General features: G+C 36.5%; 3 protein-coding genes and 1 pseudogene across 5 annotated transcripts in view; 2 read left to right on the top strand and 2 right to left on the bottom strand.

The window, feature by feature from the left end:
* Positions 1-9006: 9006 nt before the first annotated feature.
* Positions 9007-45168, top strand: EMB3103 (Pentatricopeptide repeat (PPR) superfamily protein). 2 transcript variants are annotated; one of them, XM_039047845.2, is made up of 10 exons: positions 9007-9445; positions 11616-11700; positions 11859-12122; positions 12816-13118; positions 31155-31259; positions 41458-41557; positions 42879-43198; positions 43962-44138; positions 44233-44361; positions 44621-45168. In XM_039047845.2, the coding sequence occupies exons 1-10, from the start codon at positions 9159-9161 to the stop codon at positions 44834-44836; spliced, it is 1986 nt and encodes a 661-aa protein (XP_038903773.1). In that variant the 5' UTR covers positions 9007-9158; the 3' UTR covers positions 44837-45168. The 2 variants fall into 2 exon arrangements, with proteins under 2 accessions (XP_038903773.1, XP_038903774.1); XM_039047846.2 differs by having other exon boundaries at positions 9052-9445; positions 11616-11681.
* On the bottom strand, positions 32055-34780 carry LOC150032715 (uncharacterized; annotated as a pseudogene). Its single transcript, XR_016524278.1, has 2 exons — positions 32753-34780; positions 32055-32659 (listed from the first exon to the last, which is right to left on the bottom strand). The product of XR_016524278.1 is annotated as an uncharacterized LOC150032715 (transcript).
* Positions 45169-45428: 260 nt separating the features above from the next.
* Positions 45429-47228, bottom strand: KCS7 (3-ketoacyl-CoA synthase 7). The gene has a single exon (XM_039047847.2). It carries the CDS (start codon positions 46932-46934, stop codon positions 45549-45551), a length of 1386 nt encoding a protein of 461 aa, XP_038903775.1. The 5' UTR covers positions 46935-47228; the 3' UTR covers positions 45429-45548.
* Positions 47229-72070: 24842 nt separating this feature from the next.
* The window catches only part of LOC150032716 (uncharacterized), a 525-nt gene continuing 506 nt past the window's right edge, over positions 72071-72089 (top strand). Inside the window, exon 1 of the mRNA XM_090306998.1 lies at positions 72071-72089. This exon is cut by the window's right edge and continues 506 nt beyond it. Coding sequence (XP_090163124.1) covers positions 72071-72089 — 19 coding nt within the window.

The raw sequence follows: 72089 nt of genomic DNA on the forward strand, positions 1-72089 counted from the left end.
CGATGCACAAGCGCAATGATCCATCCTTCTTTTTCACTAACAGCACTGATGCACCCCATGCTGACACACTGGGGCCTATGAAACCCTTATCCAATAAATCTGGCAACTGGATTTTAAGCTCCCTTAATTCTGCTGGTGCTATTTTGTATGGAGCTTTTGAAATGGGAGTTATGCCTAGCTCCAATTCAATAGCAAAATATATCTCTCGCTATGGAGGTAGTCCGGGAAGATCCTTTGAAAATACATCTGGAAAGTCTCTTACTACTGGTTCTGAAGTCAAGGTGACTTCAGCCTCTCTGATGTCAACCACACTGGCTATAGTACCCCAGGCACCTTGGTCAAACAGTCTATTGGCATTTAATGTTGGAATCACTTTGGGTAGGACCATTGTCCCAACCCCTTTAAACTTAAAACAGGCTTCCGTAGGAGGGTTAAAGATGACCTTTTTACGGAAGCAATCTATGTTGGCATGATTAACAACTAGTCAATCCATGCCCAACATCACAAAAAAATCACGCATATCTAGAATTATCAAGGTCACATTTAATGCGTGATTTGCTATCTTTACCTGACATGCCTTTATCTTTTTAGTAGCTAACATGATTTCTCTTGATGGAGTGGAAATTGACAGAGCATACTGTAAGGGCTCTGATCCTAACATGGCATGCTTCACAAATGCTGAGGATATGAAAGAGTGCAAAGAACCAAAGTCAAACAAAACTAAAGCATGATGCCCTAAGATGGTAAGTGTACCTGTCACAACTGTGCCTAACTTCTCGGCATTACGCCGAGTAGTAGAAAAAACTCTACCCTGTTGCTACTGATGGCTCGGGCCTCTCTGAAACGAGCTTATGGGCTAGCCTTTAATCTCAGACACGTTCCTCTTTGAGCATTTCTCTGACATATGTCTCTTCTGGCCACACCGAAAACAAGCTCCAGTACCAGCTAGATAATGTCCCCAATGTCGTTACCACAGGTTGTACAGATCAGCATATCTTCCTTGTTAATTACAGCTTGAAAGCCTTGTTGCCCTTATTGATGTGGAGCATTAACTGCATTGTGGTTCCTTTGTTGAGGCTCAGGAGCCATTGGCTCAACCTTCCTTTTCTGACCTGCAGAGGTCCCATTTTCGAGCAACTACCTGTACTCTCCTCCCTTCTGGGAGTCAACATCAATCCTCACGATGGCCGCAGTACCGCAGCATACGTCTTGAGGTCCAAGGCATGCACCATACCTCACAACCCGCTCCTTAGACCCTAGACGAACCTCTCTGTTCTTGCTGCCTCGGTGGCTACCAACTCAGGGGCAAAGTGGGACAACTTATCAAATTCCTGCTCATATTCCTCCACCGACATAACCCCTTGTTTTAAATTCAAGAACTCTGCCTACTTGTTATATCAGGTGTTGGTTGAGAAATATTTCTCATAAAAATGCTTCTTAAATTGCTCCCAGGTTACAAGTCCTCCAATAGTATCAATCATTTTCTTCGCTCGCCACCAAATCTCTGCATTGCCAGTCAGTATAAAAACTGCACATTGGAGCTTGTGCTCTTCTGGGCACCTCATATAATGGAAAATCGTCTCGATTGAGGACAGCCACATCTTCGCTTTATTGGGATCCCTCAACGATCCATCGAATGGGCGAGGGTCAAACTTTATGAAATCCCTCAAGTGCTTAGCTTGATGGGACAAACCCTGCATGTTCTAACTCAGCGGCTGGGTCTATTGCAACTGAATTGGTGGTACTTGCTCTTTCTAAGCCTGATTCTGGGTAGTCTATCTTGCCCTTACATTGCTGATCAAATCATGCAATCTTTCCATTAGGGAAGATGCTTTCCCAATTCTTGCCTCCATTGTTTTTTTTATCAACTTGGGCCATAGGTGGATCTGAAGCTGTCGGGACGGTCTAACTTCCACTCACTCCCTCTTCCTGTACCCCTGGAGGGGGGGGGGGGGATCCTGAACTTGCGGATGTTGCACTTGGGTGTCCTAAACCCCTCCTCTAACTACCTTTCTTGGTTTGAGCTTAGGTGTCATGTCTGGTCAAGAACTCACAAATCAGCTTTCTTTCTTTGGATATTTCTCAAGAAAGCATGCTATTAAAACATTACATCAACTAATCTCATGTATGTACTGAAAACTTTCATTAGTAGGACATACTTGGTGATGACAAGGAATCCGTTACTGGGCCACAGGGACTACCTAGACATACGTAGGAAGTTAGTCTTCAGAACCCAAAATGTGGGCTCTGATACCAACTATAACGACCCAACCCCTAGGTTTCAAGCTAGGCTATTACTAAACACATGCATATATGGAACTTAAAATGACACCCTTTTATAGTGAAATAAATACTAAATAAATAAGGTAAATTCAAAAGACCTCCATTAATTCAAATATTAAAAACAAATGATAGAGTACCCATAAATCATAAATGATAATAAATAGATTTGAAAGCAAATCTTAACAGTAATTTTCAAACATCAAAACTGAAAGTTGAGAAACATGAAAAGAAATCTAAATATCATGAGTGGGAGCATAAAACTGGTCCCTAGTAGGGTTCTTGGATTCCTCTTGTCCTTCGCCGGCGCATTCTTGCCCTTACCTAAAACATAAACATGAGAAAGGGTGAGTATAAAATACTTAGTAAGTAACCTCACTACTAAGGTCACGCTAGGCATCTATGTCATGTAGATACCTACCTCTAGTGGGATGTAAGCACTCCCATAGTCCTCATGAGCCACATACATACATGAATAATTGAACTTCATCCTACTGTAGTTAAGTATACCCACTACCTCTAGTAAGTCCCATAGTATCCACAACCTCTGGTGAATCCCGAAGGAAACACAACTTCTAGTGGATCCCGAAGGAAACCACCACCTCTGATGAATCCTGAAGGAAACACAACCTCTAGTGGATCTCGAAGGAAACCACCACCTCTAATGAATCCCAAAGGATACACAACCTCTAGTGAATTCCGAAGGAAAGCACCACCTCTAGTGAATCCCAAAGGACACACAACCTCTAGTGGGCATCTAACTAACAACAAGGATACTATCACGATTACACCATCACAATTATCATAACATGGTTCCATAATATACATATACATATTATCATCCTCAGATCAAATAGAATCGCATAGAATATTAATATACTTAAGTCATGCTAGCATTCGAAGATCTCTATGCGTATCTAGTCTTTTAAATCCTTATATCAGCAAGGCATATGAGAATCAGTTCTTGGGGTTGATTTGAAGTGTTCAAATTAAAATGAGAAAATTCAATTATATATGATATAATTGGTGTGATGTATGAGATATATTAAGTGGAGGATTAATGTAAATATGATTTATATTAAGTACCATAAAATAGAAAAAGAACTATGGTTTATATGTTTCATGAGATGAAATATTAAAACTATAGGTTATAAATATAATATGGTAAGTTGGTTATCATATTTATTTATAATAATATTAATTATTTAGTAATTATCTTTTTTTCTCTAATAAAAAATTGAGTGGGAGGTCATTGGTGGTTTGATGGTAACTGTGAGATAAAAGGAAAAATATTTTCCTAAATTTGGAGAGTTGCCACTTTCGGAAATTCTCACGGAGAAGGCTGTCAAGTGAAATTGTTTCACTAAACGATAGCTAGTAGAGAGACTAAACGATCGTGGACATTAACTATACGATAGTTCACTCAGTTGGTCATAGCTAAATGATTGCGTGGTATTGTCTATACGATAGGATGCCATCTTCTACATGATCAAGCATATCGTCTACACGATAGACAACATACCATCTCTCACTTGCTTGATCGTCTATACGATTGTTGTTCCCTCTGTCTCTTCCTCTAACCAAGTCCATACATAGCCCACAACTCCTAGATTCTCACATAGAGAATACCAAGCTAATCATTGTGATGGTGTCCTCACTCAACTCGATTAATTTCGAGGTTCTAGAGGTCGTTCATTGGGTTCATGGTCATTATGTTTGTGTTAGTGATCGTGTTGCACCGGTCGTTGCATTTGAGGGTTGTGTTGCTGTGACGCTTGGAGTCTGTTCGAGGGAGTTTGAAGAATAGTTCTTCAAAGGTACGCTTACTCTATCCCTTGATTCTCTTAAAGCATGTGTAATTTCTTGTTATGCATGACCTATTAGTTTTCTTTCTTGTATTGTAATTGTTGTTGTTCAATTTCGAACGAAATTTAGAACGATCCTTCCACTGCTCATGGAAATCCTCATGTCTGATTTCATTCAACATAAACATCAAACCATCATCAAATTCCCAGTAAATCATAACTACATTGCCTGGCACGTGGGTAGTTCCAGTAGTAAGATTACTTACCTTAATTGAAATTCCATAGATAAAATCAGACAACCAAATAATGACAACGACTTGGAGTAACGTCCCTAACATACAAATACAACCATTAACTTTCAGTCCAACAATAACTATGAAATCTAGACCCAAAAGCAAAATACCTAAACCACCCAACCCACAATGATTACCAACATTGAAATGCCCAAGAGCTTACCCAATGACAAAACCACTTCCACCTTCCTCGACGATGCCCCTTTAACTTCCAAGCTTCTCCAAAACTGGACTTTAAAATCCAACCAAAGGCGTATAAAAATAATGAAGCACAACACCATGGCCAATGGTTCTAATCAAGAAAAGAATCACCAACTTACCCAAATCCACAAGATCCGACAAAACCCAACGACAAAAAACTTACCCAAAACAGATCCAATGGCAACCACGACGGTGGCAATGGCTAGGCAGTGCCAGATGGACGCTACTGGATGTCTCCCACTGCCACAGCTGAGATGACGTGCTCGATGCCTACTCGCATTGTCATCTCACTAGCCTCCAACTGTCGTCAGGATCTAATCCTCTGAAAAGAAGAACATACATGATTAGTGGCACCCGAGTCTAATATCCAAGCAGAATTATCATTCTCCACTAAAAAAGTTTCTAATACAAGCAAATCATATTTACCTCTGTCTGCCTTGGCCTTAGCCTTGGCCGCCTTCTTTTTCTTCAGATAATGAGGACAATTCCTCTTCCAGTGTCTGTCCTGGTTACAGTGGAAACATTTTTCCTTTTCAACCGGCGGTGGACGTTTCTTCTGGGCGACAGGTGGCGGGTTAGCATGCGCATTCCCTTTCCCTTTACTACCCTTCTTCTTCTTCCCCATTCCAAAGTTAGAAGTTGAAGGTGCAGACTTTGTTCCTGAGATTGAACTTCGATAGAACATGTTTGAGGACGAGACAACATTTGCCTCACCTCCTTTTTTCTCCTTACTTTTCAACAAAGATTGGTAAGTTTGCAACTCGTTGAGGAGAGTGGTAAGGGAGTATTCCACTTTGTTAAGAATTGTATTCCTAACAAAGTGAAGGAAGCTCTCCGACAATGAATGCAGGATAATGCTAACCTGACTACCCTCATCGATCTTAGACCCATTCATCTCTGGCACGTTAAAGTGGACCATCATATTCAACGCGTGTTCACGAACAGAGGTGCCTTCCTCCATTTTGGAGCTGAAGATGTGTTTCAGAGCTTCATACTTGAGCTGTCAAGACGGCTGTCCAAACATTCCCCGCAGGGATTCCATGATCTCACGAGCTGAGACCTTGGACTCGTGTTTCTTGGCCAAGACGTCACTAAGACTGGCCAGAATATAGGCTCGAGCCTTCTCATTTGCCTGTATCCAACGCTTATACGCTGTCCGAATATTTCGAGTAGTGTCCTGTGATGGAATAGAAAGACATTCCTCCGTAAGGACAAACTTCAGATCCTCAATGATGAGTATCGTCGTGAGCATATGTTTCCAACTTAAATAGTTTTAGCCATTCAGTTTTTCAGGGCTAAGCAAATTGATAGTGGTTGATGCCATTAAAAAACTGTTGTTGAAAAAAAAAAGAATAACCTTTTATAAGAATTTGCAAAAACAACTTTTTAATTAACCAATTAATTTTTAGCAAAACAGATTCCAAGTACCCTAAGTGAAAAGACTTCTATTTTGCAATGATGCCCCAGTGAGGCAGGACAAACGTCACTGATAGGATGATCGGATGACCCTTCACTGGGATGAGACAATCTCAACCATTAGGCAAAACCAACTCTTGGAACTAAACCTAATAGCCACCATTTGTTCAGTTCAGAATAGTTAACCTTTAACAATCCTGCGTAAGTGTAACCCCTCGTTTTCGACCCCAGAGTCCTGCCCTAATGCGCTTACCGTAGGGTAAAGACATATTAGGACAAGAGACTAAGTAACCTTATCCTCTTACAGGAGATCAAATAAAGAAACGTGCAAAACAATCATCCTACAGGGAGACACTCCCAGGGTGCCACGAGGCGATACACAAAAACTTTATTCAATCCAACGAGGGAGACCGAGGGATATGCTGTCGCACTTTCCGCTCCCACTTACTATGAATGCTCTCTCCATCCATCTTGATATTGACCTACCCAAACACCATCCGTTGGGGGGACACACCAAAGGTGCCTCGAGGCCGATGGTAGATCTCACTGTGTGGACTATGAGAAAGAAATGCGAGAGGTGAAAATGAAACATCAAATGCCCCAAAAAACCTTCCACTGAATGTTCTACCTAGGGGTTTATTTAATTATTTAAAATTAATTATTTGAATTAATTTTATTAAAATTTGAATGAAATTCAAAATTTAAAATTAAGTTTAATTTTAATTAGAATTTGTGAAATTCTAAATTAAATGAAAAATATTTATTTGAAATTTTGAAATTCAAATAAAGTGTTAGGGGATTATCTAACATTTCCCACTTTGAGAAAACACCTCATTATTCCCACTATTGCATGCTTAATTGGGTATCATCTTGATTCACATTGCATGTAATTCTTCTATAAATAGAAGATTTTTTTTTAAAAAAAAAAAAAAATTAAGGAAGGGTTCCCTTGACTCTTGAATTTGAAGAGAAATTATTCTCCCAAATTATTTGCTCCAACCTCTCCCAAACTCAAATTTTCCTTCAATATCATCACAAATTGGATTCCACAATTCGTTTTAAGGTTGAAAAATAGCGGGTAAGACTCTAGCGGTGGTCCACATACTGTCGTGATCAGAATTCATCAAGGGATTGCACAAATTTGGAGGTTTTTCAAAGGTTGTCTCTTAAAATCATATTTCTCCAAATTATGAACATGCATGCTTCAATCCTAAAATTAATGTCGTTAGTGTACTTAGAATCCTGATTGCTTTCGCATGTGTGTTGTAGACTCTTATAGAAACTGTCTCGTAGGCCCAAACCTACCAATTCAAAAAACAAACACGACCGATAAATGCATGATAAAGTTGGAGTACCAATAACAATAATGATCAAACGAAGTTAATAAACCTGGAAAGCAAACAGAAATCCATATAAGCTGTATGACTCAGGCGACTTATTATTTGTAGGCTTCTTCTTGTACATTGCAACTTTCTCTTTAAGTGCACCTTGTAAGGTACTCAGAGTTTTCGTAAATATCATTTTGCCCCAATTATAACTACAAAAATCCTCCCACACATCAATCAACCCTAACACGATCCAGTCCATGTGTTGCCTCCATTCCCTTCCCATCATAGCCAACTCGATGAAATAGAACATAGCCATCTTCACTACATCCTCATCACTATCGAACTCATAATTTGAATTGTTCAACTCAGTCTCATTCATGTTGGATCTATCGCCCAAGTACAACTTCCTAAGCCTAAGAGCTCTATCCTAATCAAACTCAACTACACGGCTGGGCATATATCTCAAGCTCGTCACTATATCAAACTCCTCTTGCTCGAAAGAAACCTTCTTTTCCAGTAACTTAAAGCTAATGTCGTCTTCTCTATCTTCTTGTACCTTCTTTCAAAGAATATAATGACATAGAGGCCCATTAAAAACTAACTTAACATCCAAAAAATGACAAAAAACAGTCTACCTAAACATGTACAACTACCTAGGTGTTAACTTGTTCTTAATATTCGAGATTGTTTTCGCCAGATGAGAAAAGTTAAATTTGCCGAAAAATAGTCAGAAGTAAGGATCTTAGGTACCAATGCCATATGCACACATACCATAAACCAGACACTGATCCCAACAATCTAATAGACAAAACAACAACAAAACATACACATAAATTTACAATATGCCTTAAATCTCGGCGTAAAACACGCTCGAGATTGTGTGCTAATTATGAAGAACTCGGGCCATTTATACCGGCTTGCCACAAGATTAGGGTTTTGGTTCCATTCTATATAAGATCTCAGGGACGATCTCGGGCCACATTTATCCTGAGATCTTATACAAAATGTCCAAAACTCAATGGTTTTCCACCCAATCTCGGGACACATTCAAACGATCTTGAGCCCACTTCATCGAATCTCAGCCAAGATTTAAACAAATTTCAAAAGAAATAGGATGAAGTATCTAAAAAATCATCAATAACAGACAACATACACAAGAAAAAGGACCAAATATTGAAAGAAAGATAATATCCAAACCAGATTTCTCATATATTTCAATAGACTCTAAACCCTAACTAAACTCTAATTTAAGATGAAACCATAGATGAAATGAAGAAAATAGTGAAATACCTCTACAATAAAGAAGTTTCGAGATGCAAATAACCTTGGAGAAGAAAATTTCAAAGCGAGAGTAGGGATAGCTCGGATGAGGTGAAGAGTTAGAATGGTTTCCGTGTATATGAAGAATTTTTTAAAGTAGAGGTGTTTTTGTCCTTTCAAACGATTGGATAATTTGAATTCATAATATTTGAAATCCAATCTCGGGCCTGATTTCGTCCGAGAAGGTCCGAGAAAAACCATTATAACGAGTATTTAGAAAGTGTGATATTTTTGAAATGTGAAAAGTAAAGCAAGCTATTTTAGACAATTTTCCAAATAATAAACATGTTAACCCATTTAAAAATTATATTAGCTTTATTTACTCATTTTTATATATATTTTAATCTATGATTTTAATTTTTCAAATATCTATGATTTTAATTTTTCTAGAAAACCTCTTATTTCACTTGGCATATTTTGAAGGGCGACGGACGGTGGTTCGTTCAAATATCTAGTGTTATCCACGGGCACGGTGACGGTTGCAGGCGAACTGAACTCCTTCGCACTGTCTCGAAATGGAACTCTCTGTTATTGGTAATGGATATCATCGCCATGTCCTTCGGACTCGGTTGCCCACACCTTCTTCTGTAATGGCTTCTGCATCGCATGCTGTCCCCAGGCTCAAGAACCATCACCCCAACTCTATCGCAATTCTCCCTAAAGACCCTCAATTCCTCCCCGACTCTCCAAAGGATAAACTCTTCAATGGCGGCCAGAAGCGCCACTCGAAGTCATACCTAGAGAGACAGTCCGCTATTGCTCAAGTTAAAGATTGCTCCGAGTTGGCTCCGGCTCTTGCCAGGTTCTTCTTTTACCTTTTTACAATGAGTATTTGGAATTTGAACTGTGGGAAATCACTTGCACTTCTTAGGACATGGTTGGGAATGATTTTGAAGTGATTAAAACCATGTCCCAAATATGCTTTTAATAATTTAAAATCAAATGTTAAATTAATTTTTTAATAATTTAAAATCAAATATTAAATTAATTTTAAGTGATCAAAGGAGGATTTTGGAGTGATTTTGACCTGTTTAAATTTAATTTTAATAATTTCAAAATAACGCCAAAACTTGCACTTAGTTTGTTAGGAAGGCGTTTTCTTCTAGGCCAATGTTAGTTAATCTAATCGATTTTGGTAAAGAACTCTAAGTAGTTGGATGGGAGCAAGAAAATTCTAGTGCTAAATCTTAGATGGAGTTGTGTTTTTTTTTTTTTTTTGGTAAGATCTTAGATGGAGTTGTGTTGACAATGGATGGAAGATGAAACGCCCTAGGCCCAGGGTTTAGGCTACGATTCGAATTTTGGATTCTACACGGTATAGCCATGACATTTCCTACATCCTTGTGACTTGACAATGTCATCCTTATTGCAAATTGTTTTATTGTTTTTAAGTGTGAAGATTATCCCCCACATACCAACATGAGTCCTTTCAACATGCTTGGTTCACACTCATGTGTTTGCTAAGAACATTTTTAGGAGTTTCCTCAACCTAGAACTGTCCCAATCTAAACACGCTTAACTTTGGAGTTCCTATGGTTGAGTCACCGAAAATGAAAATCACCTTGTTGGTATATGGTGAGTCTGCGGGGCCTGAAGATTTATTGGATTCAAGCTCAGGAACAACAAATTTAACCTTTTTCTTGGTGAAGGCGGTTTCTAGAAGTGATGCTTGTCGTGTGGAGATGGAGACCCAATTTGAGATATTCAGGAGAGAGTGGCTACCCTGTTTTTTTGTGTATAGATGAGAGAAAAAGGATATAAATTCTCTTACAACGTTGGCTTCTGTAAGGCTGCTTGTGCCATTTTGGAGAGAATTCAGTGATTTTTTTACCATAATTCTGAAAAAACTGGAGTTAATGTCGGCCTCCTTTAGCCATTTCGTCTTACATTTTTGTCTTCTCCTTAGCAACCAAAGAAAGAAGTTGTTCCTTCAAAAGTGTTCCTCTGTATTTCATGGGAAACCGACATATCCCCTGATTACTCCTTGCTGTTTATAGAGGTAATTTCTGCAATAAGTTGGTGTTTTTGGGTGATATTGCAGCCGGAGGTGTCACAGTTCCACTCTTTAAGAATGATTTTTGAAATCTTTAAGGGGATGTTTGGGATAAGGAGTAAAATAGCGAGGAGTAGAGTTATAAAGTCTAGGGTGTTATGAACTCTTGGGACCCTTCTGTGTAAACGTTGGTCTTTCAAGCCTTCGAATAGTGGTCTTTCAAGCCTTTGAATAGTGGCTCCATTAAATTTATGTACCACCTTTTTAATTGTTAAAAATCTATCAATCAGCGTAAGTGTTGGAGAATCACAAAAATCAAACCAAGTGTAGAGGTTGTTTTGGAGGGGGATATCAATAAGAGCAACATTCTCAATGAACCAATTAAAAAGTCCCATATTTCTTGTGTTCTATCCCCTGTTGGACGTTTCAGAAGACCATCAGACCACATTGCAATCTCCTCCCTGTAACCAATAATCAACAGAAAGATAAGACAGACTTTCCAGTTCCTGCAGAAAATAAGGATGCTTCAATGAGTAGACTGATGAACTATGTTGGACAAGGTCCTGGTCCTTTTACTTTATTTTTTTTAAGGCAGAAGAAGGATGGTCAGGTAGGCTGGTTATTTTTTTATTTTTTATTTTTGCTAATTGTTGGAGTGTCTGGCTAGAAAGTAATGGAAGGATATTTATAGCGTGGCCTTACTTCAATAATACCTCTTGTTGGGGTCTTACTGTTTTTATGACTTTTTCCATTTTACTTCTTATTACTAACAACGAAGGCTTGTCTATTGCTTAGTTTTCTCAGTGTTTCATTATTTTATTTTCTTTGAAGGAGAGAAAAAAATGTGGTCGATAATTTTTTTTTCTTATTTTGGTTCAAAAGATAGGATTCTGCCAGAAGTTATCCTTCTTGTTATCATTCAAAATAGAAAATCCTTTAGGGGCTGAAACATTAAGCTGGATTAACTTTTCTTGTGCAGATATGGTGGACTACTGAGAGCGCAAGATTTAAATGTTATACTGCGGCATTTTGGGATGTTAAGTAGGTGGGAGGATCTATCTCAGGTGCTTCTGGGAACATTAATCTACTTGTAACTATGTATTGTTGAATGAGGATCAAGCTGTTAGTTGCTTACATTTTTATTGGTTGCCTTAACCCGTGGGTTTGAGAACTTTCTAAATGCCTGTCATTTTATATTTGTTATCTACATTTGTTATTGCAGCTGTTTGAGTGGATGCAGCAGACTGGAAAGACCAATGTTTCTTCTTACAGCAGTTATATAAAGTTCATGGGGAGAGGTCTTAATCCCTTGAAGGCACTAGAAGTATACAATAATATTCAAGAAGTATCAATAAAGAATAATATTTTTATTTGTAATTCTATCCTCAATTGCCTGGTGAGAAATGGCAAGTTTGACACCAGTGTTAAGCTGTTTCATCAAATGAAGAATGATGGTTTATGTCCAGATACAGTTACATACAGCACGGTGTGACATTTTAATTCATAGCATCTACATTCTTTTCTAGCATGTAGTTAAAGTTTTTGTGTTGCTCAATTTGTGTACACATCTATCATATTTCAATGACTTACTTATTTAGTTCAACGGCTTGTTACTATGTCATAAAAGTTGCGACGGTATTGTGATTGGCCTCCTATTAAATGCATGTTAAAGGAAGTGTGTGAGGATAGCATAGGGGTTTTGGAGAATGTAATTAGTTTGTGAGGGGATGCTTGTGTGATTAGATATGCTGATGTAGTTGTCTTCGCTGTCTTGGCCCAATCTATGATCCTCCCCTTGGTTGTTGCCATTGTTGATTAACGATATTGAGAGCTTACCATGATGTGGAGAAAGAATAACTGAATTTAATTGTTTCAGTAATTAAAATGTGTATGTAAAGATTTCATTGCCGGGGTTTTATACTGAACTGGTTTCCATTGTCTGGTATTATCCTTTATTTAAAGGTTATATTCTACGCCAAGAATTTTGTGATAATTACAGTCGGGTAGTGGAAGTAAGGTCAAGAAGGACCACAACAAGCCTCTCGGTGAGACGGGACGGGGAGTTTGATATAACTATGGGCATCTTGATTTGTTTAGGAGTGGAGAGGGGCTAGTTCTACTTTTAATTGATATGTTCTTGTTGAGAAGTAAAAATTAACGTCTTGTCTGCTTTTGACAGATGCTCACTGGTTGCATCAGGGTTAAACATGGTTATGCTAAAGCATTGGAGCTTCTTAAGGAGCTGCAAGACAATGGACTACGCATGGATTGTGTATCGTATGGGACACTGATAGCTATTTGTGCTTCACATGATAGATTGGAAGATGCAGAGAGCTTCTTCAACCAGATGAGAACTGAAGGTCATTCACCAAATATGTTCCATTATGGCTCTCTACTCAATGCTTATTCAATGAGTGGTGATTATAAAAAAGCTGATGAGCTGATTGAGGATATGAAATTGACCGGGTTAGTACCAAATAAGGTTTGTTTTCTTGTTTATGGTGTCTCGGAAACTTTGGGATTCTGTTTATATAAATGAGTAATTTTTATAAGAAGAATCGAGAAAAAAACACAATAACTAGGTAGGAGAATATACAAAGTTATATGATTAAAATTCCTATCAATTGGAAAACTATGAAAGTACAAAAACAATTGGATTTTGCACCATCATGGTAAATGGATTAGTCCAAGAGCATTATAAGGAAGCCAAAATTTTAACATCCAACAATTCTGTGATTATTTCTCTCTACTTTCAAAGTTGTGTTGTCCTTAGTAGATGCACCAAAGAGGTGCCTGTGAACTAGGCTCAATTAGTAGACGATCGAGATATGACAATCAAGATGGTGCTAATTCATCCAAGGCACCTGCCTGTAGTCGAACAAGGCCACAAACCTATGAAGTACGGATACAGATACAATAGGATACGACGATTCGTTAATTTCTAAAATACTAAGATACAGATTCATCTAGGATATGTCAATTTTTAATATATATTTTTTATATTTTTTATTTTTATATATAAATTTAACATAAAGAAAGATACTAAATGTAATCCACCGAAGCATAAAATACCAAGAAAAATAACATAAAGATACTTAATTAGTTAATTTAATCCTCTAAATCCATATTACAAAGTAGAATAGAAACTAGAAAAACTTGAAGCATTCAAATCTTAAATCTCCCTAACATATTTGAGCTTGTGGACTGTCCAAATAATATATTTGATTTTCTTTCTCCTCTCATGGTGGGGCATCCTTTTCATGGTGCTAAGAAGATGCTTTGGTTGGCCATTTTGCGTGCTTACTTCTAGACTTTATGGGGCGAATGCAATAAACGTCTTTTTAGACTCTACTTCTACTTTTATGAATTTTATGGATTTGGTTCTCTCTACAGCTTTGTATTGGTGCAAAAATAGGACACTTATAAGCTCTTTAGGCTTTCTTATTTAGTTTCCAATTGGAAATATCTTCTGCAATCACCTTTAGGTGCTTTGGGGTCTCCCTTTTATTTCATTTATTCAATGAAATGTTTCTTCTCTAAAAAAAAATCATAATTTAATTTGAAATTAAAGGAGGTTTCAAAAGAGAGTGGAAAGAAAAATAGAGAGCTTTGAAATTGACCGTGACGGCGGTGGCGAGGTAGAGGCACGACGGGGATGGTCAGTGGCGAGCCTAAGTCGTGGTCGGCAGCATTGCTCAGTCAAAGAAATGGGAAGAAGAAGACGAAGAGAAGACTGAATCGTATGGGAGGGAAATCTGATTTTAGGGTTTGTTTTATTTTTCTGATTTTTCTTTTAGTTATTTTCCTTTTGGGCTGCTGGTAATTATAACATTTTTTATGAAATTAAGTAAGCTGTGGTCTATGAGCTTAAAATTCAGGCCAAATTTTCAATATTATTATTATTATTATTTTTTATTTTTTAGTTGTGGTATCCCCTCCACGTATTTGGAAGGGGACACACATGTTTGAAATTTAAAAGAAACAAATAAGATACTCCATTTTACACATTTGACACATATCTTCCATGTATCTGGACGTATTTGATATCGATTCTCTACGCAATTTGAAGTATTTGTGCTTCATGGCCACCAACCCATCCAGGAACCGAATCGAGAATTAGGATACCGATAACAACTCCATTCAAATAGTAACCATTCTAAATAATGCAACCTTAATCAAATGGAGGGACCTGTGAAGGGATTTTGTGAGGTGGAGTTCTAAGCCAAGAAAGAAAAGGGATTATGCTTCTAGTGGGATGAGAAGTACAACAAGCCACATCATTGCAGAAGTAGAGAATCACATGTATTAAAAGTTTGGGAGGAGGATGAGGAAATCACAATCAAAACAAGCAAGAAGAGGAGAGCATGGAAGTTTAGATGATAGAAGTAGTTAATTGAGTTGAGTTAACGTTGAAATCAGTCATAGGGTTTTCACCCTTCGGGACAATGAAAGTTCGAGGTACAATTGAAAAGAGTAATTGTTCTGATATTTCTTCTAGTTATTTTCCTTGTGGGCTGCTGGTAATTATAACATTTTTATGAAATTAAGTAAGCTGTGGGCCATGGGCTTAAAATTCAGGCCAAGTGTTCAATATTATTATTATTATTTTTAGTTTTGGTGTCCCCTTCACATATTTGGAAGGGGACACACATGTTTGAAATTTAAAAGAAAGAAATAAGATACTCCATTTTACACATCTGACATGTATTTCTCATGTATCTGATACCGATTCTCTATGCACTTTGGAGTATTTGTGCTTCATGGCCACCAACCCATCTAGGAGAATCAGGATATCATGAGGCCCCCAATCATAAATACATACAAACGTGGGGGCAAGAAAGCACACAAAGAAGAGAGGGGGACTAGAGGGTGAAGAATCTGTTAAGTTGTTAGAGGTGGGGGACCAATTAGTTAGAGGAGAGAGAAGGGAATGATGGGCTTAAATAGGGTTTAGCTTGTAGGAGAGGAGTTCCAGCCCACTTGAATGTGCTCGGACTTAGGGAATATTTCTTCTGTTTCTTGCTGACTCTTTCTTTTCATCTTGTAATTTCTCTTTAAGTTCATAAATAAAATTGTCTAGAGCACTGTTCTGTTTCTTGGGAACTTGTTAGGTTTTGGTTGCAAGTATAGGAATCCTAACAGATAACAACTCCATTCAAATAGTAACCATTCTAGATAATGCAACCTTAATCAAATGGAGTGACCTGTGAAGGGATTTTGTGAGGTGAAGTTCTAAGCCAAGAAAGAAAAGGGAGTATGCTTATAGTGGGATGAGAAGTACAACAAGCCACATCATTACAGAAGTAGAGAATCACATATATTAAAAGTTTAGGAGGAAGATGAGGAAATCAAAATCAAAACAAGCAAGAAGAGGAGAGCGTGGAAGTTTAGAATCTGGAAGTAGTTAATTGAGTTAAGTTAACGTTGAAATCAGTCATAGGGTTTTCAACCTTCGGGACAATGAAAGTTTGAGGTACAATAAAAAAGCGGGGAGTAATTATTTTAATCAATGAGGGGGTAACTCACAATTTCATCTTCTAGCATTTAGTGGAAGAGTTGAATTCATCGTTCAATGAGATGCAAATTACGGAAGAATCCTGAGCAATGATGTTGTGATTCGTGAAAAAGTGCTTGCAAGGCAATGGTTGTGAGGCTACCCAAGCTAACGGTAAGGGAAGATTTCCTATGCATGGATCTTAGGGGAATAGATGTGATATTAGGGATGCAGTGGTTAAGAAAGATGGGCTTTATGGGGGTTGACTAAACAACCCTCACAATGACATTTAATACGGGAGAGGATACAAGCACTTTGAAAAAGACCCACTGCTGACTTTAGTTGAGGTATTGTTGAAAATGTTGCCTCAAACTTGGACCGATCAAGATTAGAGGCTCCTAGTAGAATTTCGTGGCTTAAGTGTAGAGTAGCAAGGCTTTGAGGAAGCCAACCAAGGTGAAAACGAGGCAAGCGAGCCACCAGAAAGATTAAATGAGAAGACTACAACTTTGTTTTCAACTTGTCTAATGGCCTCCCTCCCAAGAGAAATAGATCACAGATAGCTAAAAGGACAGGCTCTAGTCAGAGTTCGTCCTTATAAATATGTTCACATGCAAAAAACAAGTACTGAGAAATTGATAACAAAAATGTTGGCGTCAAGACTAATTCGACCTAGCCACAACCTTTTCTCTAGCCCAATTCTGTTGGTTAAGAAAAAAAAAAGAAAATTAGGGATGAAGGTTTTGTGTGGACTACCGTGCTCTGAATTGTGTCACCGTGCTATGTTAGTTTTTGATTCTTGTCATTAAAGAGCTATTGGATGAGTTACATGGTTCTCAAATTTTCTCAAAGTTAGATTTGTAGTTTGGGTACTACTAGATATGGATGTATGAGGCTGATATACCTAAACAGTGTTTCACATGCATGAAGCCCGTTATGATTTCTTAACGATTCCCTTTGCATTAACGAATGCCTCCAACCACCTTCCGCTTGTTGATGGATTAGGTATTCAGACCTTTCCTTTGTAAAATCATCCTTGTTTTCTTTGATAATATTTTGGTTTACATTTGGCCACGCATCTTGCATACCTCACGACAGTGTTTGCTTTACTGCAAGCGAGATAATGCTTTTCTTTTATTATTATTATTTTTTTCCCAATAAGCAGAAATGTGTTTTTGTGAAGGTTCTAGTGAATACCTTGGTTGGTTTCTATAAATGGAGTGATGGGGAGAAGGTTGGAGCAATGATCCGATGACCTATATCAAGTAATTTGAGGGAGTCGATAGGGTTGGTCTAATCGACTGTTACAAGAGATTTGTTTTGGGTTATAGATCGGTGCAACTCATTAAACTCAATTGTTGAAGCCACGAAGGCCTTCGAAGAACTCAAACAAGCTATGACGACCTTACTGGTCCTCATGTTACCAAATTATTCTTTACCTTTCAAAATTGAAATAGTTGCCTCAGGGACGGGGGTTGGAGTAGGGTTGTTGCAGTGCAACAACAACGACTTATTGCTTTCTTTAGTTCGTCATTGTTAGCCAAGGAATGACTCGATTTGAGTGAGAATAGATGGAAATAGTTCTTTCGGTGCAGCGTTGGTGACACACCTCTTAGGACAAATTTATTGTGAGATCGGATCAACTCCTTGCATTTTTTGCTTGAACAAAAGGAGATTCAACTTGAATATCAGAAGTGGCTAACAAAGTTATTAAGCTATGATTTGGAAATCGAATACTAGCTCGGATTGCTTGAAAGGTAGCTAATACCTTCTTGCATTGATCACCATCAATGTAGCTGAACACCTCAATAGTTCCTGTGGTACTAGATGCGGCAAGGGTGAAAAAGGAAGTTAGTTCTTGAGGGACATTTGAGTTTCTTGCGAAGGTATAAGAGGTTAACTGAATGTGTAAAAGGTTAGCTAGTGAATTGTTGGGGAAAGGTGTGAAGGCCAATGTGAAGACTTGTGGAAAAATGTACCATTTGTCAAAGAAATAAATTTGAAGCCATGGCACCAGCGTGATTATTGCAGCCACTTCAAGTTCCGGACCGGATTTGGGAAGATATTAGCATGGATATCGTAGAAGGGCTTTTCAAGTCAATAGGTGACAATGCTATCTTTGTTATTGTTGATAGATAGAGTAAATACAACCATTTCGTGGCCATTTGTCACCCATTCTCTGCCATGGACATGGTTGCCATATTTGTCAGTGTCTTAGACTCTATAGATTTCCTCATTCAGCTGTTTTACACAGGAACAAGATTATTTTTTGTCATTTTTAGAATGAAATGTTTAAAATATAAGGGACACAATTGAGATAGCACAACTTTCCATCCTCAAACAGATGATCAATACGATGTTTTAGGTATCCCTAAACACTATTGTTGGTGTTAACAATTAACATGCAGAAGCGATAAGGATCTTAAGCACTCTAATTACATTGATTTTAGTTAACAAGCATGCAAGAATATTCATAGAAAATAGGGTTAGAGTGTATAACCTTTGTAGAACTCCAAATTGATGCAATCTCTCCTTGAATTTTCTTGAAAAGTTAAGGAAGAAAAGAAAATACCAGAGTTACGTGGAAAACCCTAGACCAGGGAGAAAAAACCACGATAAGAGTTTTTTATTTTTTTAATTCAGATACACAGTACACAATATAGGAACAGGTATAAATAACCAAACAATAAGACACCCTAGACTGATAAAAGACAAAAACGCCCTTAGGGCTAAAATATAATTTCAACACTCCCCCTCAAGTTGGGGCGTAGATGTCAATGAGGCCCAACTTGCTAACACAGGTGTCAAAAGTCTGTCTGGGTAACCCTTTGGTGAGAACATTCGCAACTTGTTAGCTGGACGGAACATAAGGAATGCAAATGCTACCGTTATCCAGTTTTTCTTTGATGAAGTGTCGATCAATCTCAACGTGTTTGGTTCTGTCATGTTGAACCGGATTGTGTGCAATATTAATGGCAGCCTTGTTATAGCAGTAAAGTCTGATCGGATCATGACTTTCTTGATGTAGATCTACCAGAACCTTCTTCAACCAAATCTCTTCGCATATACCCAAGCTCATAGCCCTGTATTTGGCTTCGGCACTGCTTCTAGCCACGACGCCTTGCTTCTTACTTCTCTAGGTAACTAAGTTTCCCCACACAAAGATACAGTATCTTGAGGTAGATTTCCTATTTGTAACAGAACCGGCCTAGTTAGAATCTGTGTAGGCCTCGATACACCTTTTATCATGCTTTCTGAAAACCAAGCCCTTTCCAGGAGAAGACTTCAGATACCTCAGGATCTGTGTGACTGCCTCCATGTGTCTTTCACACGGAGCCTGCATGAACTGACTGACCAAGCTAACTGCATATGATATATCAAGTCTGGTATGTGATAGATATATCAGTTTCCCCACAAGCCATTGATATCTCTCTTTGTTTACAGGAACATCATCTGCTGACTCTATCAGATTGAGGTTGGCTTCTACAGGTGTATCTGCAGGTTTACACCCTGTCATTCCAGTTTCTTTCAACAAATCGAGTGTGTATTTCCTCTAAGACACTGAGACCCTTTCTAGTGATCTTGCTACCTCCATTCCTAGAAAATATCGCAAGGTACCGAGATCTTTTATCTCAAACTCATCTGCCATTCGTCGTTTCAACCTGTCAATTTCTGCTGAATCATCTTCTGATAGTATAATATCATCAACATAGACAATCAATACTGCTCTTTTTCCTGGTGCTGACTTCTTAGTGAACAAGGTGTGATCTGAATGCCCTTGAACAAACCCCTGAGATTTAACAATGATGGTGAATTGATCGAACCAAGCTCTAGGGGACTGCTTCAGTCCATACAAGGATTATTTTTAATTTGCACACTTGATTGCCAAACTGTGCTTCAAAACCTGGAGGTGGGTTCATATAAACCTCTTCTTCCAGTTCACCATTTAGGAACGCATTTTTCACATCCAACTGATGGAGAGGCCAATCTTGATTAACAGTCACAGAAAGGAGGACACGAATAGTGTTAAGTTTTGCCACAGGTGAGAAGGTTTATGAGTAATCCACTCCATACGTCTGAGTGAATCCTTTTGCAACCAATCTGGCCTTATATCTGTCGAGAGTTCCATCTGACTTGTATTTGACAGTAAACACCCACTTGCACCCTATGGTTTTGTGACCTCTCGGAAGACTAACTAGATTCCATGTTTTGTTAGTCTCAAGGGCCCGCATTTCCTCCATAATTGCACTTCGCCATTCAGGAATTTCCAGAGCCTTGTGCACATTGCTTGGAATTATCACATTATCCAGGCTGGTGGTGAAAGCTTTAAATCTCGTAGACAGGTTACTATAAGACAAGAAGCTTGTCATAGAGTGTTTGGTGCATGACCTAGTACCTTTTCGCAGAGCTATCGGCCAATCCAAGGTAGCATCAACCTCAATCTCATTGGTCTTGTCAACCTGTTGATCTGTACCCAACTGTTGTTCATTTTCAGTCCCCTGAGCACCATTGGGCACTTCATTACTGCCATCATCCCTGACTTCACTGTCATCATCTCTGACTTCGCTTGAGTCCCTTATATCACCTTCAACATACTCATTGTCATTATGACTAGGGGTACCTTGAACCTGAGTCGGTTCCGGTTCTGGTTCTGACTCTTGAACACCTTCCGGCGAAGCAACAGGGGAAACAATTTCGGGAACCATTTCCTTTCGGAGATGCTTCCTATAGTAGGTCATCCAAGGCACTTGTTTTGTAGGAAGGATAGGTTCATTTGTTTCTGTTTCAGGGATAGGTTCGGGAAACAAGTCTAAGGGAACAGAGTAGGTGGAAGTGTTAGCCTCTTCACTTGAAGTCTCCCCCTGAAGAGGACTAACTAGAAAGAAGGGCTTGTCCTCCAGAAATGTGACATCCATGGTGACAAAATACTTTCGAGAGGAAGGCTGAAAGCACTTGTAGCCCCGTTGATGGAGCGGATACCCAACAAAGACGCATTTTTGGGCCCTAGGAGCAAATTTACTTTGGTGAGGACCATGATTATGGATGAACACGGTGCACCCAAAAACTCTAAGAGGTACATCAAGGAAAAGGCGAGTGGACGAGATGGATTCTTTAAAATGTTCTAAGGGGGTTTGGAATTTGAGCACACGGGAGGGCATCCGATTTATGAGATGAGCTGTAGTAAGAACAGCATCCCCCCATAGATACAAGGGTAAGGATGTAGGTATCATGAGGGATCGGGCTATTTTAATGAGGTGGCGATTTTTCCGTTCGGCCACTCCATTCTGCTGAGGTGTATAGGCATAGGAATTTTGGTGGACAATTCCTTTCGAGTTTAAGAACTCATAGGGTCTGATTAACAAATTCACGCCCATTGTCACTTCGAAGAATGGCAATTTTGGTATTGAACTGGGTTTCGATGGTAGTGTAAAACTGTTGAAAGACCGTCATCACTTCAGACTTGTCTGTAAGAAGAAACACCCATGTAAGACGAGTGTGATCATCGATGAAGTTAACAAACCACCGTTTACCTGATACCGTTGTGACATTCGAAGGGCCCCAAACGTCACTATGTATCAGGTGGAAGGGCCGGGAAGGTTTGTAGGGTTGTGAGGTAAAAGACGCCCTAGGCTGCTTAGCACGGATACAAACATCACACGACAAAGATGACACATTCACATTACGAAATAAATGGGGAAATAGATATTTCATATAATGAAAATTTGGATGTCCAAGACGAAAATGCCATAATAAGAAATCAGTTTCAAAAATAGTAAGAGAAGACAGTAAACAAGTGCTAGATAAACTCCTAAACGAAGCATCGTCGGAAAGAAAATAGAGCCCCCTATTGTGACGGGCAGTGCCAATCATCTTCCCTGAGCTCTCAGGTCCTGAAACAAAACATTATCTAGTGAGAACACAACTTTGTAGTTTAAATCTCTGGTTAACTTACTGATTGATAGCAAATTATATGATATTTTTGGCACATGTAAGACATTATGCAAAATCAGTCCTTGACGCGGGGATAAGTGGCCCTTTCCTGCAACGGGGGCAAATGACCCATCTGCAATTCTTATTCTCTCATTTCCAGCACTTGGATAATAGGAGAGGAATTGGTTAGATGATCCAGTTAGATGGTCCGTTGCTTCAGAATCAAGGATCCAGGATTCATCTCCCTCAGCAAAGAAACTAAAGGAATGGGGAGTACCTGATTGTGCAATATTGCCGATTCCGACCGTACTTGGATCCACCTGGCTCGTCGTTGGAGGGGCACCATCAACAGCTTCACTAACGAAGGTGCGACCGGGCTTAGATTTGTCGTTCGGAGGACGCCGCTTGCCATTTGGAGGTCGGCCATGTAATTTCCAGCATTGATCTTTCGTATGCCATGGTTTCTTGCAATGCTCACAAATTGGAGGGTTCTTTCCATTCTGTTTTTCATTTTCTGAACCCGATGACTTGACTCCAAACGCAGCGGAGTCCAGGGTATTAGGCGTTGTACCATTCATATCGCTTGTTCGATCTTCTTCCAATCTGACCTCTGAGCAAACTTCCATCAGGGGCGGCATTGGTCTTTATCCCAAAATTCGGCTCCGAACACCATCGAACTTCGAGTTTAAGCCAGTCAGGAAATCATAAACACGGTCAGCCTCCTCAATTTTCGAATACTGAACCCCGTCAACTGGACAATTCCAAACTATTTCCCGACATAGATCCATCTCTTGCCACAACAGTGATAGTTTATTGAAATAGGATGTTACGTCGAGTGTCCCCTGCTTGCATTCATGCACTTGTTTTCTCAAGGTATAAAGACGTGAAGCATTCTGCCTCTTCGAATAAAGTTTTTGGACAGCTTCCCAGATATCCCGAGCAGAAGCTGAGTAAAGAAAAGGCTTCCCGATCTGAGGCTCCATACTATTTATTAAAATTGAGCGAAGGAGAGAATCCTCCCCCTTCCATATCCGTTCCTGAGGATCCCCAGGATTTGGTTGGGTATTTCCCCTGTTAGATACCCGAACTTGTGTCGCCCCTCGAGAACCATCTTCATTCACGTGTACAATATTTAAATCAAATTTGAATATTTATAACTCTCCAATTCGTTTAATTCGAGAATTAAACGTCTAATTATATCGAATATAATTTAACATTCTATTCCCTAATCCAAATTTGAACAATTCAAATTCTTTCAATACTGTTCCAAGGTTTAGTCCGATATGAGCTAGCAGGGGGCCTAATGGACCTACAGATCATGAGCTCCAACGATCCAAGATTAACCGACTGAATTCATTAACCCAATTAATCAACATTAGTTAACTATCAGACACTCCACTAAAGCCTAGTAGCTGCACCCACCTCATTGTAGATACGAAATCTTCCCTCTTTGCCTTCAATTACATCGGAAAACGACTTGTAAACCTTGTACTCAAAAGTTTAGAGAGTGATAATTCTTATTCACTTAATCAGGCTGAAGATACATATATATAGGTAATTAAGAAACCCTAATCTAGGAGATATGAAATTACAGTAAAGGACACCTAATTAAATTTACAATATAAATACATATTAATAAATACATATCATAACACTGCCTCTTAAGCTGGAGCAAATATGTCAATCATGTCCAGCTTGTTGCACAGATAACTTATTCTTGTTCCGTTTATTGCTTTAGTAAGTAGATCTCCCAACTGATCACCAGTCTTCACATATCCTCTAGATATCAACCCTTCTTGTATTTTCTCGCGAATAAAATGACAGTCCACTTCAATATGTTTAGTTCGTTCATGAAACACAAGATTGGATGCAGTATGGAGAGCTGCTTGATTATCACACCATAATTTAGCTGGCACAGTAACATTGAAGCCCATCTCAGAAAAAAGGTGATGTATCCACACTATTTCACACACAGATTGTGCCGTTGCTTTACATTCTGACTCAACACTCGAACGAGAAACTACATTATGTTTTTTTTTTTTACTTTTCTACGACACCAAGTTCACTCCTACAAAAACACAATATCCATAAGTTGATCTCCTATCTTTTTAAGATCCAACCCAATCAGCATTTGAAAAACATTCTACTCTTGTATGACCATGATCTCTATATAAGATCCCACGTCCAGGTGCAGCTTTCAGATAACATAGGATTTGTTCAATTGTAGCCCAATGATCCACAGTAGGAGAAGACATAAAATGGCTAACAATACTCACAGAATAAGTAATGTTAGGTCGTGTCACTGTTAAATAGTTCAACTTTCCAACTAATCTCCTATATCTCTCAGGATCTTTAAACACGTCTCCTTCCTTTGTAAGTTGTAAATTTGGTATCATCGGAGTACTACATGGTTTGACTCCTAGTTTACCTGTCTCAGACAATAAATCAAGTACGTATTTCCATTGAGATGTGTAAATACCTTTCTTGCTTCTCATCACTTCAATACCCAAGAAATACGTTAATGATCCCAAATCTTTGGTATGAAATTGATCCTGGAGAAAAGTCTTGAGGGAGGATATACCTGATACATCATTTCCAGTGATAACGATATCATCAACATATACAACAAGCAAATTAATACCATTGTCAAATTGTCGATAGAATATGGAATGATCAGACGTGCTCTTCTTCATACCAAAACATTCGAGTGCTTGACTAAACTTACCAAACCATGCACGAGGACTTTGTTTTTGTCCATACAAGGATTTTCGAAGCCACCATACCTTATTAGTCTCCCCCTGAGCAACAAACCCAGATGGTTGCTCCATATAGACTTCCTCTTGAAGATAACCATGTAGAAAAGCATTCTTAATGTCAAGTTGATGCAAAGGCCAATTGTAAGTAGCAACCATCGAGATAAACAGTCAAATGGAAGTTAATTTAGCAACAGGAGAAAATGTGTCAGAATTATCAATCTCGTAAATTTGAGCATAACCTTTGGCAATCAAACGAGCTTTCAACCAAGCCACTGTCCCATCAGGATTAACCTTGATAGCAAACACCCATTTACACCCAATAGCCTTCTTTCCATCCGGACGTGAAACTAGATCTCAAGTACCATTATCATCCAAAGCAATCATCTCTTCAATCATTGCACTACGCCACCCAGGATGAGATAAAGCTTCATTGACAGATTTAGGGATAGAGGTGGAATCAAGCGATGTAAGAAAAGAATAAGTGGGAGAAGACAACTGGTTATACAAAACAAACGAAGAAATAGGATAACTACAAGTGCGTTTACCTTTTCGAAGGGCAATGGGAAGATCATCACTCGGTCTCATATCAGATGTCGAAGAAGTCAGTGGTGGAGGACATGGATCTAAAGGTGGCTGTGGAGGACGCCTGGAGTAGACTCGAATAACTGGGGGATCAGAAGGAAGAGATATAGAGGAAGGTGAAGGAGAGGATGATGGAGAAGAAGTAACCTCGTAAATAAAAAGGTCGTCATCCTCCCTCGGGAGTCCATGATGGACTAAAGGGTATATCTTCAAAGAATGTAACATCCGGAGATGCAAGATACCTGTTCAAAGTAGAACAATAACAATGATAACCCTTTTGAACACGTGAGTAGCCTAAGAAAATGCATTTCAAAGATTTTGGATCTAATTTAGTACGATTTGGACGAATATCCCGAACAAAACAAACACAACCAAAGATCTTAGAAGCAATGGGAAACAAAGATTTTGTAGGAAAAAGAGTATGATAAGGAATCTCTCCATTTAGGATAGAGGAAGACATTTAGAAGCAAGCAGTGGACACAGCATCAACCCAAAAATTCTTTGGAACATGCATTTGTAAGGATAAGGCACAGGTTGTTTTAAGGAGGTGTCTGTTCTTTCTTTCAGCAACCCCATTTTGAGATGGAGTGTCTGCATAAGAAGATTGATGAATAATGCTATGACCACACAGGTAAGATCCAAGTACGTGAGAGAAATATTCACTAACATTGTTAGTTCGCAAGGTTTTAATAGAGACATTAAATTGATTTTGAATCTCAACATGAAAAGCACAAAAATGAGACAATAACTCAGAACGATTTTTCATTAAATATATCCAAGTTACACGAGAATAATCATCAACAAAGGTAACAAAGTAACGAAAACCTATTTGAGACACGATAGAATAAAGACCCCAAATATCGGAATGAACTAACTCAAAAGGAGCACTAGCCGTTTATGAACCCTAGGACTAGAACTAAGACGATGAAACTTTGAAAACTGACACGAATCACAATTCAAAGACGATAAGGAATGAAATTCTGGATGAAGTTTCTTCAGCACAAACAATGATGGATGACCCAAACGACAATGAACATCGAACGGGGATATTACTCCAGGCCAAGCCACAACTTTCAGTATCTGATTGTCAAAGATGTAAAGACCCCCCGACTCATGTCCTCTACCAATAATCTTCTTCGTCATACGATCCTGAAACAAGCAATAACTAGGAAAAAACAAGACAAAGCAATTAAGGTCATGAGTAAGTTGGCTAATAGAAATTAAATTAAAGGACAAATGAGGCAAATGTAAGACAGAGGACAAAGAGAGTGATGGAGTGAGAGAAATGGTGCCGGATCCAAGGATAGTGGAGGTTGATCCATTTGCCAAGGTGACAGACGGAGATGAGACAAGAGACAGTGGCATAGAAAATAGGTTAGAATTACCTGTCATATGGGCGGTGGCCTCAGAGTCTAAAACCCATTTGGTAGATGATGTAAGAAGACATTTCGAATTACCTGTCTCGGCAATGGTGGCAATAGGATTAGATGAAGAAGATGCCTGCAACAATTCCTAGAAAACTTGAAATTTAGCAAAGTCGTTAGTAGAGATGGTAACAAATTTTTCAGCCATATCACTAGTGGAAGCTATTTGAGCATGCTGAGATCGTTGATTCTTATACAACAATTTCCGACAATCACGTTTCATATGACCTGGCTTACGACAATAGTGACATACGATCTCTGAAGAATCTGATTTCTGATTATCATAACTAGGTTTCTGAAAGTTTTTAGCCGTCCCTGAAGTGCCACGAAAGGTATTATTATTCTTACTCATAAGGGCACTGTTCGGTTGAGAAACATGAACTGGACTGAGAACTCTCAATATGAAGAACACGACTGAAGGCTTCCTCTAATGATGGAATTTCAGAGTCAGAAAGAAACTGTGTTTTAGCCATTCTGAACTCAAGAGAAAGTCCATTAAAAAATATCATAACAACCATCTTTTCTCGCCGAGCTTTTTGAACTTTAACATTAGGACTAAACGACAATAGTAAGGCAAGTTCAGCAGCTGTTTTTTAAATCTCATAAAATAACTTGTAACAGATTCTGCTTTCTATTCCGCTCGAAAGAATTGCATTCAGACATCAAACATTCTATGAACATGTTCTTTTCCAGAGCATAGAAATTCTAAGAATTCTAAGAGTTCTTTCATAGAATCACAATGATCTACCAAACCAACAATCTCACTCTCAACAGAATTCTTAATTTGAAGATAAAGTCGAGTGTCATCACGAAGCCAAGCTTTTTTCTTTTCATCTTTCGGTGGTTCCTCCGTCACATGATCATCCATATCTATACTAAGCAAGTAAAATTGAATCGTTCGATGCCAATCATAGTAATTCGATCCATTTAATTTGTGTTTAGTTATCTTCGATGCCAAGGGAATTACATTAGAGACGACCATATGCTTCACTTCATCTATTATGAGCTAATAAGTAATTTGTAGACCTTAGAACAAACCAGAATCGAAATCAAAAGCAAATAAAAGAGCAAAATTACTCCAAGCTGAACACGATAGCAACAAACCCTAGGCACAAACGGGTATTTTATCCAAATAACTCACAACCAAGCAGATTTCGATGAAACCAAACGCATAGAGTGATCAGAAACGACGAGCTGAGAAGAACCCAACTGGCCGAAAGGGGAGATGAAACTCCATGCACTCCGACACGTCGGTGCGTGGCAAAGGAGGACTACTGTTCCAGCGGTATGTGAGCTCCACGCATGGATGTTTTCGGTGACGGGCGATTGCTGATGTGATTGAACGGTGACGACGCTTCTTTTGGGATGGGTGGTGAGACAAACGACCACTGAAAACTTGATAACTCAACTCAAACTCTAACTTTGTGAGAAGCATAAACCCTAACGTAGCCGTTGAACAAATATTCTAACTCTAGATGGCTCTGATACCATGTACTCAGAAGTTTAGAGAGAGTGATAATTCTTATTCACTTAATGAGGCTGAAGATACATATATATAGGTAATTAAAAAACCCTAATCTAGGAGATATGAAATTACAATAAAGGACACCTAATTAAATTTACAATATAAATACATATTAATAAATACATATCATAACAAACCTTATTATGATCATCCCTCATTGGTTGTCTGCGGATTCCATTCTAATTATATTTTGTTAGCTTTATCTAGTTAAATATAATCATATTTATTTTATATATATTTTCTATATATAAAATAAATATAAAATAAATCTATTTCTGTCCACTTGATTTAACCATGATTAGTAAATCGATCTTTCACAAGTTGTTAGTAATCACAATAGGGTCAAAAATACTGTTTTACCCCTGTAATTACATTTTGCTCCTTAAGTCTCACTGATCCTCTAATGAACAATTGGTTTGTAGTTCAACTATCAAACTGAGTCCCTCTCAAGCCTTAGAGAGGGCGGGACCCCTTGTTCAAAACCTGGATTCAACACTTAAGAGAACAACCTATCTACTAACCCTAGAAGCGGGTAGGAGTAAATTCCATTTTGCAGGACTATGTTCCCAGTTATCTACCCGATGTTATCCCTAAAATGGGAGGCTTATTGAATCGGCGATGTTGAGTCACTCTCACCCATGCATACTAAAAGATAATCTCGAATAAACAGGAGTTCATAGTTAGTTCAGGATTAGGATCGAGTTATCTAGGTCATTGATTTGAAATAGTCAGTCTTATCAGTAAACGACATTATAAAGTAAAGGTGACTATTTTGTGGTCCATCTTTCATATAAGATGCCCCCACTTGCATGTCTCTACATGAACGATTTAGGATTGTATCGTTTGTAAACTTCACAACTATTGTAACAATTACAAAGTGAGCCGCATCCATAATGTCTCTAGGATAAGGTACCCAACCTAATCCTTGTACTATAGACCGTTTTGACTATTACTTGAAGTTGATCCACTTTTATGTTTCTACATAAAGTTCAGGTATTCATGCTATAGCCAAGGATTCTTAGTTTATTGGATTTGAAGTTTAAACGGTGCAATTCACATATTCAATAACAACTTTATTGAATAAACCTCAATAACATCTTTATTGTAAATAGAATATGTTTAATATTTATAAACCACGAGTTTCAGGACATGCAACCCAACAACTACTCCATTTCAAATTGTGTAGAGTTGTTCCCCCTCCCTTGATTTCTTATGGAGACCATAAATCTACTAATAATACTATAGAGCTGTAGCTGATTGATCGATACTTAGCCCTCATGGCCATTAAGAATCATTTGACTCTGGCCCAAGAATGGATGAAAAAAGTATGTTCACCAATACGACCATATTCTTTGGCATTGTGATTTTACTAGCCTTGTCTGGGATTCTTTTTTCCAGAGGTTTGACATGATGTGGGCTCGTCACAGAGATGTTAGAGATATGATTAAGGAGTTCCTCCTCAATTCGCTGTTTGGGGAGAGAGGCCGTTTTCTTTGGCATGCTATTGTTTGTGCTATCATTTGTGTGCTTTTGGGTGTAAGGAATAGCAGGGTGTTTATGAGGATTGAGAGGGATGCTAGTGAAATATGGTCCCTTGTTCGTTTTCATGCTTCTTACTGGGCTTCGATTTTGAAGGCTTTTGGTAATTTTCTTCTTAACATGATTTTGTATAGTTGGAGTCCCTTCTTATAGAGGGTGTCTCCTTTTTTTGTGGGCTTGTTTTTTGTACGCCCGTGTATTCTTTCATTTTTTCTCAATGAAAGTTGTCTTTCTTATAAAAAAAAAAAAAAAAAAAAGAACAGACACTCAAAAATTATCCCCAAAGTTCTTTGGCCCTTACAAGATTTTAAAGAAAGTGGGAGCGGTTGCATATCGATTGGAACTTCCCTCAAGGCCTCGATCCATGACTAACCAGGCTTCCTAGAAGCAAATTGGGGATCAAGTGGTGCAAGAATCATGACCTCCTATGTTAACGCATGAGTTTGCATGGTGTATGGTATTAATGGCAGTTTTGGGCCTTCGCTGGAACACAGATTCATGGGAGAGTGTTTGATTCAATGGCATAATCGACCCGTTTGTGATGCTATCTAGGAGCAAGTGGACTTTGAACAATTTCCAGATTTTCACTTTCAGGACAAGGTATCTTTTAACCCTTGGAGGTATTCTAAGGCCTCCAATTATGCACACCTATTCAAAAAGGGGCAAGAAGGGTGTTGCGCAGGAAATTGTTAATTAGTGGGCTGGGCATAGATTGTTGTATGGGTTGTTGTGGGATCAGGTGTGAGGGCATCCAATCGTTTTGGGGGTTTATGTGAGAGACATGCATTTTGTGAGCAGTATTCACATAAGAAAGAGAGAAGAAAAGAAGTAGAACATGCTTTTGGGTCTAGTGCATGTGAATACGTTCATTTACACTACACCGGTCCATGTTACTCTAGAGAATCTGGATATCAGTACCTTTCCTTCAAAAAATTAATTTATTCCTGGTATGTCGCCACTATATTATTTTGAGCCTGTTAACCCCTAATATTCAAGGAAAATTTTCTATAACTTTCCCTATTAACTTACACTTCTGATGGCTTAGGTTTGAAAAGCACGTGTGAGAGAATTTTAACGAATGTGGCTAAAATGTATGACTGTAATTTCTCTGGTTTGTTTAGAAATACTTTTTTTTTTTTGTGGTTATTTTTTTTACTTTAAATGGAAAGGTTGTTTTGTTTCTAGAAAATTTTATACTGTAGGTCTTCAAGTTTTCTATCTACTTGCAGGTGCTTGTTTCTTATAAAAGAAAAATATATCCTTGCAGGTGATTTTAACAACATTGCTGAAGGTTTATGTTAGGGGAGGTTTGTTTGAGAAATCGAGGAAATTGTTATCAGAATTGGAAGCCTTGGGCTATGGTGAAAATGAGGTCTGTGCCAATGATTCGTGTTAGTATTATTTTTTTGTGCATTTGAAGCTAATTTTTGCTACTTACTATTTTCTTTTATGATTACACTAAGAAGATGGTCATATTGTGGGTTTTCATGTTTGTACATTTTCTAAATTTATTATTCTAGTTTGGTATTTCTATTGTGTCGAGTGATTGCTAGGATTTAAGAAGCATGAGTACGAATAAAGAATAACATTAACTTGGTGACTTACCATTTCTAGATCACTAGGATTCTACGGAGCGTTCTCTAGCTGGATTTGTTTCCTCCAGTAGGAGTTGATGAAGCTTAGCTATTGCCCAAAGATTGAGACACATTTTATGAAGAAAGTAGATTGACTGAAAAACTTGGATCAAGAAAAAGAAAAGGAAAGAAAAGAAGTGTAATCAAATTGGAGCAGAAATCAGTGGTAGTGGAGGGATATGAAGCACGGACATGGACACGGGACACGGACACGGACACGACAGGATACGACGATACACCAATTTCTAAAATATTACGATACGGACATGTTGGGGATATGCTATTTTTTTTAATTATATTTTTATAATATATCTAAATTTAACATAAAATACTAAATATCAGAAAAAGACATAAAATGTCAACTGTCAAGTTAATTAACCAAAACCATTATAGTTTATAGATGTACAAATCTACAAAATACGTTGTCCAACGTTCAACATAAACATAACAAAACTCTCAATAGAAAACTAAAGGAAATGGAAAGTAGTTTTCCATACAAAAAGTAAAAACTAAAGGCTAATGAAACTATCCTCTCAAATCTCAATAACACCTTCATCCTTATCACCACCATCCTCGTTAGTAATTTCAGCCTCCAACTCTGGATCATCCAAAGATAAATTAGCTACTCCAAGCATGCGGACATCTTCAAAAGAATCAAAAGCATCTCCAGCAATATCCCATGACTTGGTCTCTTCTCTTGAATATTCTAGAGTTCTTTTGGACAAAAGACGAAGGTTGCTGTGGATAAATACCAAATCTTCTGCACGTTGAGGCATCATTTTGTTCCTCTTGATCGAGTTAATAAAAGAATATGTGCTCCAATTTTTTTTTCACAATATGAAGAGGATGATGGTTGCTCAAAAACTTTAAAAGCAATCTTTTGAAGCATTGGGTATAGACACCATGAGTTGCCCACCAACTTGTAGAATTTGTAGTGTACCTCTCAGATATGAAATCATAATCAGAAAAATCGCCAGTTTTTGTAGAAAATTTAGCAAATTCTACGTTTACTTTTGCACGATCCTCAGAGCTACTAAAATATCTCTTTAGGCACTTCATTCTTTCTCTAGTTAGTTCCACATCTTGATGTGGAGCCACTCGATTAGGGTCTTCTGTAAGCCATTCTTCACTATAGTATCTATATATAAGTTAAAAATAATGTCAAACTAAAAAAAATATGAAATATAAGCTTAGACTAAGGATAAAAATTAAAAAGATATTAATTTAATACCTTAGATTCAATGAATGTGCTAAACAATGAAGTGGAGTACTATTCTTGTTCCAACGATCAATGAGAATGTTATACACCACACCATAGAAAGAAGAGAGTTCACTTGGTTGCAGTCCTTCGTGTTTATATATCACTGTCTTCACATTTTCAATCATTGTATCCCACGTCATACACCAAATGTAAACAAGGAGTGTGTATCACAAGCTCTAATCATGTTGTATATAGGTGAAGTGAATGACAAAATATAATTAATTTGTCCCACCATATGTTGTCGAGCACCAACTCCTTTACATGCCTCGCCTCCACCATGTCATCTTCTCTATAACTTGCCCATTCATCACTTATGACCATAGCTTGTAAGCCGCCTTTAATAAGTTTAAACCTCTTAAGCATAATGATAACAGATGCAAAGCGTGTCTCAACTATTGAAAGCAATTTAAGAGGCACAAATTCATTAAACATAGCTAGCCTCATGGAATGATTCATGATAAAATTTTTCACTACCATGACATCCCTAGCAATATTAGAAATCCAACTGCACTCTCCATAAACAAGCTGATTATTTTTAACATTCTTGGTATCACATATGTTTTTCAAGGCAAGATTTAGCGTATGAACTATGCATGGTGTCCATATAATTGTCGAAAATTGTGCTTCGATAATTTGTCCTGCACCTTTGCAATCGGGAGCATTATCTGTTATCACTTGAACAACATTCTCATGACCAACTTCATTAATCACTTCATTCGTTAAATTTGCAATGAAGTACTTATCCTTGATTTCACCTGAGCAATCTACTGACCTTAGAGACATTGGTTTGCCATAAAAAGGGGCCATGAAGTTAATCAACGACCTCCTTATTGAGTCACTCCATTCGTCACTCACAATACTCACTCTTTTTTTCCGCCACAGGTACCAATAATCTTTCAATATTAGCCTTTACTCCATCACTCCTTTTTTCAACCATTCACCTTTAACAGGTACCAATACTCTTTCAATATTAGCTTTTTCTCTTTGGAGTAGACTGGTCCTCAACATAATATATCCGGGAGGTACATATCTGGCAACGAATTGTTTGTAGTGTAAGTAAAGGCCCCTATAGAATGTGGATTCCTTGCTAAATGAAACGGCAAGCCCACAGAATAAAACATCTGAGCAATAAGTGCACCCAATTGGTCCCGTGATGTCTCGTTGAATGATGTTTCTAGTGCATTGCCCTTTCTTTTCTTGTTATCTAAGTCAAAGTTGGTAGAATTACTCACATTCACTCTGCCAATTGATATGATTGAAGGTGAACTTGATCTAGGTGGCAAAGGAACATTTTTTGGAGCCTTTCTTTCCATTTGGATTTTTGTCTCATCTTCTAATTTTTGCATATCCGCTATATCTTTGGGAGTGATCTTTAGACATGACCCAATTCCTTGACCATTAATCTTCAACAAATGAGCTCTAACTCTTGTATATGAGGTCTTCTTTGTAACATGACAAAAGTTGCATTGCCATGAAAAATTTCCATCTCCGTCACTCAACTTTTGAATCTTTGTCACGTATTGCCATAATGGTTTTGAATCATCTTCAACGGAGTTGGATTCCATGGAACTATTTGATGATTGGCAATGACTTTGACTATTGTTCGTAGATGACATCCTAACATTTAGGGAAAGAAAAAAATATACAAAAGAGTTTAACTTTGAAGGAAGGAAATGGCTAACATAATAGATTATTAGATTTAAAGAATAAAATAAAACAAATGTATGAACTTTGAGGATTAGGCAGTGGGTAAAAAAAAAAAAAAAAAACAATTGATGGCTTCAAACGGAAGTGGGTAAAAATATAAAATAAAATATTTGAATACTCCAAATGGCAGTGGGTAAAGAAAAAAATAAAACATTTGATGATTTGAAGTTGGATGGTGGCATGGACAGTGGGTGAAAGAGTTTCATCCTAACATTTAAAAATAATAATACATACTTGAAACTTGAAAGTTGATTTGATTACTGATAAGAAGCAATATAGATTATAAAATAAAAAGAAAGGGCAGTGCACTAGAATTAGAAATGTAAAATAATAATACATCATACTTGAAAGAAGAAGTGAAGAACTGATGAATCACAAGCAGCATCCACGTTGAGCAAGCAGCGGCGACCGGCGAGCATGGAACGGCGTCAATCAGGTGGCGTTGCAGCACCTTCTGCTTCGGTGAGAAAAGCCAAGACGTTGAATCAAATGGGTTGTGACGTTTAGACTGCTGGTTTCCGTGAGATGCACAACAAGGAGGGAGGTGGAGAGGAGAACGTGGTGTTGAAAGGTTATATTCTATTTAATTGATTTTCTCGTGTTCTTTAAAAAAGAAAAGTAACGGGCTTTTAATTTGGGCCCAATTTCAAACCATTTCCTCTTCAACTTTTCTGTTCAGCGTGTCTGTGAAGATTCTCCACCGTGTTCCAATGTGTCCAAAATTAAAAAAGACACGCAAATTGGCGTGTCAGACGTGTCCCCAGCGTGTCCGGACGGATCCGTGTCCGACAGGTGTCCGACACTGATACTGCCTCTAATATGAAATGTCCGTGCTTCATAGGATAAATCTAATTTCAAAGTGAAAGCTTGTCCAAATTAGCTGGATACTTCAGATGGCTTGGAGGCAAAAATGAGAGCTGAAAATCGAAGTCCATTCGGTTGAAATTATATTTTAGCCCTAAGGGCGTTTTTGTCTTTTATCAGTCTAAGGTTTCTCATTGTTTGGTTAGTTATACCTGTTCCTGTATTGTGTACTGTGTATCTGAATTAAAAATAAAAAACTCTTATCGTGGTTTTTTTCTCCTTGGTCTAGGGTTTTCCACGTAACTCTGGTGTTTTCTTTTCTTCCCTAACTTTTTCAAGATGGTATCAGAGCATGGTGATGAGAACGTCGTTGGAATAGAAGAGATTTAGTCATCGACTCTAGTAGGGGATGGAACTCCAAGAGAAAATTCTAACAGTACTGAAATTAAGGCTATCGTCGACCAATATCTATGGTCATTACTTGGACCGATTCAGATCCAACCAGCCCTAATCGATCCAGCCGTCACTGCCGTCGGAGGACCTCCGTCGCTCCGTCGACGACTTCAACCACACTGCCGCCGCTGCCGTCGAGACTCGACCATCCGCCGCTAGTCCAGCCTAGATACAAGCGCCTGCCTTCGACGTCTTCCTTGTTCCAGCCGCCGAGTTTTACCGATCGCAACCTAGATCGCAACCCAGATTCCATTCCAGATCCCGCTGGTGGAACATTTCCAGATCAGTCGTCTTCCCATCCTCCGATTTTTTCCCTACCGGCGTTACCCAGTTCCTCCTACCCTCCGAACACACCCGATCTATTGATCAATTAGAACCCATCGTATCTTCCGAACCCTTCGAACATGCCCGATATGTCGGTCTACCAGAATCCACAAAATCACTTGAACCACCCGGTCCAGCCGAACCCAATCCAACTGAACCCGGTCCAGCCGAACCCAGTCCAACTGAACCCGGTCCAGCCGAACCCAGTCCAACTGAACCCGGTCCAGCCGAACCCAGTCCAACCGAACCCGGTCCAACCGAACCTAGTTCAACTGAACCCCTTACAGCAAATACTTGTCTCCTACTATTTTCCCTCTGGTCAGCTGGCTCCTCCAATTGGTTGTCCCACACCGACAAAAACAATATCTTCAGGGATCTATGGGCAGAAACAACCTACAACGATTCATAGTGGGACTATTAGTGTTCAACAGCAACTGGCAAATCTTCAGCAACAAATTTCTGTACTTGGGGCAGTCGTTAGATCTTCGGCCAATCCATCAACAGATTTTCTACCAGATACATACCCGGGGGTTTCGTTAGGTTCAGAAACTCCGGTAACTGCTTACCTTACTTTACCTTTCACAAACATTAGGTCTGTAGGCAATTTTGCAGGAATTTCTATTGGCGAAAAACTTAATGGACAGAATTACTTTTCTTGGTCACAATCTGTGAGGATGGTTCTTGAGGGGCGGCACAAATTCGGGTACCTAACAGGGGAAATACCTAGACCCTGGGGATCCTCAAGAACGGATATGGAAGGGGGAAGATTCCCTCTTTCGCTCAATTTTAATAAACAGTATGGAGCCTCAGATCGGGAAGCCTCTTCTTTACTCAGCTTCTGCTCGGGATATCTGGGAAGCTATCCAGAAACTTTATTCGAAGAGGTAGAATGCTTCACGTCTTTATACCTTGAGAAAACAGGTGCATGAGTGCAAGCAGGGGACATTCGACGTAATATCCTATTCCAATAAATTATCACTGTTGTGGCAAGAGATGGATCTATATCGGGAAATAGTTTGGAATTGTCCAGTTGACGAGGTTCAGTATTCGAAGATTGAGGAGGCTGACCGTGTTTATGATTTTCTGGCTGGCTTAAACTCGAAGTTTGATGGTGTTTGGAGTCGAATTTTGGGACAAAGACCAATGCCGTCCCTGATGGAAGTTTGCTCAGAGTCAGATTGGAAGAAGATCAAACCAGTGCTATGAATGGTACAACGCCTAATACCCTGGACTCTGCTGCATTTGGAGTTAAGTCGTCGGGTTCAGAGAATGGCAAACAGAATGGCAAGACCCCTGCAATTTGTGAATATTGCAAGAAACCATGGCATACGAAAGATCAGTGCTGGAAATTACATGGCCGACCTCCAAATGGCAAGCAACGTCCCCTTGAGCAACAAACCCTGGTGGTTGCTCCATATACACTTCTTGAAAATCACCATGAAAAAATGCATTTTTAATATCAAGCTGATGTAAAGGCTAGTGATTGATTGAAGCTAATCAAATAAACAACCTCACAGATGCCATTTTTGCTATAGGAGAAAAAAACATCAGCATAGTCAACACCATAAGTTTGTGCGTAGCCTTTCGCTACAAGGTGCGCTTTTCATCGAGCAACAGAACCATTGGGATTGACTTTAACCATAAACACCCATTTGCAACCGATAGCCTTCTTTCTTGCAGGGAGAGAAACTAAATCCCAAGTACAATTATCATCTAAGGCAGTCATGTTCTCTACCATTGCAGCACACCAACCAGGATGAGACAAAGTTTCATGAACAGTTTTAGGGATGGATACAGACTCTAAGGATGCAATGAATGAACATGTGGAAGACGACAAATGGTTATATGAAAGAAAAGAGGAAATAGGATGAGCACATGTACGTTTACCTTCATGAAAAGCATGAGGAAGATCATCACTCGTTTTTGGATCCAATGACGAAGAAGACTCTAGTATAGGGCATGGAACCGAAGGAGACGAAGAAGTCTCTGGTACAGGGCATGGAACCGAAGGATGTTGTCATCGAGTATAGACCTTAACGATGGGTGGAAGAGTAAGGTAGCCACAGGTAGAGATGAATCAGGAAGAGGATCGGAAGGAGAAATAACTGTGTAGACAAGGAAATCCTCCTTTAATTCCTTATGCTCCCTTTGACTCTTATTCGAAGTGAAAGGCGACGATAAAAAAAATGAGGAATTTAAAAAAATGTGACATCAGGAGAGACGAAATATTTATTTAGACTAGGACTATAACACCGATACCCCTATTAAACACAGGAATAACCAAGGAAAATACATTTTAAAGTTTTGGATGCAACTTGGTATGTTGATGTCGACCATCCCGAACAAAGTAGGTACAACCAAATATTTTGGGTAGAATGGGAAACAAATGTTGCTTGGGGTATAAAGTACGAAAAAGTGTCTAACCCTTAAGAATGGAAGAGGGCATGCGATTTATTAAGAAACAAGCTGTGGAAACAACATTGGCCCAAAAAGACTTCGGAACATGCATATGAAACATCGAGGCTCTGGCTGTCTTAAGGAGATGACGATTCTTTCGTTCTGCAACCCCATTTTGAGATGGGGTATTGACACAAGAAGATCGATGAAGAATGTCATCAGCATCTAAATAAGACTTGAGTGTATGAGAGAAATATTCCTTAGCATTATTGCTCCGTAGGATTTTAAGAGCACTACTAAACTGAGTTTGAATTTTAGCATGGAAGTTACGAAAATGAGAAAGTAGCTTAGAACGATTTTTCATTAAATATAACCACGTAACACAAGAATAGTCATCGACAAATATAACAAAATACCTAAACCCTCTAGACTCAATAGGACATGAACCCCAAACAAAAGAATGGACTAATTCAACAGGAGCACTAGCTTGTTTATTGACTCGAGGATACAAACTCAAACGATGAAATTTAGTAAACTGATATGACTCACAATCTCATTTAGACAAATGTTGAAGTTGTGGACGAAGACTCTTCAACACAGAGATAGATGGATGACCCAAAGGATAATGCTCTTCAAAGGAAGATGACACATTAGAGCATGTGATGGCTGTAGGTGTTTGTGGTTCAAAGATGTAAAGACCTCCAAATTCACGCCTTTTACCAATAGTTTGCTTCATCGTAAGATCTTGAAATAAGCAATAGCTAGGAAAAAAGGAGACACAACAATGAAGATCACAAGTGAGTTTACTGACCGAAATCAAATTAAACGAGAAATGTGGTGAATTTAAAATTGATGACAAAGAAATTGATTCAGTAAGATGGACGGTTCCTGATCCTAAAGCAGGAGTGGAGGTTCCATCAGCTATAGTGACAGTAGGTGAAGAGGTAGATGTACAAAGGTTAGAGAATAAACTGGGGTTACCTGTCATATGGTCTGTAGTGCTAGAGTCAATGACCCATTTTGACGTAGAGGATAGAAGGCATTTAGAGATGTTACCTATCTCTGTGATGGCCGTAATGGGAGTAGAAGATGATGCCCTCAATGACTCTTGATATTGTTGAAATTTAGCAAACTCCTTTGTAGAAATCGTAATTGACTTGTCAAGATTATCAGGAGTAGTAGCAGATGGCACCCTCTGACCCTTATTCATCAATCTTCTGCATTCATGTTTCGTATGGCCAGGTTTATGACAATAATACCAAACAACACCTCCTGGATTTGATCTTTGGTTATTGGGATGACCTTTGGAGCTATTTGATTCAACCCCCTTATTACCTCTATAATCATTTGTGCGCCCAATCAATGCACTACTAGAATCAGATGACATAACTGCTTGTGTCTTCTCTATACGAAGTATTCGAGTATAAGCTTCTTCCAACGATGAGATATTTGAGCTTGACAACACTTGATCTTTGGCCATCTCAGATTTGTAGAAGCATTCTTGAATCGTCCCGCCACCAAATTTTTTTTTTATTAGCATCAATCGGTGGCTCTTCCATGATGTAATCATCCATTTCCATGCTCCTAATAAAGTGACGAACATTTGATCTCCATGAATAGTAATTGGATCCATTCAACTTGTGTTCGTTACTTTTGACACCATAGGAACCATCTTAGACATGACTACTAGTTTCTTATCAGCCATTGCCTCGAAAAATAAACACCGAAAAGAGAATCAAACCTTAATTTACTGAAGAGATGTTTTTACAAACAGTGAGTATATAGCCCAAACAAACACACCACCAAGAAAAGTCCACAAAATTGAGGAAACTTATAAAAGACGAACCGAAACAAGTGGTGCACGTGCCTACACGTGCTGGTGTGTGGATCGACGATAGAAGGGAAAAGTGGCACGTGAGCCTCACGCGTTGGTCAGATGGATTTCGGACTTTGGGGTTCTGTAGATCGGTAGCTAGGCTCCTCGACAGACTGAACGGTGTCGAAAAACTACATTTTTTTACCCGGTGGTGGCGGCAGCTGATGGCTGCGACGATGGCGGCTAACGGCGGCGAACGAACCAAAGACGGTGGCTGTGAGCAAAAGTGTAAACTCACCCCTCCACAAAATCCTAGATGTAACACAAACGGGTTCTAAATTCTCAAACACTAAGGTTCACAGAACCCTAATTTTGTTTAGAGGGCTCTGATACCATGTAAAACTCTTAGGTTTGAGAGAGAATCAGAATACTTTATTCATTCACCAAAGATATGAATATATACAGGTGTACAAAGCATAGAAAAGGAAAATAAAACAAGATATTTACAATAATAGAAAACCCTAACAATAGAACTATAACACCTCTATTAGAAAAACCTCACTCTCGTGCAAGTTATTCTAATAGTCATGCATCTAAGTCTAAATTTAAACTTTACCATCTTGAGCTTAAACTCGGGTCACACAGGTTTAATTTATGGCCAAAGAAATAAATAAATAATCATACGACACATGAATAATAAGTTGCAGTATCAAAATAGTCCCCAAATATAATCAAAGTTACAAATCCCGACAAAATCATTCAAATTCTAGAACATTGAGTTCATCCACTCAATACAGAATAACAACCAGAAAAATACAAAATACAAAAGTAAAGAAAGGTAAAGAGAAACTCTTTGACCCGTGCCACATTCGTTCTCGTTGTGAATATTGTGATACCGTGCCTTGAGTTTCTTCCTTGGCTCTCAAGAGTTCTCTTGAACTCTAAAATTGAGTAGAAACCGAAATTACATATGTTCCCTCTTAAAAGGATCCCCAAAATTTGATGAAAAAAAGGAATTTATAGAAACCCTAGTTAGAGCGTGGAGACGCTGCCCTCAAAATGGCCAAAATGCCCTCAATGTTGCATGGTGCGCATTTTTTCTACAATTCTCGTGAAAACATGTAGCAACTAGATGCTGTAGTTCTGATACTATTAAAGGTGATTTCTTTTGTAGATGCCATATTGTTTGTTGATGGATGGCCTTGCCAAGGCAGGTTCTATTAGAGAAGCAAAGGCAATTTTTGACGAAATGAAAGAAAAAAACGTTAGATCTGGTACGTTTTCTCCTTTTAGATTTGAATTGATAAATCGGAATTAAAATGTACTAGCTAGCTAGAAGAGCTGAAAAGGAAAAAAATGAATAATATCCAACTAAAAGCCCCCAAGCTAATAATTGTATCTATCTAAATTCTAAAATTTCGTAATTAAATCAAGTTAAACTCTTTTTTAGTGATTGATTTAGAGCTATTTTCACTTAATTCCATTTAAAATTAACTCAAAATCACCTAAATATTTCTTCTCCGAGAAACCAACCAAAGTAGTTTGAAAAATTATCACACAATTCTTTTAAAATAAGTAGAGAAAAATAGAGGAAGACGGGTAGATAAAAATCGTTCAGCTATTCCAACTAGTTTTATCTTTTGGCAACTATTTATTTTTAATCATAAATTTTGAGGTTGTATCAATTACAATCCCAAACTAGTCATTGCATTAATTTAAAACCTAAACTTTAATAATCGAATCAATTTAGACCCTTTTGAGTGATTTGTAACTATTTTCATTTGGTTCCATTTAAAATTAACTCAAAATCACCCCAATAAAATTATTCTTCTCTAAAAATCCCTCCAAAGCAGGAAAATTATCATAAAGTTGTTTTTTGGGGGGTGAAGTAAAGAAGAAGATGGACAGATGAAAAACTGCTAGAATTTAATGAAAAACGGCCATTATCTATTTGATTATCTTATTTTTCTCTAATTTACATTAGTCATTACATTTAGAGAAATTTTATACATGGGTGAAAGTCATGAATGATTTAGATTTTAAAATGACATTCTAATGAAGAGTCTAAATTGATTCATTTGTGAAAGTAGGGAGTTTAAATTGATATAGTTATTGGTTTGAGGTTTTAATTGATACAACCTCAAAGCTAAGGGCATAAATTGATATTTTTCCAAATTTATTCATTATATATATATATATTTATTTATTTATTGTTATTAGGTTGTAGTTTGTTTGCTGAATCGTTGGTTGGGTAGAGTTTCTTAATTTGTTCAGCTTATATTTACTAGTAATAATAGTTGATGTATAATTTCAATTATTGAATAATAGATAATTTCTTTGTTAATACACCACTCAGTGACAAACTTCAGTTGCTATGCCCTAATCAATCATCTTTGCATATTAGAGTTCATATTGTCAACCATTGTGTTGAGTCTTTTCTAACACCATCTAAAGTAGTCAAACTTCACTTCTGGCTGATTCTTCACATATTTATGTCAAAAATTTCTCTTTGTAGAGGTCAAGCCCGTCCAAAATTAATTTGCGTATTCTTTTCTTATCTACCGCAAGAGCTATAATGTTTTTTTCTTCTCACAGATGGATATGCTCACAGCATCATGATATCAGCCTTTTGCCGAGGTGGGCTTCTAGAAGAGGCAAAACTGTTGGCTAAAGATTTTGAAGCCACATATGACAGATATGACATTGTAATATTGAATACAATGCTCTGTGCCTACTGCAGAGCAGGGGAAATGGAGAGTGTCATGCAAATGCTTCGGAAAATGGATGACTTAGCGATCAGTCCAGATTATAATACCTTTCATATCTTAATCAAATATTTCTTTAAGGAGAAACTATATCTACTTTGTTATAGGACCTTGGAGGACATGCACCGTAAAGGCCACCAACCAGAGGAGGTAAAATTTTGTTATATCGTATCAAATAATATTTTTGAAGGAATTTGTCATTAACTACTATTTTAGTACTGATGTAAAACAGTGTCGGGAGAGAGAGAATACGAAAGAATAAAAAGAGAGAATACGAAAGAATAAAAAGAATGAGAACTGAATGCATTTTAATGTCAACTATTATTCTCTGTGCCCTATTGTTTCACTTGGAAATTGATACGCTGAACTATTCTTTGTTAAGAATTGAGGTGAATGCAATTCTTAAAGATGCCAATGTTGATGTCTTAAACTTTAAAGAACTCTATAATATCATGACAGTACTTCAACTAATCTTTTATTTGAGTTGGATTTGTAACTGCAGGCTGAGTAAATGGCCATTACTTTTTCTTGGGTTGATAATTTCATCTGATGCAACTGGAAAATTATCTAGCACTTCAACAGTTCACAGTTTAACCCAAAGGATTTGAATACAAAAAGTATGATTGATTGTTCTTTGGTTCATTCTATCTTAAAGCAATAAATAATTTGGTCCCCTGAAGAAACATGTCATGTGTTGTATTTTTCCAACTGATGTAGCACACAAACAGAACTTTGTCCATACAGAGATTAGGAATTTTCAATATAAAGTTCGGAGTAAGTGACTTGTTTATTTTATTTTGAAGTGTGGGAGATTGTAAGTTTTGTTTCTACATTTCATATTCACATTGGAAACAATGCAGTAGATTTTCTTGGTCAGAATTGGTTTATCCACTCCAAATGTGACATTGTGCAGGAGCTCTGTTCGTCTTTAATATTGTCTCTTGGGAAGATACGAGCTTATTCAGAAGCATTTTCAGTTTACAATATATTGAAATATAGTAAAAGAACAATGTGCAAGGCACTCCACGAGAAGATTTTGCACATTCTAATTGCAGGTCGACTTCTCAAAGATGCTTATGTTGTTGTCAAGGTATTTAATAATTATTTATTTATCCATATTTAATTTTCAACTCTATACTTTGTGTATCTTCTATTTCCATATGCTGAATTTTTTTTCCTTGTAGGACAATGCAGGGCTAATTTCTAAACCTGCCATAAGGAAGTTTGCTTTTGGATTTATGAAGTTCGGTAATGTCAACTTGATAAATGACGTAATGAAGGCAATCCATGGTTCTGGGTATAAGATTGATCAGGTAAAATGATCAGTGGACATAGATTAATGAGGTTTTGGTAATGTCAACTGATTGTAGTTTTAGCTTGTCTTTAGCTTCACGTGATTATACGAAGTCTGTTACTATAATATTGGGAGGTAGTTAAGTTACAAATTTTTGTTTTAGGTGGTTGAATGCCATGATATTTTGACTTGAGGCAGATAAAATATTTCTATGTGGCTTCAATCTGTATACCTTTTTACTTTTAGGTACCATAACTAAGTTACTTCTTCTTCCTCAGGATTTGTTTATGATGGCTACATCACGCTACATTGAGCTACCTGAAAAGAAGGATTTATTTATTCAATTGCTACGATGGATGCCTGGTCAGGGTTATGTTGTTGACTCGTCAACAAGAAACCTTATCTTAAAGAACTCACATTTATTTGGTCGCCAGCTTATTGCAGAGATTCTGTCAAAGCAGACTCAGGTGTCAAAATCTACAAAATCTCATTAGAACACTTTTCTTTTAAAATAATAAGAAACGATTGTATTGGTAAGTAAATAAAGAGTAATGGAGAGTGCAGAATAGGAATCTTAACAAATTTTAGGTGAAGGAGATAATAGGTGTTCTCCATTGAGTGCAGATCTCATTTGACAGTAGATTATTGGGTCGAATAATGTGGAGATCAATGATAGGGTTCTTTGTTAGTATGACTGGTCAACCCTTACATTGATTCCAATATGTAGTGTATTTGTTTTGATATTGGAGACTGGAGCTTTTTGATAGAGATCGATTCATTAGTGAAATGCAGAGTTAAGGATGATCTCATTTGCACCCTCAATAAATATTCCAAATATTGAAGCCAATGGAAAACTGTTAATCCCCGGAGAAGGATTTGACTGAACAACACACTATGCAGAAACAGTAGTGTGTGTTTACATGGGAAAAAAATTATGTTAATCTGAATCAAACGAGATTGCATTCTTTATTGGACTTGTTACATGTACGGCCTTGCAGACAAATACTATGTAGTTTTTTTTTTCCTTCCTGGAAGTTTCAGTTTATCTCTAAAAAAAATATGTATATATATATTTTAGTTCTAGTTTAGTCACACAATGGATGATCCCCTTTCAGACCAGAAGTAAGAAGGTACTTATCTGCCATTTGAATATAGACTATGCTTGTGTAGAAAAAATTTATAGTTGGGTTACTTTAGGACAATATCTCAAGAAGAAACATCAGGGCTGCCAGTGTCAACAGGATATAGATGGATTCTATCTGACCATGCACTTCTTGCGTTTGGATCAATCTCAGAAATGCATTTCCAGACCGCACTGTTACACTTGAACCCACTTCCAAATGCAATTTGCCAAACCCTATCTCCCCTTTTTACCTTTCCCTTTGCCTCAAGATAGTCGAGTTCATACCATACAGAAGAAGATGAAGTATTGCCAAACCTGTATAATGTCATTCTTGAAGCTTCTCCATCCTCCTTTTGCAGCTTGAGACTCTTCTCTACAGCATCAATAACAGCTTTACCGCCGGCGTGTATGCAGAAATGCTCAAAAGCCTTCTTGAAATTTGGCACATAAAGCTCTTTTCCCTTTGCTGATGGCCAAATTTTTTTGGTGATCCAAGACCATCCATAACGGAGCTGCTCTGAGTATGGCAACACGAGTGGGCCTAAAGCTGATATGTTTGTTGTAAGTGCTTTTGCTGCTACCTGAAGAAGATCTCGAGATAGTGAAACTCCAACATTCCCATCTTCATCAGGTTTCTGAAAAACAGATTGATAAGCCTGGTGATTGGATCCCATATGCGTTCGAACAAGGTGTTGAAGCTTATATTTTGCTCTCTGCTTGTCTTTCTTCTTGTTGGATAACAATATCGCTGCTCCACCCATTCGGAATAGAGTGTTCGAAATAAGCATCGACTTTCTTTTTCCTCTATATCCATTTGGTGTCACAGCTTCCATGCTGAGAACTAAAGCTGTCGAGTTTTTATATACTCTCAGGAGATCTTTGGCCAAGCTTATAGACACCATTCCAGCACTACAGCCCATTCCACTCAAGTTGAAGCTCTTTATATTGTTTCTAAATCCAAATTTGTTTGTTATCATAGAAGTAATGGAAGGGGTGGGGCAGAAGAGGCTGCAATTAGACACCAGAAAGTCAATGCTCTGGGGATCAACTTTGTGTTTAGAAAGAAGGTCGTTGACAACCGTGAAAAGAACTGTTTCGATCTCTTCTCTTGTACTATCAAAGGAAGTATCTGGCGGGATTCTATGCAGAGAAGGTGGCATACAAGCGTCAGGTCCGATACCTGACCTCTCAAAGACTCTTTCTTGGAAATTCAAACCTTCTTTATCGAAATGGTTGCAAAGTTCTAAGTGTTTGATAAACTTGGCAACCGACGTTTTCAGATTATCAGGAGGCAAATAACAGACAAAGTCAATAAGGTAAACATAACTAGATCTGAAATAGACTAAGCTAAGCAGAATAGTCAAAATAGTTGCAGCCAATAGTAAATGAGTGAGGGAGATACAGTTTACAGCTTCTGGATGGATGATTATCTTTGTAAAAGATAAGCTTTTGCCCGTAAATCTCTCCATTGCCACATGCTAGAGTTCAGTTTGATACCTCTCAAGTCTCTATATAATCAGAAGATGTGAGTGAGAGATTACCAAAGAGATAAGTATAGAACTTTCCTTGTCATGCCAAACAACTTTATAATGGCTGCATACTGAAAATTTTGTGTATATCTTTATTGTAATTCCTCTTTTGAGTAAAATTTGCAGAATAGCTAATGAGCTTGAAGTTGTCCCTTTGTATTTGGATCACATGAATTCTATGAAGATCATAATACTAGTTTCACACAATTGGTTTAATAAAATTACTTTCTTTTTGGCTAAGTGGGAAAGTGGAAAGAGTTTGTTTTTGTCACAAAGTTAGCATTCATGAACAGAAAAGGTTGTAGTTCCCTACATGGATTCTGTTATTACTATTTTGATTTTGGGTGGAACTTATTGCCATCTTTATTGATTGAGGATTGAAGCATTGATGTTACTAGCGATTGACATGTTTGGGAGTAATTTTGAAATGGTTAATATCATTTTTGGTATTTTTTAAAATATAGTTTTAATCATGCAAAAGTAATATGTATTTTGATGATATAAAAATTGCAATTAAAAGTGTGAATTAAATATTAAAAATATTAAATTAATTTTTTGTAATTAAAGCCATGTTCAAAGTGATTTTGAATATTATTCAACTGTTTTCAAAATACACTAAATTTGCTTGGAATAAGATAATTGATTCAATTCTTTTTTGCATTTTGTTGTAAGTCTACGTTTCAACGAGTTTCAAATTTGTATATCGATTCTAAATTTTTTTCCAATTACTAATGGTTTAAGTGGAGGTCATGTTTTAGGGACATTGCAAATATAACAATCAAACCTAAATTATTAGCAGATATATCATAATACAAAAGAATTTGCAGATATAACAAGATTTAGATTCAACTTTTAGAGTTTACCAGTGATTGACTGTATCGCTAGCAAATGTCTATAATTGATAAACCATATCTTTGGTAGGACTTTATCACTAATAAATTTTGCTATATTTTCAAGTTTCTAAAAATGTTGCTATACATTTAATTATTATTCTTAAAAATGTTTCTCAATTTGAGCATATAGTTTTTTTTTCACTTACATCCTTGGTATATAAGTATATTCACATTTCCACCCCTAAACCAAAAATTAATATATATACTTTAGAATTGCGGTATGTTAGGTTGGAAATCTAAATTTTGTTTTATGTTTTTAAATTATCTGAATTTAGGAAATATGTGTCATAGACAATTTGGATTCTGCTTATACAAATTATTTTTTGATTTTGTGATCTAAACAATGCAATTTTTTAAAAACAATATTTGTATATTTTTAGTGTTACATTACATATACTTATATTGAAGAAGGTAAAAATGGTTAGAAATATGGCTATGATGTTATAAATTCAATTCATTTTTTTGTTAAATTATGTATTATAAATTATATAATATTATAAAATAATAATTTTACAAAAAAAACTTAATATATTCATAAATTATTAATAATAGTTTATAGTCAACTTAATATTTAGTAGGTCACGGCAATTAGTTTTATGATTTACAATTATAATATCAAACACATTTGCTATAGCAAACATAATTGGTCTGTGGTTCAAATATCTCCAACACACTTTCTACGGTACTAGAAAAACACATTTAAAATAATTATTTAAATTAAAATTCGATTCTTAAATCTACTACTAAACACATATTCGAAACATATACTTTTGTTTTTTTCTTAATAATAAAATCATCCCCAGAAACTAATTAATTTTCTATTTCTCAACATACACAATTTGAAGTTCTATTAATTCATTGTTGTTCTTTCAACATTTAGTCAATTCTTCACTCGTCCCCAAGAAACTTAGATTGTACCCAACTTTACTCATTAATTAGTGATGATCTTCCTACCGGTCTTAATGTTATTGCTTAACTAATATAGAAAAAGCCATCGTGCCCGGTTGATTAAGTAATCAGTTTGATTGTGAAGCTTAGTTGAAATCGATAGACTTAGGGTAATCGAACTTAATTCGGTTATGTTTCGATTAGGTGCATTAAGAACCTACATCATCGAAAATTAGTATGTTTGAGTGAGCCTATGATCTATATTGCATGTAACGAAATCGTACCATTAAACTAAAATTTTGGTAAGACTTGATTTATCCCTAGCATTTACTTGTTTAAAGCTTATTTTCCTTTTATTCACAAAATTATTAAACCCCTACCCCTTTTGTTTTGCTTTTTATTTAAATTTAACACTGAAAAATTATTCTTTAGTTTTCATAGGATTCGACATTGTATTATTTGTTCTACAATCTAGAATTGTAAAAAATACTTTATTTTCGCGAGTCTCGACAACCCGACCAACAACTTAATAGAAGGATGGAAATTGTTGTATAAATTATATAATACTGGAAGTGTATAGGTCATGTTGTAATATAGTGATTGAATGCTCAAGTCTCGTCTACACGATTGGTTTTCTAATTCATTTAAGTACCATAAATTACTACTAACTAATTTTATTTAAAAGAATAAATTGAAAGATGGATATGTAAAAATATTAAAAAATGTAAGAGATAGATGGAGGCAAAATAGGAGAGGGAAACTAAAAAGTGACTACACCAATTGAATTTCCATTTTAGTTATATAAGAATTAATGAATGCTCATGTATTACCATAAACTAAGAATTTAAAGGTAAAAATGGACTTTTCAAGTGGAATTGATAATCTTATGCAATTCTTGCTTTTAAGAGATTATCAATTGAGAAAAATGAGTCTACACAAATTCGAGGAGAACTTATTTATAGTGTGTCCTCGCAACAACTCGAAAACGACATGGTGTTAAACATGCCATTAAAATCCTAAATTGATCCGGTTAATTTAATTTCTAAAAACTAACTTCTCTATAGGAAGAGTGATAATGAGATTGGTAACCGATATTGTTTTGATAAAATCTTGAAATGATTACATATAATTGTGAGAATTTGAAACAACACCACAACAAATATTCACTTTTATAAACTACTAGAATGGATAGGTATGCATTCAATTTTAATGTGTATGAAATGAATTTAAATTGTGAGGAGGAAAAAGGAAAAAAAAAATAAATGGAGAGGAAAAATATTTTGGGCAAAGAGAAGGGAACAAGAGAAAATAAAAGAAAAATGAAACAAATCCACTAATGTTATATAACAAACTATCAAAATTAAACAAAAAAATGTCATTGATAACTCCCCATAATGTGAGTGATTTAAGCCTGTGTGTCATGTCACATTTGATGATTTTATGAGTAATTTGATGCAAAAACAAGTCATGCATGTGTTTGAGCCTTGATTAGCAAAATAATGTAAAATATGTATAAAAACAGTCAAACTTTTCACAATTCGAGATTTGTTGTTTCTTCTCAAGTTCAATCCAAATCATATCCAATCCGCATTTACTCAGCCCAGGCTGATTAGGAAAGAGCTACAAGGTGTTCTAAGGAAACTTTATCCATTTGGAAGTTTATAATTAAAGATGCCGCTTTTACTTCCCATAACATTGGACAACAAGCTCAAGCTAACAAGAAACTCTACTGCTTTTCTGTTTTGATTTTACTAACAAACATACCAATAAAGGCTGCTGTTTTGATCCTCTTCATCCTTGTAATTTTCTTCTGGGTGCTTTCTTCGAAAGGACAAACACAAGCTCTATTGTTCAACTGGAAAGAGAGGACTTAGCTAAATTGAGAGACAAGTTGAGGACTTTACTAGTCCCTAATTTCCATCTTATTGTATCTTTAAGTTTATTTGCAGTAGTTTAGTATTCAGTTCTGTAGTTACTATTCTTTGTTCCTTTTACATTGAATAAGTTTTACAATCTTTTCTATCCACTAATAATATAAGTTCTACCATTATTTACTCTTTGTGCTCTTTAATTTTCATTATGAGCGAAAAATCCTTTTGGAATTCGAAGATGTGGATACCCTAGTGATTAAGTAAAAGCTCCACATGTGTCCAATTTTATCTTGTTCAACATTTAGTTTTTGTTTTCTTCTTTATTTTATGCATATTGTTAATTTCGATTGATCACATAGGTTGACATATAATCTTAGGTCTAATATAAAAAGAGTTAGAAAATAAAATCATTTTCACAAAAACAATTTAGGAGAAACGTTAAGAGATAAAATTTCGTTTGACACCTTCGAAATAGGGTAATGCCAATACTTTCATTGAACTGCATGCTTAGCTATCTAAATTTGAATCAACCATAGAAATAAGTGTTCAATTGTTTGTCTCCTAAAAGAGATTCTCTAGGGGAATTAAATAGGAGTTGAAATCGATTCGTGTGGCTAAGTGGTAATGAGGGTAGATTGTGGGAGCAATTTGATCGCCTATGACTTAACCCCTCTTGGCTTGAAAGACCAAAGATATCGGCACAATTGGGTTGCATGTTAGGTTGTGTTTGAATCTAGTCGAGCAAGTAATTGCCGAGACAAAGTCCACTCTATCGGTAGAAAATTTTCTTTTGAATCCCAACTTTCTTTTATGTATCTTCGCAACACAATTCCTTCTATTGTTTTCTTACTGTTTTGTCGCATTATATATCTCTATTTTCTAAGCATACCACCAATCAAATAAATTTTCTTGGTTAACATACAATTACATATGCTTTCGTAGTGAATTTTTGTACATATAAGTTTTTAAAATTATTGAGTTATAATGTAATATTCTATTGATATAATTTTATCAAGGAAGTTTTACATTATAATTACTGCATCGTTGTGCCATTACAACTACTCATTACAACATTATTGTAGCTTACTAAACAAATGTATAACATCTTTTTTATACAATGACAAGAAATTTCTTACATGTAATAATTAATGTTGTTAACAAAGACATAAAAGTATGGAAGATGACATAATAAAAACAAATATTTTGGTATACCATTGTTTAAAACTTTGAAATTAAGGTTATATAACGTTATTGAGATACTTTTTTATTTTCATTTCCATGATCAAGTATAACAATAACAATCTTTTTCGTTCAAAAGCACAGGCAACTTGGGATAGTAAAGCCCGCCAGGTTTGTTCTGTTTGAGGCATTTGTTATTACATGAAACACCATCGTCTGGATTTGAACATGGCCCTATACAATTCATATTTATCAAATCTCCTTTTGCTGCCATGTGACAAAATATCGACATTGTTAATAATATTTTTTTACCCGAAAGAACATAACATTGTGAGATTAGAAGGGTTACAAGATAAGAGCATACTTGATAAAACAAACATGCGAAGATCACGAAGACAAAAATGGACATTGTAGAAAGTTTCTGATTTTCCATGCTTGTTAGATCCTAATGATTTTGCTTCTAAGAGATTATCAATTGAGAATGATGAGTTTAGACAAATTCGAGGAGAACATATTTATAGTGTGTCTTCGCAACAACTCGGAAACGACATGGTGTTAAACATGCCGTTAAAATCCTAAATTGATCCGGTTAATTTAGTTTCCAAAAACTATCTTCTCTATAGGAAGAATGTTAATAATAGAAAGATATTGGTAACCGATACTATTTTGATAAATTCTTGAAATTATTACATATAATTATGAGAATTTAACACAACACCACAACAAATAATTCACTTTTTCAAACTAATAGAATGGATAGGTATGCATTAAATTTTAATGTGTGTAAAATGAATGAAAATTGTGAGGAGGAAAAAGGAAAAAAAAATAAATGGAGAAGAAAAATATTTTGGGAAAAGAGAAAGGAACAAGAGAAAATAAAAGAAAATAAAACAAACCCACTAATGTTGTATACCAAACTATCAAAATTAAACAAAAATGTCATTGATAACTCCCCCTAATGTGAGTGATTAAGCTTTAAAAGGCGTAAATTATTGTGGAAAAAATATGTGTGTCACTTCACATTTGATGACTTTATGAGTAATTTGATGCAAAAACAAGTCACGCATGTGTTTGAGACTTGGTTAGCGAAATAATGTAAAGTATGTATAAAAACAGTCAAACTTTGCAAAATTCTTGTGTTTTGATGTCATGTGTAGAAAACTATCAAAGTTACGTTTAAATTACTACTACAACTTGCAAAAACAAAAAGTTCCATATTTTTGAAGATTTGTTGTTTCTTCTCACGTTCAATGCAAATCATATCCAATCCGCATTTACTCAGTCCAGGCTGTTTAGGAAAGAGCTACAAGGTGTTAGAAGGAAACCATATCCATTTGGAAGTTTAAAATTAAAGATGCCGCTTTTATTTCTAAAAACATAGAACAACAAGCTCAAGCTAACAAGAAGCTCTACTTCTTTTTCTGTTTTGATTTTACTACAAATATACCCATAAAGGTTGCTGTTTTGATCCTCTTCATCCTTGTAATTTTCTTCTGGGTGTTTTCTTCGAAAGAACAAACACAAGTTCTATTGTTCAACTGGAAAGAGAGGACTTAGCTAGATTGAGAGGCAAGTTGAGGAATTTACTAGTCCCTCATTTCCATCTTCTTGAATCTTTAAGTTCATTTCCAGTAGTTTAGTATTCAGTTCTGTAGCTACTATTCTTCGTTCCTTTTACAATCTCTATTTACAAAGCATACCACAAATAAAATCATTTTTTTGGCTAACCAACAATTACGTATGCTTCTGTAGTGAATTTTCATACATGTGTGTTTTTAAAATCATCGAGTTATAATGCAATATTCTATTGATACGATTTTATCAAGGAAGTTCTATGTTATAATTACTGTATCGTAGTGCGATTAAAAGTCGTCATTACAACATTATTGTAGCTTACTAAAGAAATGCATAACATCTTTTTTATACAATGACAAGAAATTTCTTACATGTAATAATCAATGTTTTAATCAAAGGTAGAAAAGTATGGAAGATGACATAATAAAAACAAATATTTTGGAATACCATTGTTTAAAACTTTGAAATCAAGGTTATATGATGTTATTGAGATACTATTTTATTTTCTTTTCCATGATCAAGTATAACAACAACAATCTTTTTCATTTGAAAGCCCAGGCAACTTGGGATAGCAAAGCCCACCGGGTTTGTTCTGTTTGAGGCATTCGTTATTACATGAAACACCATCGTCTGGGTCTGAACACGACCCTATACAAGTCATATTTATCAAATCTCCTTTTGCTGCCATTTGAAAAAATATCGACATTGTTAATAACATTTTTTACACAAAATAACATAACATTATGAGATTAGAAGAATTACAAGAGAAGAACATACTTGATAAAACAAAACATGCGAAGATCACCAAGACAAAAATGGACACTGTAGAAAGTTTTTGATTTGCCATGCCTGTTAGACCTTAATGATTGTTGTTCTAAGAGATTATCAATTGAGAAAGGTGAGTCTAGACAAATTCGATGAGAACTTATTTATAGTGTGTCTTCGCAACAGCTCGTAAACGACATGGTGTTAAACATGCCATTAAAATCCTAAATTGATCTTGTTGATTTAGTTTCCAAAAACTAACTTCCCTATTGGAAGAATTTTAATAATAGAAAAAGATTGGTAACCGATATTATTTTGATAAAATCTTAAAATGATTACAGATAATTTTGGGAATTTGAAACAATACTGCGAAAAACAATTCACTTTTTCAAACTACTGGAATTGATAGGTATGTATTCAATTTTCATTTTTATGAAATGAATGTAAATTTGAGGAGGAAAAAGGTAAAAGAATAAATGGAGTAGAAAAGTATTTTAGGCAAAGAAAAAGGAACAAGGGAAAACAAAAGAAAAATGAAACAAACCCATTAATGTTGTATAACAAACTATCAAAACTAAACAGAAAATGTCATTTATAACACCTCTTAACGTGAGTGATTAAGCCTTAAAATGCATAAGTTATTGTGGTAAAAACATGTGTGTCACATCACATTTGATGACTTTATGAGTAATTTAATGCAGAAACAAGTCATTCATGTGTTTGTGCCTTGGTTAGTGAAATTATGTAAAGTGTCACACCTCTTCCCAACTCACATTTTTCTATGATTTTATTTTCCCCCCAAGTAGCAAAAAAGTTCTAGGATTCCAGGATTGCGGGTTGCTTCATAAAGATGGTTCAGTTTGCCACCGTTGTAAAAAGGGTTTGATAGTCAGTTGTGTATCTGGAAGGGGACGAAAATTAGTTGGGCTCTACATAGTTAGAGTTAGAATTTTGTCTGTAATGAAATATCTCTTGAGTAACGATGTGAAAATAACATATTGTGATGATAAGTGATGTTGAGTTCTGTGATGATTTCGATGTTGTACAGGTTCAACTAGCAGAAGATGTCATAAAAGGGTTGGCATCTGCTGCCTTCACATCTCCTCTTGGGTTAAATAGGTAATCTGGGAGGGGGAGATGTGAGAGGGGGAGATGTGGGAGGGGGTGTGACATAAAGTATGTACAAAAACAATCAAAGATTACATAATTTTTATGTTTTGATGTCATATGCAGAAAATTATCATAGTTGCATTTGAGTTACTACTGCAACTTTCAAAAACAAAAAGTTCCATATTTTTCGAGATTATTTGTTTCTTCTCAAATACAATCCAAATCATATCCAATCCGCATTCAATAAGCCCAGACTTATTGGAAAGAGCAGCAAGGTGTTCTAAGGAAACCTTATCCATTTGGAGGTCTATAACTAAGGATGCTGCTTTTACTTCCCAAAGCATCGAACAACAAGCTCAAGCTAACAAGAAACTCTACTATTTTCCTATTTTGATTTTACTGCAAACATACCCATAAGGGCTGCTGTTTTGATCCTCTTCATCCTTGTAATTTTCTTCTGGGTGCTTTCTTTGAAAGAAAAAACAAAAGTTCTAATGTTCATTCGGAAAGAGAGGACCTAGCTAGATTAAGAGGCAAGTTGAGCACTTTACTAGTCCCTCATTTCCATCTTCTTGGATCATTAAGTTTATTTGCAGTAGTTTAGTATTCAGTTCTGTAGCTACTATTTTTTGTTCCTTCTACATTTGTTTCTGTCCACTAATAATATGAGTTCTTAAATTATTTACTCTTTGTGCTCCTCGATTTCATTATGAGCCACAAATCCTTTTGGGATTCGAAGATGTGGATACCCTCATGATTAAGTAAAAGCTTCACATGTGTCCCATTTTATATTGCTCAACATTTAGTTTTTGTTCTCTTCTTGATTATATGCATTTTCTTAATATCGATTGATCATATAGGTTGACCTATAATCTTAGTTCTAATAGAAAAAGAGTAACCATTTTCACGTAAACAATGTAGGAGAAATGCTTAGAGAACAAATTTCGTTTGACACCCTAGAAATAGGGTAATGCCGATACTTTCATTGAACTAGATGCTCAGCTATCTAAGTTTGAATCAGCCATAAAAAGAAGTATTCAATTGTTTTTCTCCTAAAAGAGATTCTCTAGGGGAGTTAAATAGGAGTTGAAATCAATTCGTGTGGCTAAGTGTCAATTAGGGTATATTGCGGGAACAATCTGATTGGCTATGACTTAACCCCTCTTGCCTTGAAAGGCTAAAGATGTGCACGCAGTTGGGTTTCGTGTTAGGTTGTGTTTGAATCTAGTTGATCGAAGTAAATGCAGGTGCAAAGTCCATTCTTTGGTAGAAAATTTTCCTTTTAATCCTAATTTTCTTTTACGTATTTTCCATCACAGTTCCCTCTCTTATTTTCTTATTGTTATGTCACATTTTTTTCAGTCTCTATTTACAAAGCATACCACAAATCAAATCATTTTTTTTGGCTAACCAACAATTACGTATGCTTCTGTAGTGAATTTTCGTACATGTGTGTTTTTAAAATCATCGAGTTATAATGCAATATTCTATTGATACGATTTTATCAAGGAAGTTCTATGTTATAATTACTGTATCGTAGTGCGATTAAAAGTCGTCATTACAACATTATTGTAGCTTACTAAAGAAATGCATAACATCTTTTTTTATACAATGACAAGAAATTTCTTACATGTAATAATCAATGTTTTAATCAAAGGCAGAAAAGTATGGAAGATGACATAATAAAAACAAATATTTTGGAATACCATTGTTTAAAACTTTGAAATCAAGGTTATATGATGTTATTGAGATACTATTTTATTTTCTTTTCCATGATCAAGTATAACAACAACAATCTTTTTCATTTGAAAGCCCAGGCAACTTGGGATAGCAAAGCCCACCGGGTTTGTTCTGTTTGAGGCATTCGTTATTACATGAAACACCATCGTCTGGGTCTGAACACGGCCCTATACAAGTCATATTTATCAAATCTCCTTTTGCTGCCATTTGAAAAAATATCGACTTTGTTAATAACATTTTTTACACAAAATAACATAACATTATGAGATTAGAAGAATTACAAGAGAAGAACATACTTGATAAAACAAAACATGCGAAGATCACCAAGACAAAAATGGACACTGTAGAAAGTTTTTGATTTGCCATGCCTGTTAGACCTTAATGATTGTTGTTCTAAGAGATTATCAATTGAGAAAGGTGAGTCTAGACAAATTCGATGAGATATTTATAGTGTGTCTTCGCAACAGCTCGTAAACGACATGGTGTTAAACATGCCATTAAAATCCTAAATTGATCTTGTTGATTTAGTTTCCAAAAACTAACTTCCCTATTGGAAGAATTTTAATAATAGAAAAAGATTGGTAACCGATATTATTTTGATAAAATCTTAAAATGATTACAGATAATTTTGGGAATTTGAAACAATACTGCGAAAAACAATTCACTTTTTCAAACTACTGGAATGGATAGGTATGTATTCAATTTTCATTTTTATGAAATGAATGTAAATTTGAGGAGGAAAAAGGTAAAAGAATAAATGGAGTAGAAAAGTATTTTAGGCAAAGAAAAAGGAACAAGGGAAAACAAAAGAAAAATGAAACAAACCCATTAATGTTGTATAACAAACTATCAAAACTAAACAGAAAATGTCATTTATAACACCTCTTAACGTGAGTGATTAAGCCTTAAAATGCGTAAGTTATTGTGGTAAAAACATGTGTGTCACATCACATTTGATGACTTTATGAGTAATTTAATGCAGAAACAAGTCATTCATGTGTTTGTGCCTTGGTTAGTGAAATTATGTAAAGTGTCACACCTCTTCCCAACTCACATTTTTCTATGATTTTATTTTCCCCCCAAGTAGCAAAAAAGTTCTAGGATTCCAGGATTGCGGGTTGCTTCATAAAGATGGTTCAGTTTGCCACCGTTGTAAAAAGGGTTTGATAGTCAGTTGTGTATCTGGAAGGGGACGAAAATTAGTTGGGCTCTACATAGTTAGAGTTAGAATTTTGTCTGTAATGAAATATCTCTTGAGTAACGATGTGAAAATAACATATTGTGATGATAAGTGATGTTGAGTTCTGTGATGATTTCGATGTTGTACAGGTTCAACTGGCAGAAGATGTCATAAAAGGGTTGGCATCTGCTGCCTTCACATCTCCTCTTGGGTTAAATAGGTAATCTGGGAGGGGGAGATGTGAGAGGGGGAGATGTGGGAGGGGGTGTGACATAAAGTATGTACAAAAACAATCAAAGATTACATAATTTTTATGTTTTGATGTCATATGCAGAAAATTATCATAGTTGCATTTGAGTTACTACTGCAACTTTCAAAAACAAAAAGTTCCATATTTTTCGAGATTATTTGTTTCTTCTCAAATACAATCCAAATCATATCCAATCCGCATTCAATAAGCCAAATCATATCCAATCCGCATTCAATAAGCCCAGACTTATTGGAAAGAGCAGCAAGGTGTTCTAAGGAAACCTTATCCATTTGGAGGTCTATAACTAAGGATGCTGCTTTTACTTCCCAAAGCATCGAACAACAAGCTCAAGCTAACAAGAAACTCTACTATTTTCCTATTTTGATTTTACTGCAAACATACCCATAAGGGCTGCTGTTTTGATCCTCTTCATCCTTGTAATTTTCTTCTGGGTGCTTTCTTTGAAAGAAAAAACAAAAGTTCTAATGTTCATTCGGAAAGAGAGGACCTAGCTAGATTAAGAGGCAAGTTGAGCACTTTACTAGTCCCTCATTTCCATCTTCTTGGATCATTAAGTTTATTTGCAGTAGTTTAGTATTCAGTTCTGTAGCTACTATTTTTTGTTCCTTCTACATTTGTTTCTGTCCACTAATAATATGAGTTCTTAAATTATTTACTCTTTGTGCTCCTCGATTTCATTATGAGCCACAAATCCTTTTGGGATTCGAAGATGTGGATACCCTCATGATTAAGTAAAAGCTTCACATGTGTCCCATTTTATATTGCTCAACATTTAGTTTTTGTTCTCTTCTTGATTATATGCATTTTCTTAATATCGATTGATCATATAGGTTGACCTATAATCTTAGTTCTAATAGAAAAAGAGTAACCATTTTCACGTAAACAATGTAGGAGAAATGCTTAGAGAACAAATTTCGTTTGACACCCTAGAAATAGGGTAATGCCGATACTTTCATTGAACTAGATGCTCAGCTATCTAAGTTTGAATCAGCCATAAAAAGAAGTATTCAATTGTTTTTCTCCTAAAAGAGATTCTCTAGGGGAGTTAAATAGGAGTTGAAATCAATTCGTGTGGCTAAGTGTCAATTAGGGTATATTGCGGGAACAATCTGATTGGCTATGACTTAACCCCTCTTGCCTTGAAAGGCTAAAGATGTGCACGCAGTTGGGTTTCGTGTTAGGTTGTGTTTGAATCTAGTTGATCGAAGTAAATGCAGGTGCAAAGTCCATTCTTTGGTAGAAAATTTTCCTTTTAATCCTAATTTTCTTTTACGTATTTTCCATCACAGTTCCCTCTCTTATTTTCTTATTGTTATGTCACATTTTTTTCAGTCTCTATTTACAAAGCATACCACAAATCAAATCATTTTTTTTGGCTAACCAACAATTACGTATGCTTCTGTAGTGAATTTTCGTACATGTGTGTTTTTAAAATCATCGAGTTATAATGCAATATTCTATTGATACGATTTTATCAAGGAAGTTCTATGTTATAATTACTGTATCGTAGTGCGATTAAAAGTCGTCATTACAACATTATTGTAGCTTACTAAAGAAATGCATAACATCTTTTTTTATACAATGACAAGAAATTTCTTACATGTAATAATCAATGTTTTAATCAAAGGCAGAAAAGTATGGAAGATGACATAATAAAAACAAATATTTTGGAATACCATTGTTTAAAACTTTGAAATCAAGGTTATATGATGTTATTGAGATACTATTTTATTTTCTTTTCCATGATCAAGTATAACAACAACAATCTTTTTCATTTGAAAGCCCAGGCAACTTGGGATAGCAAAGCCCACCGGGTTTGTTCTGTTTGAGGCATTCGTTATTACATGAAACACCATCGTCTGGGTCTGAACACGGCCCTATACAAGTCATATTTATCAAATCTCCTTTTGCTGCCATTTGAAAAAATATCGACTTTGTTAATAACATTTTTTACACAAAATAACATAACATTATGAGATTAGAAGAATTACAAGAGAAGAACATACTTGATAAAACAAAACATGCGAAGATCACCAAGACAAAAATGGACACTGTAGAAAGTTTTTGATTTGCCATGCCTGTTAGACCTTAATGATTGTTGTTCTAAGAGATTATCAATTGAGAAAGGTGAGTCTAGACAAATTCGATGAGATATTTATAGTGTGTCTTCGCAACAGCTCGTAAACGACATGGTGTTAAACATGCCATTAAAATCCTAAATTGATCTTGTTGATTTAGTTTCCAAAAACTAACTTCCCTATTGGAAGAATTTTAATAATAGAAAAAGATTGGTAACCGATATTATTTTGATAAAATCTTAAGTTGATAAAATCTTAAAATGATTACAGATAATATTTTGGGAAATGAAACAATACTGCGAACAAACAATTCACTTTATCAACTACTGGAATGGATAGGTATGTATTCAATTTTCATTTTTATGAAATGAATGTAAATTTGAGGAGGAAAAAGGTAAAAGAATAAATGGAGTAGAAAAGTATTTTAGGCAAAGAAAAAGGAACAAGGGAAAACAAAAGAAAAATGAAACAAACCCATTAATGTTGTATAACAAACTATAATGTCATTTATAACACCTCTTAACGTGAGTGATTAAGCCTTAAAATGCGTAAGTTATTGTGGTAAAAACATGTGTGTCACATCACATTTGATGACTTTATGAGTAATTTAATGCAGAAACAAGTCATTCATGTGTTTGTGCCTTGGTTAGTGAAATTATGTAAAGTGTCACACCTCTTCCCAACTCACATTTTTCTATGATTTTATTTTCCCCCCAAGTAGCAAAAAAGTTCTAGGATTCCAGGATTGCGGGTTGCTTCATAAAGATGGTTCAGTTTGCCACCGTTGTAAAAAGGGTTTGATAGTCAGTTGTGTATCTGGAAGGGGACGAAAATTAGTTGGGCTCTACATAGTTAGAGTTAGAATTTTGTCTGTAATGAAATATCTCTTGAGTAACGATGTGAAAATAACATATTGTGATGATAAGTGATGTTGAGTTCTGTGATGATTTCGATGTTGTACAGGTTCAACTGGCAGAAGATGTCATAAAAGGGTTGGCATCTGCTGCCTTCACATCTCCTCTTGGGTTAAATAGGTAATCTGGGAGGGGGAGATGTGAGAGGGGGAGATGTGGGATGGGGGGTGTGACATAATGTATGTACAAAAACAATCAAAGATTACTTTCTTTTTATGTTTTGATGTTAATTTGTAGAAAATTTATCTAGTTGCATTTTGAGTTTCTACTGCTACTTTCAAAAACAAAATGTTCCTATTTTTCTGAGTATTATTTGTTTCTTCTCAATTACTAATCCAATTCATATCCAATCCGCATTCAATAAGCCCAGACCTATGGAAAGAGCAGCAAGGTGTTCTAAGGAAACCTTATCCATTTGGAGGTCTATAACTAAGGATGCTGCTTTTACTTCCCAAAGCATCGAACAACAAGCTCAAGCTAACAAGAAACTCTACTATTTTCCTATTTTGATTTTACTGCAAACATACCCATAAGGGCTGCTGTTTTGATCCTCTTCATCCTTGTAATTTTCTTCTGGGTGCTTTCTTTGAAAGAAAAAACAAAAGTTCTAATGTTCATTCGGAAAGAGAGGACCTAGCTAGATTAAGAGGCAAGTTGAGCACTTTACTAGTCCCTCATTTCCATCTTCTTGGATCATTAAGTTTATTTGCAGTAGTTTAGTATTCAGTTCTGTAGCTACTATTTTTTGTTCCTTCTACATTTGTTTCTGTCCACTAATAATATGAGTTCTTAAATTATTTACTCTTTGTGCTCCTCGATTTCATTATGAGCCACAAATCCTTTTGGGATTCGAAGATGTGGATACCCTCATGATTAAGTAAAAGCTTCACATGTGTCCCATTTTATATTGCTCAACATTTAGTTTTTGTTCTCTTCTTGATTATATGCATTTTCTTAATATCGATTGATCATATAGGTTGACGTATAATCTTAGTTCTAATATAAAAAGAGTAACCATTTTCACGTAAACAATGTAGGAGAAACGCTTAGAGAACAAATTTCGTTTGACACCCTAGAAATAGGGTAATGCCGATACTTTCATTGAACTAGATGCTCAGCTATCTAAGTTTGAATCAGCCATAAAAAGAAGTATTCAATTGTTTTTCTCCTAAAAGAGATTCTCTAGGGGAGTTAAATAGGAGTTGAAATCAATTCGTGTGGCTAAGTGTCAATTAGGGTATATTGCGGGAACAATCTGATTGGCTATGACTTAACCCCTCTTGCCTTGAAAGGCTAAAGATGTGCACGCAGTTGGGTTTCGTGTTAGGTTGTGTTTGAATCTAGTTGATCGAAGTAAATGCAGGTGCAAAGTCCATTCTTTTGGTAGAAAATTTTCTTTTTAATCCTAATTTTCTTTTACGTATTTTCCATCACAGTTCCCTCTCTTATTTTCTTATTGTTATGTCACATTTTTTTCAGTCTCTATTTACAAAGCATACCACAAATCAAATCATTTTTTTTGGCTAACCAACAATTACGTATGCTTCTGTAGTGAATTTTCGTACATGTGTGTTTTTAAAATCATCGAGTTATAATGCAATATTCTATTGATACGATTTTATCAAGGAAGTTCTATGTTATAATTACTGTATCGTAGTGCGATTAAAAGTCGTCATTACAACATTATTGTAGCTTACTAAAGAAATGCATAACATCTTTTTTTATACAATGACAAGAAATTTCTTACATGTAATAATCAATGTTTTAATCAAAGGCAGAAAAGTATGGAAGATGACATAATAAAAACAAATATTTTGTAATACCATTGTTTAAAACTATGAAATCAAGGTTATATGATGTTATTGAGATACTATTTTATTTTCTTTTCCATGATCAAGTATAACAACAACAATCTTTTTCATTTGAAAGCCCAGGCAACTTGGGATAGCAAAGCCCACCGGGTTTGTTCTGTTTGAGGCATTCGTTATTACATGAAACACCATCGTCTGGGTCTGAACACGGCCCTATACAAGTCATATTTATCAAATCTCCTTTTGCTGCCATTTGAAAAAATATCAATATTGTTAATATTATCTTTTACAGAAAAGAACATAACATTATAAGATTAGAAGGGTTAAAAAAGAAGAGCATACTCGATAAAACAAAACATGCGAAGATGCCCAAGACAAAAATGGACACTGTAGAAAGTTTTTGATTTGCCATGCCTTTTAGATCTTAATAATTTTGCTTCTAAGAGATTATCAATTGACAAATATGTGTCTAGAAAAATTCGATGAGAACTTATTTATAGTGTGTCTTCGCAACAGCTCGTAAACGACATGGTGTCAAACATGCAATTAAAATCCTAAATTTATCTTGTTAATTTAGTTTCCAAAAACTAACTTCCCTATAGGAAGAATGTTAATAATAGAAAAAGATTGGTAACCGATACTATTTTGGTAAAATCTTTAAATGATTACATATAATTTTGAGAATTTGAAACAATACTGCGAAAAACAATTCACTTTTTCAAACTATTGGAATGGATAGGTATGCATTCAATTTTAATGTTTATGAAATGAATGTAAATTTTGAGGAGGATAAAGGTAAAAGAATAAATGGAGTAGAAAAATATTTTGGGCAAAGAAAAAGAAACAAGGGAAAATAAAAAAAATGAAACAAACCCACTAATGTTGTATAATAAACTATCAAAACTAAACAGAAAATGTCATTGATAATACCTCTTAATGTGAGTGATTAAGTCTTAAAATGCATAAGTTATGGTGAAAAAAACATGTGTGTCACATCACATTTGATGACTTTATGAGTAATTTAATGCAAAATCAAATCATGCATGTGTCTGAGCCTTGGTTGGTGAAATAATGTAATGTCTCACATCTCTTCCCAACTCACATTTTTCTATGTTTTTGTTTTCTCCACAGGTAGCAAAAAAAAAAAAAAAAAAAAAAAATCCTAGGATTCCAGGGTTGCAGGCTTCTTGATAAAGATGGTTCAGTTTGTCATTGTTGTAAAAAGGGTTTGATAGTCAATTATGTATCTGGAAGTGGACGATAATTAGTTGGGCTCTACATAGTTAGAGTTAGAATTTTTTCTTTAATGAAATATCTCTTGAGTAACGATTTGAAAAGAATATATTGTGATGATAAGTGATTTTGAGTTCTGTGATGATTACGATGTTGTACAGGTTCAACTGGCAGAAGATGTCATAAGAGGGTTGGCATCTGGTATCTTCACAACTCTTCTTGGGTTAAATAGGTAATCTGGGAGGGGGAGATGTCGAAGGGGGTGTGACATAAAGTATGTACAAAAACAATCAAAGATTGCATAATTCTTATGTTTTAATGTCATATGCTGAAGATTATAAAAGTTGCGTTTGAATTACTACTGCAACTTGCAAAAACAAAAAGTTCCATGTTTTTCGAGATTATTTGTGTCTTCTCATATTGAATCCTCTATCCAATCGGAATTTATTAAGTCCAGGCTGATTGGAAAGAGCTGCAAGGTGTTCTAAGGAAACCTTATCCATTTGGAGGTGTATAATTAAGGATTCCGCTCTTACTTCCCAAAGCATTGAACAACAAGCTCAAGCTAACAAGAAACTCTACTGGTTTCCTGTTGTGATTTGATTGCAAACATACCTAAATTAAATAAGCTCAAACATTCAACATATTCAATAGTTGTTCACATTTCTTTTATTTTTTTACAATTTGTTATTGTAACTACTTGTATAAGAAAAATAATATAAATACTCATCATTTACAAATTCCGTAGCATACAACATGCAAAATCTTTTGAAGGCTTGAAATATGTAAAAAGAAAAGCTGTGATTTAGCTCTTGAATAAGATCTCTTCTCCTTCCCGTGGATGTAGGCATCATTTGCCGAACCACGTTATTATCATGCAGATCTCTTCCGAACCACGTATATCGTCGCGTAAAACTCTTTTTCCTCTTTTCTTCTACAAGATCGTATGCTCTTTATCAACAATTGTTTACTCAAGAAGTCGAATGAAACAAACAAAAGATTAGGGTTAGAAAAGCTCTGCAATATCGAAAGAGAGAATGAGAGAGAGAGAGAGAGAAAGAAATTAATTTTGAAAAAATCCCATCAGAAAAAAAGTTTTCATTCACGTCCATCAGGCAAGGGTTAGTGGAGCGAACCACGTGGAACACATCAGCTGGAAGTTCGTGGACAAACAATTGCTAAGAACTCTACCAAACCAAATTTATTTTGGGGCAAAATTCTTGGGTTCACGAATTGGATTAGCAAAGCAGGGTCACTGGATTCATCATTTGGGCTTTTAAAATACATTCAACAAGAAGTAGGCCCAACAAAGTGGTATCAGAGCTAAAGACTTACAAGATTGCAGTTTTTGAAGATTCAAGATTCAAGTTTTTCATTCAAAGATGTCAGTAGCAATTCGAAGTAAAGAAATTCAATGGCAAAGGAGATTTTGGCCCGTGGAAGGCTAAAACCAAGGTGATTTTCGGTCAGCAGAAAGCTCACAGAGCCCTCCTTGACCCATCAACACTCCCTGCCACTGTGACAGCTCAAGAAAAAGAAGACTGGGAGTTGGAAGCTTATGGTACGTTGGTTCTAAACCTTAGTGACAGTGTTCTTAGACATGTTTTAGATCAAGGAACTGCCTGTAGGATATGGACTAAACTAGAAGAGTTATATGCTACTAAAGATCTTCCTAGTAAAATGTACCTTAGGGAGAAATTCTTTACATTTAAAATAGATTCATAAAAAACTTTAACTGATAATTTAGATGAGTTCAAGAAAATTGTTGCTGAATTCAAAACTCTAGGAGAAAAACTTGGTGATGAAAATGAGGCCTATGTGCTTCTAAACTCTTTGCCTGAACCATATAAGGAAATAAAAAATGCTCAAAAATATGGAAGGAACGGTATAAGTACATATACTATAATTTCAGCCCTAAGAGCTAGAGAGCTAAAGTTACAGATTGATAGAAAGAATCATCATAGTGGTGATGGGTTATTTGCTAAAGGAAACTTCAAACAAAATCATTCAAAGGACAGAAAACAACATAACTCAGATGATAATAAGTCTAAACAGAAAATAAAATGTAAGTATTGCAAAAAGAAAGGACATTTAATCAAAGACTGTTTTATCCTAAAAGGAAAGAATCAAGAGAAAGAAAAGGACTCAAAAGGCAAACAGTCTGAAGCATCTATTGTAGAAGGTTCCTTTATCTATTCAGATGCATTAGCCTCAACTTTAAACAAATCCAACCATGTAAATCCTCTAAGAAAACATGATTGGGTCCTAGATTTTGGATGCACCTACCACATGACCTCAATGAGACCATGGTTCAACACCTTTAAAGAAATTGAAGGAGAAATGGTTTATATGGGAAACAACCAAGATTGTAGGATAGAAGGCATTGGCTCTGTTTCTATGAAACTTAAGAATGGAACTATTAAACTCCTTAGGAATGTGAGATATGTTCCACTTCTTAAGAGAAATCTAATCTCCTTAGGTATGCTTGATGCAATTGGGTGTGAGTATAGGGGTAAAGAAGGAACCCTTGAGGTGCTAAATGACTCTAAGGTGATATTAGTTGGGGAAAAGATAAATGACTTATTTGTGGTCAAAGGAGTTGAAATGATGACAGGGGCATATGTTGCCACCATAAATGAGATCACAAAGGCTGATGTTTGGTACAAGAGATTATCTCACATTAGTGCTAAGGGCCTAGAAGTCCTATCTAAGCAAAGGATTCTACCTAAAGGTCTCTCAGAAATCTAACCTTTTGTGAACACTGTGTTTTAGGAAAAGCCACAAGGCAAAGTTCCACTAAACCACAACACACCATAAAAGCTATCCAAGATTATATACACTCTAACCTATGGGGTCCAACTCCTACACCTAGCCTAAGTGGCACAAAGTATTTACTTTCTTTTACTGATGACTTCTCTAGAAAAAGTTGGGTCTACTTCCTTAAAACTAAAGACCAATTGTTTGGTAGGTTTAAGGAATGAAAACTCATGATAGAGAAGCAAACTACTAAATAAATTAAATACCTAAGAACTGACAATTGACTGAAATTTTGTAGTGGAGAGTTTAACAAATTCTGTAAAGAAACATGAATAACTAGGCATAGGACTGTTAGATTCAATCCTCAACAGAATGGAGTAGCTGAAAGACTAAATAGAACAGTCATGGAAAGGGTTAGATGTCTTCTCTCTGATGCAATCCTTAGTGAAAAATATTGGGCTGAGGCAGCAAGCTACACTATGTACACCTTAAATAGGTGTCCTTATGCCTCCCTAAACTTTCTAACTCCTGAAGAAAAATGAACCACACATTTACCTAACCTAGAAAATCTAAGGGTATTTGGATGTGTTGGCTATATTCACCAAAATCAAGGGAAACTAAAGTCTGGGGCAGTAAAGTGTATGTTTGTTGGGTTCTCAGAAGGTGTCAAAGGCTTTAAGATGTGGAATCCTATTGAGAAAAGGTTTGTCATAAGCAGGGATGTCACTTTTAGAGAAAAAGAGATGTTTATGCAAAAGGAAAAGACAACTTATGAAGTTCCTAAAAGCCATAGTACTGCTAGGATTGAGGTGGAGACACCTAAAGATTCTTCCACTAACCATAACCCTCTTAATGAAATTGAAGAAAAAGAAGAGGAAAACTCAAATGAGTATATTGGAAATACTGAAATTGTACCTGATCTAAGTCAATATTCTTTGGCTAGGGATAGACAAAGAAGAGTGATAGTTCCTCCAACTAGGTATACTGAAACTAATTACATGAACTTAGTCCTAAATGCCACAATAGCTCCTAATGACTAAGAACCAACTACTTTTGAAGTGGCAGTAAACTGTCCTAATGCTAGGTCTTGGATTCAAGCTATGTGTGAAGAAATGGAATCACTCACTGTCAATACTACTTGGTCCAAAGCTGTAAACCCTGAACTTAGGTTCCTTAGATAAGCAGGTTTAGCTAAAGGGATGTTATATTACATATTTATTAAGTAGAAATTCATGTTGTTTATAGGGATTATGAAGGAAGGGAAGGAAAATATATTTAATGAAGAAACTCAATCATTAGTCTGGCTGGAGGCACTAAGTGAGGGGTGATGTGGCAATCTACTCCTTGAATTCAGGAAGCGGCAGAAAGATTAAAAGGGGAAGTGAAACTTCAAAAGCATGGTTTCGGCAATTGACAAGAGAAGATCTAGCGAATTTGGTGCCATTTGAAACTTGGGAGAATCTAGTTTTCAAGGTTGTCCTGTTGGAGAAAGATTACAAGGGGAGAAAAACAAAAGTGGAGAATTTGCAGAAGAGGCAGAACCATAAATTAATCAGGCCCCGAGGTGAAGTTTGGAAGTTCCAAGCCAAACTATAAGGAATTTTGGGCTGAAAGTTTAAGGAAAAAAGTAACTCAAATCTAAACTAGTTTGTAGAAGGAAGTTTCTTGAAAAGAGCTTTGGATTTTGAGTTATGAATTTTTGAAGTTATAACAGGGGATTGGGGCATAAGCAGACAACTGCTTGTGAAGAGCAAGCAAGCAGTTCATCGTGGAGAATTATAGCGAGATTTGGGCATGAGGATCTCGCTTATAAAGGAAATCTCGCTGATTTTGTAAGGAGGATCTCGCTCTAGGGGGAAATCTCGCTAGGAATTGAGGTGAGTATCGCTAAGAATTTCACAAGAAAACTTGATCTCGCTAGTATCGCTTTAGAGGATCTCGCTGGCATCGCTCTAGAGAATCTCGCTAGCATCACTCAGGGGGATCTCGCTGACCTCGTTCAGGGGGATCTTGCTAGTAAAGCTGTCTATATTGATGGAAGTTCCTTTAATAAATGAATTATTTGAGGTTATTTTATCTAGGAATTCTAAGTAGTTTAATCGGGAAATTATTTTTTTCAGGCTAGAAGAGCTAGGGATGGGAAGGTATATACGCTAATAAGAGCTTGACCAAACTGTGAGTGGCTAAGTAAACTTAAGATTTCTAATACTAATGCACATATGATCAAGTAAAGCACAGTGGCATTAATGATGTATTTATACTTCCTCAAACAACAAATGGTTGGAGAATAACTTAATGCATGTTTCTCGACTTGTATGTGTGTAGCACAGGACAAGGTATGCCGTGTAACCATTACAAAAGCTATGTTCTGATTTTGATATATGCTTCCTAGAGGAAGGTTATGAGAGAATGAGTTCTTGTGTAAATGAGTGACAATGGAACAACTCTTGTGTAAATACTAGGCAATGGAACTTAAGTTGATGTTACAAAATACACATTTGATACCGAAGGACGTTGAGAAGGTATCTAACCAATTAGGTACTAAAGGACATTTGAGAAGGTACCTGGCCAATTTGATACCAAAGGACAATTGAGAAGGTATCTGGCTAATTTGATACCGAAGGACATAGGAGAAGGTATCATAGTAGCTCGATACTGAAGGACAAATTTGAGAAGGTATCTGAGCAAAAGTACCTAAAATATGATAGTACTTAGTGTGGCAATGTGCACGTAGGCAGTTATGGATGAGAGACCGAAGTATGGGTCTCTTGGTCGGTAATAAATGTTTGGGAGCTAGAGCGTTTAGGCTCGTTCTCAACTAGGAATAATAATGTTTAATGATGTCTGAGAATGGTTTACAGCTACATGTAGAGACATTTTCTTGAGTTTATTCATTGGCATATTTACATGTTTATAGTGATGCTACGCTTGTTGCTTTACAATTCTATAGTCACTCACTGAGCTTTTAGCTCACCGAATTTATGTGTTTTCCCTTTTCAGGTAGCGGTCAGTTTTCTCAAGGTTGATCCTGCTACTGCTTGCCACCGAAAGACTCGGCTTATCAAAAGACTTAGGTTGATGATCTGTTTATGTACACATGTTTTTAGAGGGACTAGGGTTTCTGTAGGAATGTTTGGGCAACCTGTGAATATTTTTTTTTATCCTATAAAAGTAATGTCTTTGTTGTATGCATGCATTTATGTAACCTTTGTAGAACCTTAAGAGAGGTTAGCTATTTGCATATATTACTAATCAGATGAATAGGTTAATATTTAGATTAGAAGGCTTGGGTGGTGAGTGCTGGCAGTAAGGCTAGTAACTGCCATGGTCATATCCTCTTCTAGAATAAAAGGGTAATCTGGGAGGGGGTTGTGACAAGTTGGTATCAGAGCATAAGGTTTTGGGAATGAGAGGGAAGTTTATGCATATGTCTAAGTCCCTAAGTGTGAGTCCCTAACATGTATACATTGTACTAGGTGAAATGCCGAGACAACGTGGCAGACCGTGTAAGCAGACAGGTGGCAGGAACACTGACCCTACCAATAGGGGCCCGGAGGTTGGGGAGAACCCGCCGAGTGGCAAAAAGAAGGTGAATGATCCAGTGGGTTAGGAAACGATGTCTGAGGGAGAGTCCAGTACTCCCCAAGCAAGGGCAGATTCGGAGCTAGAAGATGTAGTGTTTGACAAGATAGTGCAGAGGTTAGCAGCCAGTGTGGGCTCTGCACGAGTCGACCCAGAAAAGAAATATGGTATTGAGAGGTTTAAAGCCCTAGGGGTTGTGAAATTTGAAGGTACAACAGATCCAGCTGAAGTTGAGTTGTGGTTAGATGTAGTTGAAAAATGTTATGAGTTGTCCAGAGGACAGGAAAATGGGATTAGCCACCTATTTACTACAGAAAGGAGCAGAGAAATGGTGGAAAGTGATATCTGCTAGACGAGCCAGTACAGATGTGTTATGGCCTGAGTTCAGGAAGGCCTTTGAAGATAAGTATTACCCCAGCTCGTTTCGGGATGCAAAAAGGGATGAGTTCCTTAGATTAACACAGGGAACGATGTCGGTGGCAGAATATGAGCAGAAATTTACAGAGCTATCATAGTATGCCTTGCCGATTATTACTAAGGAAAGAGATAGATGCAAGAAATTTGAACAAGGTTTGAGGAAAGAAATCAGAACTTCGATGACGTATACGGCTAATTGGCTAGATTTTAACCAGTTAGTAGAAACAGCAATACGAGTCGAGTGGAGTTTGGCAGATGTTGATAGTTGCCAAGAGACAGGGGATTTCGATCCCCAGTGGCAACCTAGATTAGTGGAAGCCATTCTAGGGGAACCAGTTGGCAGGGATCCAAGAAAAGGAAAACGAGACCCTCGGCCGGTGCAGTTAGCTAATCAGAGATGCCACGAGCTGATGAGTTGGTAGCTAGTACAAACAGGAGACCGACATGCCCTAGTTGTGGCAAGAGGCATTTTGGGGCATGCTATAGTGGTAGAGGTGCATGTTTCCAGTGTGGACAACAGGGCATTTCAAGAGGGACTGTCCCCAGATGAACAGGGATGTTTCTGAATAGCACAACAGCCGACCTCCCAGACAGTTAACCAACCAAAGAGTGTTGGAAATCGGGGCGAAGGGTCAAGTGGTGCCAAGCAGAAAAATGTCGTAGGTCGACCTTAGCAGCAGGGGCGAGTGTATGCCGTGACACACCAAGAGGCAGCGGAATCTCCAGATGTTATGACCGGTAATGTTATGTTATGTGGGCAGTCTGCTTATGTTTTATTTGATCTTGGTGCCACACATTAATTTATATCTAGCATGTATACACCTAGTATAG

This window comes from Benincasa hispida, chromosome 11 (assembly GCF_027475165.1).
Source record: "Benincasa hispida cultivar pf3 chromosome 11, pf3_genome.v1.1, whole genome shotgun sequence".
Classification (NCBI taxonomy): domain Eukaryota; kingdom Viridiplantae; phylum Streptophyta; class Magnoliopsida; order Cucurbitales; family Cucurbitaceae; genus Benincasa; species Benincasa hispida.

Bases quoted from the DNA above. Each gene is read 5' to 3' on its own strand.
- KCS7 (XM_039047847.2), bottom strand. From the start codon at position 46,934: ATGGAGAGATTTACGGGCAAAAGCTTATCTTTTACAAAGATAATCATC.
- EMB3103 (XM_039047845.2), top strand. From the start codon at position 9,159: ATGGAACTCTCTGTTATTGGTAATGGATATCATCGCCATGTCCTTCGG. The intron at 12,123-12,815 runs GTGTGACATTTT...TGCTTTTGACAG, and splicing joins ATACAGTTACATACAGCACG to ATGCTCACTGGTTGCATCAG. The intron at 13,119-31,154 runs GTTTGTTTTCTT...ATATCCTTGCAG, and splicing joins CCGGGTTAGTACCAAATAAG to GTGATTTTAACAACATTGCT.